Here is a 72,089-nt window from a genome sequence, read left to right on the forward strand (position 1 = left end):
GTGTGTGAGATATTCTCTACTGAGAGGATTTCTTTGGACACCTAGAACACTGTATTGTCAGATCCAGTTCTGACTGGCTTTTTATCTCGTTTAATCTTTACAATAATACTATGAGATAGCTCTTATGTTCCCCTTCGTTATAAATGTAGAAAAGAGAATCAGCGAGAGAGGCTAAACTGCTACATTAATACAGCAAGTCAGTGGCAGAACTGAGATTTAAAACTGTATCTGCCAGGCCACCAAGTTCATGTTCTTTCCTTTTTGCTGCCCTGGATTTTATCCTGTGCCTTGACGTAGCATTATATTATGTGCATTATACTAGAATGTTAGGTCCAGTATGGAAGAGATGTTTAGCTGTTTTGCCCTTTCATGTACACCCAGTATCTGAAGCAGAGCCAGCACATAGAAGAAGGTCAATAAATATTCATCAGAAGAACAAATAGATGAATTTTTATGTTACCATATAAAATTCATAATGATAATTTTTGAGGCTGTGTAATGTACTAATGAGTTGACTGATTGGGGCAGTGTATTTTAAAATTTATACTAAGATATCGTACTATCTGTCTTCAAAGTGCAAAAATTCTCAGAAACTGGCCAATTATTTTCTTTTCTTGTACTATCTCTGTCCCATATTGGCCAAATCCTTTTCAGTGTTTTTGTTTTGTTTTCTTTCTTTTTCTCAGCAAGTCACATCACGACATCCCTGCATTGTGACTCTCCACATTGGGCTGGTGGGCTCCCTGCTTCTGGTTTTGAGGGCTTTGGAGGTGGTTTCCCTTTCATCTCCTGCACTATTCTTTGTAGAGATTAGTCACAACAGCAATGTGATCTCAGGCATTCCTTCTGCTGTGCAGCTGACCATGAAGCAAAGTAAAAGGGCAAACTATTTATAAGTCAAGCAGTTACAGGTGCAGAGGACAGATAAGAGTTTAGCTTTGTCCAGGTTGGACACAGAATTGAGCTTCGTAGGCTGGTTTTTAGATTTAAGATGTTAATACACACAGAAATGATGCCAAAGTGCTTATATTTATGGAATGAATGTTGATTAGTCACAGGTTTTATCTTTTTTTTTTTTGCTTCCTTTTTCAGTTCCTTTCTTGCTCTCTTGCAACCCTGTATTAATTCACTTTTATTTCTGTAACAAAAAAACCCCAAAATATGTATTTACGTTCCTAGCACTTTGCAGGCACAGAGTGTACACAAACTAATAAGACAGGGAATCCACATGGAAGATGGGAGGACATACTGTTCGAAATATCAAGAATCAAGAGCTGGTTCTATGCTATTTTTGTCCAATACATATTTCATGACAGGTTTGACTCTTTCTTTGATGTCTGTGAACCACCTATTACTTCAGGAGAATTTTGTTACTGATTAAGATTTTTTGCCTTGGAGCCTTAAGCTGCTATGACAGATGCGTTGAATTTTTTATAAAGCTTGAATAAGTAAGACACAGTACCTGTATTGAAGCTGCATGCAGTGCATTTGAGAAAATTGTTTTTTCTGTAAGGAAACAACCCCCTATCACCCTGACTCTAGGCAATGAGTCTTCAGATGCGTTTAGGAAATGTGGTAATGGTTGCTGCCTGTTATCTCTAAGTGTGACTAAATTGAGTTGAATAAATATTTATTGAGAGACCAAAAAGAAGAGCCTCCCAGTGTCTGCATTAGGTTTGATACAAAGGCTGACTGTAATGGGGGAGGAGAGCCATCAGAAGAGACAGGAGTAAATTCATGGTGGCAAGAGAATTCAGGAATCTGTGGTAGCTATGATCATACACATATTTCAGGGTATAGTGGAGAAGCAAGTTGGTGCACCATTTCTGAAAGGGCTTGGAATACTTGGCTGCAAGTGGCGAGTTACATATGACCAACACTATTAGGCCTTGGCATTTCATCCAATAATGAGTCAGTGTCAGGTGAGGTTCTGACGCAGCAGGAGTGCTGTGCCAGCAAACATGTGCAACCCTGAAGAATAGTCTCCATCTGATCTTTGGCTATGACGTGATCAGAGAAAGTAGTCTGAATTGTGGGGCTCCTTAAAGTTTCTAAGCAGAGTTCTGTTCAGCAAGTTTTCTCCTGAAAGGTGTGAGTAGCTGTGAGGGGCCACACCGATCCAAACCCCCATCCAATTCCCAAATCACAAAACATTCCCATTCATTTCTTATGGTGCTTCAAGAGACACATGGAGTACCAAGGCCATGTGGATATTTCTTCTCTCAATTTTGGAAATGATGTCTATTGAGTGTAGGAAGTATGATTTCTAAGGTCCTTTGACCACTTGGTTTCAATTAGGGGTTGAAATCACTTGCAGAACTTCCAGACAGTGCAAAGGTACTCTATTACTTGAAAAACAAATGATGAGTTGGGGAGACGTTCTTTATCTATACCACTGTCATCGTTTTAACCTTTATATTAAGGAGCTAGCAATTATAGACATTTGACTCTTGGAGGCTATCAATGGCTGGGCCTAGATCTGTGATTTTCAAATTAGGTACTAATTGGGTGGGAGTAGGGATACAGTGGTGTCATTTAGGGACTGGACACAATAAATCCTAAAATCCTTAATTTGTATCTTATTTATTATTTAAACAAATATGTATTAAGCACCTACTGTGTGGGATGGGGATGTTGCTAATTTGCATCAAGAGAATCTATAATATTTATAATAAGGTAGTCTCTGTTTATTACCGCCATTTTATAGATGGCAACTCAGAGGTTGAGAAACTTACTGTAGCTGGTCAGGTGGCAGAGCCTGGACTGGAAAGGGGAGTCTGGTGCTCTTCCCATTGCACAAAACTTCTTCCGCAAATGCCAAGGGCAGCTGGATGTTGGCATTCTTTTCAAACTCCAGTTAAAGTGACTCTTCAGCAATTGGGGTTGTTGTTTGAAATAGTTTTGTTTGTTTTGTATCCTTCCTCTATAGGAAAAGGGAAATATGACTCATCAGCATGGTTGAAGAAGACAGGTAGCTTGACCTGAAAAGACATCTGCAAATATTCTGATCACCTTGTAAATTCTATCAAATAAATGTTTAATTTTTTTTTTTAAAGTTTGGGTTGCTTTTCTGGATTTTTTTTTTTTTTTTTTTTGGTACGTGGGCCTCTCACTGTTGTGGCCTCTCCCATTGCGGAGCACAGGCTCCAGATGTGCAGGTTCCGTGGCCATGGCTCACGGGCCCAGCCGCTCCGCGGCATGTGGGATCTTCCCAGACCAGGGCACGAACCCGCGTCCCCTGCATCGGCAGGCAGACTCGCAACCACTGCGCCACCAGGGAAGCCCCTGGATCTAGTTTTTAAATGTCATTGTTGACATTTATTTTACTTAACATTTTTTTTGGAAGAACCAGAACTTCCCAATTTGGGGGTGGTAGTATTTGTTGATTAGTTATTATGTGCCAGGCACTGCTACATGTATTCTTTTTAAGCTGTCACAACAACCCTGTGAGAAAAATACTATTATTATCTTAATATTAAGATAAGAATATTAATTAATGGATAAGAATATTGAAGCACAGAAAAGCGACCTGCCCAAGGTGATGCAGGTAGCAGGTAGGAAAACAGGGACTTGAACTTGGGCTGACTGGCTCCAGAGAATGTTTTTAACTACAGTATTAAAATACTTTGTCCTGGCACTGTACTGATGAGTGTGTGACCCTTCTTAGGTCACTTAATGGCTGTGGTCTTCAGATTCATTATTAGCACTAGATAATTTATTTACTTAGCAGTACCCTTTATTTACATACATGCCTTTGTTTAATTCTCACCCTACAAACATAGATAACATTATTATTGTCCTCACTTTACATACGGGGAAATTAGGACTTAGAGAGGTCAAGTAACTGCTAAAGGTGGCATAGCTGGTGAAAGAACTGAGATTCAAACCCTTTGTAAGGGCTTATACAGCCTTAAATGTCCATACATTGAATCCTTTTTTTAAAATTTTTAAAAATTTCAAAGTTATAGTGATAACATGTTTGTTCCATAAAGCTATTCTTCCAAGATGTGACCTTAATCTACAAATGGTTGCAAATGTTTGGGAACCATTGACAAATAACAGCAGTCTTAACAATGAAACTGTGCTATTAATATTATATTATTATTTTTTTGAGGAGTCACATGTAGCAAACAGGATGTAGCTGGACATGTTAGGCAGGCTGTTACTAACCCAGAAGACTAAAAGGGATTAAATTCTCATTATTACTCATAGTTAGTCCCCAAATATCTCTGTATGTTCAGTTTCTCAGCTTCTTCAGTTTGGCAGGAAGTTTTAAAGAACCAAACAGCATGCCCTTCCGCCCCTGGCATATTCATAAGCTATTTTGGGGTGAGTCATCGGAATTCTGTGGTTTGTATATCCTGAAGGGAGAGAAGAGACACTGTATGGTTAGCATTTATTTGAAACAGCTAGTTGGGAAAAAAATTCTTTGATAAAAGTTCAACATTAGGTAAGAAATACTTGTGGAAGGATCTTTCTTCTGTTGTTATAAAGATTCAGCTCATAGTCGTCTCTGGGAATATCACACAAATCTAATTCTCTAGCCTATGCATGTTCACAGCTTGACCTAGTGCTTGCAGTAGCCCTGATCTCGTATTTAGTTGGGGGTAACTCACAGAGAATAAACAACTGGTTGAATGACTCTTCTGTCCTTTGAGTCTCTGCTCCCTAATGTGAGTGAAAGTAATGCTCTAAGTTGGGTAGAATTGTAGCCATAAGAAAACAGAAAGCAAGCCAAATCTCTGAGGTCTGTTGGATAATATCACCAATATAATGGTTGTGGATTATGATTCAATAATTACAACAGTAAAAAAATAAGTGGGAAAGAATTAGTTTTTCTCCTTGTAGCTACAAGGGAGCCTAAGGGGGAATTTCAGTCATTAAACACATTTTTTTTTCATCAGGAGAAGAAACTGATTATTAATGGAAGAAGGAAAGAAATACAAGTTAGTTGGCTACTTATGGTGTGCCAGATGCTGCAATAGCACTCCAAAGTCTCATAAATACTATTTACAACTGGGGAAAATATTATTTTCAGAAGCTGAATTGAGCTTATGGTTCACAGTATTAGTGGTCCGTAAGGCAGGTACAAGGAAAGGAAGTGGTGATATTTGACACCCATGCTTAATCACAGTTACCCATTTGATTATGAGACTACTGTTTGGTCCTTAAAATGGTTTTAGATGGAACATGAATAGGGCATTACATAGCATTGAAATACATAATGAATGATGCCTTCTTTTTAATTTCCTCTCACTTTTCTAATTATGTCAAATAGGAAATTTCCGTTTGACATAAGTGAGATTTGAAATCTTCTCAGAGCAGGCAACCACATCTCCCTAGACTTGCATAACTACCTATTCCTAGCACTTCTTCGTACAGTTACATTTTATTGATGGCAAGTGAAATTGGTTTTCCATTTACATGGAGTAGACATTTAAAAATGTATCCATATGGAAGAGTGAGTTGATTTTTAAAATATTAATTAAATAATAATACAAGTGATGAACTGAATGGGCAATGGGGAACTGACCTGAAGAGGTTACTCAGCATATAAAACTTTATAACTTTGGTAAAAGGCAGATGGTTTCACAAATGAATACAGAAAACATAGCTTGTTCAAGTCCTACCTGCTGGTCCAGAGCAGCCCTTCTCAAAGTGTAGTCCGTAGTCCAGCAATTGTCTGAGAATTTTTTGCCCACCTGGAAGGAGATAAGTACAGAAATTGCAAGTAATCATTTAGAAACTGTTATAGCTTATTGACATTATGTTGACATCCAACCTCATGAAATATTTTTCTAGTAACTTATTTTTATTGTATTTTTTCTGTATTTTACAAAAGAATTAGTCTGGAATGGATTAGAAAAGAAACCCTCACATCAACATGTTGTACACCTTAAATTTACACAGTGTTATATATCAAATATATTTCAATTAAAAAGTATTTTTTGAATAAATAAATGAACATTAAAAAAAAGAAAAGAAACCCGGTAGTTTGAGAAGCACTGATATAGAGCATATGTTTAGACCAAGTAAGCGGCAGCCTAAGCAGTTATGATAAAGTACTATGTGTTGGTGAAAGGTACATGATCTTCATGGAATCTAGAATGGGAGTAAAGAGGCTAAGATAATAAGTACATCTGTAAGGTCTGGGACTGTCTCAATATTTTCATGGTTGTATCCACAGGATCCAGAACAGTGTCTGGTATACAGTAAGCACTCTGTATATTTGCTAAGTGAATGACTGAATGAATGAACTGTGGTGTTTGGCAGGCAGGTCTAATGCAATCACCAAAGAGTATGGTCTATTACAGTGCTGTCATAGTTCATTGTGCTTTTCCAGGCATCTCACAACACTCTCTAGTCCCCTTTGTTCTGATTATAGAAACACCAAGACAGCTTCTGAGTATTAGTTGGGTAGTCAATATATGTTGAATCCAGCAAGGTGTGCCTTAATTTAAAATAATTTTTAATTCTGGGCTATATACCACAACAGATAGGATAGGTTGCGTTATGCTTCTGTAATAAACAACCCCAATATCTCGGGGCTTAATCCAGCAATTATTTTTTCTCACACACATGCCCAACAAAGGTTGTCATGGGGCATGGTCATTGCAGTCATCAAAACCTGTACATACATAATAACCAAAAAGAGGAAGTGGCAAATCACACCCTGCCACTTAGAGCTTCAGCCTGAAAGTGACACATTTCACTTCTATTCATATTATTTTTTGACTAAAATAATGAGCATGTCTAATACCAATGGCGGGGGGGGAGAAACACAGTCCTACCATGTACCAGAAAAGTGGGGAACCAGGAATATTTTGTGAAGGGTGCTAATAACCAGCATATACACCTATCTATTATGAATTACATTAGCAAGAGTTATTCTTTCTTTGATCTTTTGTGATTGTACCATCTGCATTGAGTTTCTGTACTCTCAGATCTGCAGACTGAATCTTGCATATGATGACTCTGTAAATGTAGAGCAAGCTGACGGCTGCCTCAGCCGTCAGCTTGCTTATTTTAGCAGCTCTGTTTTCTGTTCTTTCTATACTAACAATAGTGACCTCTGCTAGAGAATACCAACTCCTTATGTTCAAATTCTCTCTCTACCAACCAAACTATATTGTTGAATACATCTTCTGCATCTTTCCATAAGAAGGCATGCTGTTGGCCTTAGATCTTGGTCAAGGAGATTTCTTCTAGGGAAATTTTTAAATGACTTTGAATACAAAATTTTTATAAATATTCTTGTGTGAGATTGTTAGACTGAGTCAGCTTCCAGGAGGCTCATCAATCCTGAGAAAATCAAGCATATCAAGTTTCTAGACCTGCAAACCTGAGCAGTAGGCCCTAAGTCCTAGTGATCTATAGATTCCTTCCTTTCCACCCCTCCCTCCTTTCCTTCCATCCATTATCTATCTATCTATCTATCTATCTATCTATCTATCTATCTATCTATCATCTAATTGTCAATCATCCTCCAAGGCAGGACATACCTACATATCTAGATTGGGCTAGAAAGGATACTTCTGAAGTATACAAAAACTTTTACTTTCTAATGGAATATAAAACACTTTTGCCCCTTAGAAATATTTTTATATAATCTGCTTGTAAATTTACCAGGAAAGAAAGGATTTGCTTTAAAAAGATGACCAGGGCTTCCCTGCTGGCACAAGTCTGCCTGCCAACGCAGGGGACATGGGTTCGTGCCCCGGTCCGGGAAGATCCCACATGCCGCGGAGCGGCTGGGCCCGTGAACCATGGCCGCTGAGCCTGCGTGTCCAGAGTCTGTGCTCCGCAATGGGAGAGGCCACAAGAGTGAGAGGCCCGCATACCACAAAAAAACAACAACAAAATAAAAAACGACCATTTTGCAGCTATTGTTAGCATTACCTGGACTTCCAAAATTAGTGCTATCTGAAGCAAGATGGGTGAAATTTGACAGCATATTTGAAAAGCCCATGATTATTGAAATTATTAATAAAAATCAAATTATCAATATCTGTCTCTGTCTACAGACAGATGGTAGAGAGAGGCAGAGGTTTGAGACTTCTAAGTGTGATCAGTACAAGTAGTCAAATCAGTTTACTGAGCTTCTCCAAAGCCACTTCCAAGAGGTTTTCTCCCAGCTGTCTGTATTGAACACGGTAGCAGCTTGATTTCCAGATCTTTACAGGATTGTGCCAGTGGACACAGACTAATCACCAGCTGAATGGTAAGAGGGGAGGGATCTTTTATTACTCCTCAGTCAGCTGTTGCACATCTAGACATGTAGCTAATCATTTATTAGCCTCTAATTTTGGATGCTGGCTCTAGATGATAAGACTCATAAAAAGCTAACAAGGAGATGCCTTTGATAAGGTGGTAAATCATTAAATAGAGAAATGACCAGTTGATTTATGGCTTACTGGACTACTTTAAACTGTGAAAGATAAACCTCAATTTCTGTTTGGCAAGTGATATCCCTGCTGTTCCATAAAAAAATTAAATTACACAACGCAAAAAAGAGCACATTTTCAACCAGTTTCAGAGATTCTGGTTGAGTGGCAGAGCTCAAATCCTAAGATCTCTTCCAATTTACAGAGACTACTATTAAGTTCTTTCAGAGTCTGCATCTCTAATCAGCCTGGTATTGGCATAGCAGGTGTCCTGTGACAATCTTTTGGTTGTGTGCGTCAATCCTGGGTTAAAAATGTAAGATTATATAGACAAAATATTACTAAAAACAGAAAGGATTAAGTCCCCTAAAAAAAAAATCTAACACATCCTTCATTACTCTGGTTTCAGGATCTCTGCACTTATCATTCCTTCCATCTGGAACCCTTTCTCTGAGATATTGCTGAGGCTTGGCTTGTTCCTTCACTTCCTTCAGGCCTCTGTTCAAAGTCACTACCTTAGAGATACCTTACTCTGCCACCTTATCTAGAGTATCACTCTCTCCACTGTAGCTCTGTTATTTTCTTCATAAAAGTGGATACTACTTACACATTCATTTACCTATTTATTGTTTGTCTTTGCTGTTAAAATGTAAACCCCATGGGATGGGGTGGTGGTGTGAGAAGGACTTCATATTGTTTATACCCCTGTTTCTCTAGTACCTAGCTGTGGGCCTACATCCTACCCAGTGAGTGCTTAATACATACACTTAAGAATGAGGGAATGGGTAAATGAATGATGAGTCAATTAATTCTTAAGACTGGAAAATTACTATGGCTCCCAGGAGCATGATTTTTTTCCTCAAAAGTTAGTTGATCATAGTAAAATCAGTGGTTAAAATAGCTTCTTGTGATCTATCTTTCTATAATAGTCATATGATATAGTCGTCTCCTGTTACTAAGACAACTATTTAAAAGTTCTTTTCTTCTCACTATGTTGTAACCATATATGTACTAAAATGGATTAGAAAAAGGATTTGATTTGGGGAACATAAGGATCTTGCAATAATGAAGTAAATTCAAGTACCAAATGTTACCTCCTGTCAGCTTATAGTAAGAAAATGTTAATTTCTTCTTTTCTTAATTTTGCAGTCAGTATTAGTTCATTATTTTAAAATCAAGTCATATTTTATCTGCAGTGTTTATCATTAGAAAATTGAGTCAACTTTATTTCAAAGTCTTTTTTTTTTTTTTTTTTCTTTCGGTACGCGGACCTCTCACTGTTGTGGCCTCTCCCGTTGCGGAGCACAGGCTCCGGATGCGCAGGCTCAGCAGCCGTGGCTCATGGGCCCAGCCGCTCCGCGGCATGTGGGATCTTCCTGGACAGGAGCACGAACCCGTGTCCCTTGCATTGGCAGGCGGACTCTCAACCACTGCACCACCAGGGAAGCCCTAAAGTCATTTTTAGATTAAAGAGACACATTTAAAACAATCAAATACTGTTGATAGGTGAAATAATAATCTCAAACTTAAATTTTTTGAAGCATGCAACCCTAGAGGAAAACAAAACAAAAGTTTAAAAAACTAAGGCTGACTCATGTTCAGTGTGGATCCTAGTAAAGTGTACAGACATGACTGTTTTAGAGTTTAGTTGGATCCCATAAAATAATTTCAAAGCATCACTATGCAGGACTTAGTGTTTGTGCTGCAGGCTGCAAATACTGACTAATGTCCCCAGCTAGAAAATGTTAATTTCTTAAAGAAGAAACATGGGGACTTCTAGACATAGCTAATTGGTGATAGCTAAAAGTTCTCAAAGTAAAGCTCTAAAATTTAGATATTTTTGCATGTAAATAGATTTTAGAAACTTATGAAAAAAGGTATATTTCAAAAATAATGTGAAAATTTGAAAATGAAATCACTTTTCCAATCCTAAAAGAATTTTTCTAATATGCTGAAAGCTGAGACTCTCAAAAGGCAGCACAGCACCTCTCCTGCTCCTTCGAAAATTTCTTTTCCATAAACAAATGGACTCCTAAACAGTCTTTCTGAACTCCAACTGCATGTTCACAGAGGCACTTCTACACTAGGCAGGAGAGCAGGACAGATGGTTTTGAACCTGAGCTTGGGAGAAATGCTGAATGTATGTTGCATGTCATATCTCACAGGGAAAAAATTTGGAAAAACACTCGTCAATCAGGTGCCTAGGACTTTAGAAATACTCAGAATAAATGCTCATTACCCAGTTCTGGTGTCCTATTTCCTCTCTTGACCACATAGTTAGGCAGTTCAGAAATATTTGCCCCAATATTTCCTTGAAAGCAGATAAAAATGGTAGAAATTATGAATAAGTACACAGGAGCAATATCATTTTGTGATAAAATACAACTTATAGCAGTGTTTAGCTGAGAATTTTTTAGGAAAATGTACAATTTTATTATAATTTAATTAGGTGTACATAAAAAGAAATTCCTGTAAATTAATTGTTACTTACACTCTCAGATCAAGTTCTTCAGGGCCTACTTGGAGAAAGCTGTGTGCAGGGGAAGATTATGATGTGTGAAAACAGGAATCATGTGGAAGACAGGCTGTGTTTTCCACATGATTAGAAATTATGGAATCAGGAAATTAGTGGAATCAGGAAATGGTTGCTTCCCCTTAAGTAGACTTAATATCCTGGGAAAGAAAATTACTCTCTCTGGTCCTCATTTGTCTTAGGTGTAGAGTGAGGATTTGACTGAATATAACATTTCCTTGCCACTGAAAGTGCTATGACATGGGAATTCCCTGGTGATCCAGTGGTTAGGACTCCATGCTTCTACTGCAGGGGGCATGGGTTAGATCCCTGGTCAGGGAACTAAGATTCCACATGCTATGCAGCACGCCAAAAAAAAAAAAAAAAAAAAAAATTGCTATGACATATGATTCACCTTCTGAAGTTTTATTCAGCTGAAAAACAGTTGCTTCTTATTTTTACTTTATAAAGTTTATTTGAGAAGAATTCACTCTGTTGAATGCAATAAGAAAAAGAGCTGAAAAAGAGATAAAACTAGAGGAAAGAAATGGAAGAAGAAAAAATGATCAGTTGTTGATAACATGATATTATGCCCAAAATAATAAATGAAAAATTCTTAGAATTAGTAAAAGTTTAAAGTGAATTGATACAAAATAAATATTCACAAAATGATTCCTTTCTTCCTCTATATCAATAATTAGAAAATAAAAGGTTGTGGGGAGACCCTCATATACCATAGCGACCATAAAAATAAAGCATCCTAAAATTAGCTTATCAATAAATATGCAGAAACTATACAAAAACTGTAAGATTTTAATATGCTTCATAAAAGACAAGAAAATAGACATATGTTCATGAGTGAGAAGACTCAATGTCCTAAAGATGTGTTTCTTTAACATATATATTAAGAGTAATGTCAATCAAAATCTCAACAGGACTTTTTGGAAAATGTGCCCAAATAATTCTGATGCTCATCTGGGAAAATAAATGGAAATAATTTCTCCTACCTCTCCTCCTAGGGAGGTGAAGGTCTAGGCTGAGTGACAGGGTATGGATGGTAGGAAGGTGAGGAGGCAGGCTGGGGACAGAGGACTGCAATCACCTGGGTCCTGTGACTCATTCTCAAAGTGGTCCAGAGCAACTCTTGGACAAGCCTTGAGGTGTTTCCCACTGGGAAATGAGTGTATTTCAATCATTCAACAAAAATTCACTGAACATCAGGAATTAGGGATAGAGCAGTGAACAAAACAAAGTCTCATCCCTCTTGGACAAGACTTGAGGTGTTTCCCACTGGGAAATGAGTGCATTTCAATCATTCAACAAAGATACACTGGACATCAGGAATTAGGGATAGAGCAGTGAACAAAACAAAGTCTCATCCCTGGGGAACTTAGGTTCAAGTTGGAGAGGCAGACAGTAAGTTTAGGTTTTGCTGAATGATTCTTAAGCCTTATAAGGGAGACCTGGAGACACCTACCAAGATCCTAGTGAAATAAATTAATGCTTCTTAAACTGTTTGTCTTGAAGGACCAATTGTTTTTATTTCTAATCCATGGCAGACAGGTATTTTTGAACATATAGAATCTTTTGCTTGTATGATGTGGTGCTACCAAATTTTTGTTCTTTTCTCATTCACAGATCCTTGGAGCACACTGAGTAGCACTAAAGTTAATAACCTCAGGCAACGTGTTGCAAATGGGATACAGTACTACAGACAAGCTGGTTTCTAATGAAAGTCGGCTATTTGAGTGAATTTTCCTCCATTCCTTTGTCATTTCAGTTTTTCCCCTTCATTCACATAAGAGCACTCAGATTTTTTTTTTTTTTGCAGTACGCGGGCCTCTCACTGTTGCGGCCTCTCCCGTTGCGGAGCACAGGCTCCGGACGCGCAGGCCCAGCGGCCATGGCTCACGGGCCCAGCTGCTCCGCGGCACGTGGGATCTTCCCAGACCGGGGCATGAACCCGTGTCCCCTGCATCGGCAGGCGGACTCTCAACCACTGCGCCACCAGGGAAGCCCAGCACTCGGATTTTTAAAAGTTTCGGTCCTCTACACTTCAAACTTGGTCTCAAGTGGCAGTGGCATGAGGGGAACTAACAAGGTAAGTCAGCTGAGCAGAGTCAGAGTCCATGCTCTGAACTGTATCTCCCTGGGTTCAAATCCTGGGCCTTTGCCCGCTAGCTCTGTACCCTTGGGTGCTTTGAGTGGGGAATGGAGTCTACTGGCAAAGAATATGGATAATCTTCTAAAAAAGATAAAGACAAGAACAAGGAAAGGTCAGAGTATGTTTCCCTCCTTTGTATATTGAGAAATATCAGTTTCATTTGTGAAGATCTCAAAATTAATAAATGGCCTAATTTCCCATCTAAATTCTTATACAGTTTGTCCTAATTCCCAAGTTCCTCGGGCTCTCAGGCAGTATGAGGGCCGCAGTCAAATTATGTCAGAGGAAATTGCTGTTCACTTCAAAAGTTGTTTCAAACCTCTCTGAGCAAGTTTTCCTGTCGATGGATATAATAATGATATATAATGGTAATCATATTGCAATATATAAATGTATATATTTATGTTGTACACCATAAATTTATACAATGTTATATGTCAATTATGTCTCAATTTAAAAAGTGATATACACCTTGTAGGGCTGTTGAGAGCATTAAGTTATTTAATGTTTGTAGAGCTCCTAGCACAGAGTCAGGAATATTTTAAGTGCTTGATGTTAGCTCAAGCTTAATGTTAGCTCTTATCTTAGAAACAAGAGTTAAACAGGTAGTTATTTGTTTGTATGTACGGTTTACTTCTACCTCCAGGGTTTCTAAATTCAGGACTCCTGAATTTCAGAAAAGTATTTTCTTGATTCCTTTCCCTTTCTGATTCTTACACAAAAGGAAGAGGCGTGCTGGCATATGGTTGTTTATATGGATTTAGTTAACATTTGGGTTTTGAATTAGACTCTGTGGACCCCACTTTCTCTTTCCTTTATGACTTGCTTTCAGAAAGACTTTAGTCATAAAGATCATCTCAGTTAGCCTTGAGGGAAACAGAGAAGATGTGTCCCTGAGAGGCAAAGTGAGGTCAGTGAGGTGCATGAGGAGAGGGATGGTCTGTGGAGCCAGGGAGCTGGCTTCTGCCAGCAGACAGGGTGTGCCCACCATTGTCACCTCCGTTCTATCTGGCCCCAAATAAGGTCACCTTGGACTCATTTTTATTTCCCTCTCCAGGCAGAAGCAAGCTTTAGTCCATGCCAGTTTATCACTTGATTTGGAAATTGTTTTTGACCGTCAGATGCAACTATGTCTGAAATCAAGATTAAGGCCTGTGATTCTTTGGTGAACAAAATGGAAATAAATGCTGAAAATTCCCCTACCCACTTTGAAAGGCTAACATGGAGAGATTGTTTTCTAGGTTAGTTTTATCTTTCCAGGTGTTTTGCAGAAGCCTAAACAGTCAGTCATTGGGTATGAGTCACCCGGCTGTGGTCAGATTAGAAATTCCTAAAACATGATACGGGAGTCCAGCATCTGAAGCAGGGAAAACGAAGGGAGGCAACCCTCTATGGCTTCTATCACCACCCCCCAGCCCTTGGAAGCCTAATTCTCCTTCTTAAGTTTTGGACAGGTACATATAGAGATACTTGTTTTCTAGTCTTCTTTTCCTTCCTTCCTCTTGTGTGTGTGTGTGTGTGTGTGTGTGTGTGTGTTTCCTGACTTTTAAAACCAGATACTTATTCATGCTGAATGTATAAAAGATCATTATCAGGAAATTGATTTTTTTTGTGTAAAAATGGTTAAAAGAGGGAGAAGATGGAAGAGGAGAAACAGAAGAGGTGGAGATGGGAAAAAGAACTGGGCAGGAGAAGGGGCAGGAGGGAAGGAGAGGAGGAAGGGGACGCTGAGCCTGCAGAGACCAATGGTGAGAAGGGAAGTCTGTGTTCCTTTAAAAGACCAGACATACTTTGCTAAAGTGTTCTTTTTGCCCATGCCAGAACTAAAGAAAACAAAGGCTACTGCAGCCGCTGCTTTAGGAAAAAGCAATTGCTGCAATTCACCTAATTTAAATTTTAAGCTGTTTCGACCTTAAAAATCTTCCAGAGCAGTTTCTGTAGTCTTGAAATTGCTCAGTAGCTCAGAGCCAATGATAAGCTTGGTCCCCAGGTGTTTTCTATTCTGCGGAGCTCTCCAGGAGACTGGTAGGTTTGGGCAAGAACAGTGGTTCCACTGCCCACTTGACGTTTCCTTGACCTGCCTTTCTGAAGCAGAGTAATACAAGCCCTAATTAGAAATGAAAGTCAGCAGCTGAAATGTCCTTTTCTTTACAGAACTCCATGTCATTAACAGCAGTCAGATGTTCCTGTTTAACTACTAAATGCCACTCTATCCCTTAGCGCCGAGGAGTCAAAGAACCCGGACAAGAAAGTCATGTTCGTTCTTGAAGGTGCCCAGGTACTTTTGAAGCCGTGATTATTTTTACTTTGAGGACACCTAGTGGCAGTTTATTGCCTGTGTTCTTTAAAGGCGAACTGAAAGGAACTACAGGATGTAGTAACCGCAGGGGAGCCTGTTATTCTCAATGTCTTCCCACCTGCAGGCGGGACTTGCCTTCAGCCTGAAAGCAACCGTGCTCTGGCCCTGGGAGATAGACTAGCCCTTGCCAGGTTCCGCAGCCATATCCCCAGCCCCACCTTTCACGGTTATCAAACAAAATCCCCTGGGCCCAACTGTTTCACAGGTGTTTTTTTTGTTTTGTTTTGTATTTTGCGATACGCGGGCCTCTCACTGTTGTGGCCTCTCCCGTTGCGGAGCACGGGCTCCGGTCGCGCAGGCTCAGCCGCCATGGCTCACGGGCCCAGCCGCTCCGCGGCATGTGGGATCTTCCCGGACCGGGGAACGAACCTGTGTCCCCTGCATCGGCAGGCGGACTCTCAACCACTGCGCCACCAGGGAAGCCCCACAGGTGGTTTTTAATGAGCTCATTGTTTATTGGCCACCACAATCTGGTCAATTTATAAACTAATGACGACATACGGACCTTCCGCTTTAGGCAGACATTTTGAGGGGGGTTAGAAAGATAAGACAAAGATCTAGGTGAAAGGGAATTTTTTTTTAACCTTTTACTTCTGGTGGTGAAGTGCTCCTTCCCAGCTGTGTCCTCAGAGTCTACGACATCATTCCTCTTTCCTTTGCCTCATCTGTAAAATGGAGGCGAGCATACTTAGGTCCTAGACTGGTTGTGAAGATTACGTGAAATCTCGAGATAACTCGCACAGCGCCTCGTGTCCGTTAGATGCTAAATAACTGTTCAGATCCTTCCCCCTCTATTCCTCTCACCTTACCCCGGACCTGGGGCATGGCCCTTGCTCTAGTTGTCTTGTCTTCTGGACAGAAGTGTTCACTGCTCCATTCTGATCCATCCCCATCTCAGTCCCGGGAGCTAAACACATCTCACCACTTTCATTCTCACTTGCAGATCTACTGGCTTGCCCTGGATCCCTCTTACAGCCCTGTTCTGTTAGACGGAGATAAATTACACAAAGTTAAATCTCTATAGGCAGAGTTTCCTGTTAGTTATGCTATCCAGCATCAAAACTGGCTGTTTTTAACAGTAAATTCCCTGACATTCAAGAAGAGATGACGTGACTAGCTCTTTGCTAGGAAGCTGCTGATGCCCCCATGCTTTTTTTGGTGTGAGTTTAGACAAGATGGTTTCTACAATCCTCACTGCATTTGGTATAAAATCCAAACGTTTTAATATGGCCTTCAAGGAGCCACAAAGCTGTCTCTACCTACCCCTCCAGCTTCATCATGAGCCACTCTTGGCCTTGCTTATTATGTTCCTACTCATTAATTTTAAAAAAATCTTCCAGACACCAAGTGAGCTCTTTTTTGCCTTGTGAAATTAGCACATGAGTGTTCTTTTTGGACCTCTCATTCTCCTACTCTTTATGTGGCTAACTCCTTCCTACTCATTCTTATAGGATTCAGCATAAATGTTGCTTCCCTGGAGAGTTCTTTCCTGACCCTCATCTAAATTTGGTCTCTTCCTTATACTTCTCTTCCTAGCACCTGTCATAATTTCCAACTCTGTGTTTATGTTTGTTTATTTTCTGTGTTCCCACTAGAAATGTATATTCAGTGAAAATAGGGACATGATGGTTTTGTTTATTTCCTGTGCCTAGCAAGATGTTGGCTTATGCAGAGCACTCATTATTGAATGAATGAAACCAACCCTATTAATGCGGAAGGTCCGTGGATCATTTCCACACACTAACCTGCCCTGCATTTCCATTGACAAAGCATTTGTTTGTCCAGCAGCCTTCTGGGGAATCCTCTTTGCCTCAGAAGTTATTTTCAGTTATTGATAGTTTTAAATGAACAAAAATTGGTTCCTAAGAAGCCTTGCTAAGAATAATCTTTATCTTTTTTACCATTCAGAAGATACTTTCCCCTGCTTAAAACAAGCAATTTAATTAATGCCCCTGTGTAAACTTGTAATAGGTCAAATTCCATTGGGACAAATCCCCATCACAGTAGATAGCTTTGTGTAATGAAAAGATTTCTTATGCCCTGAGTTTGTGGGTTGAGAACTAATCCAAAAATCCAAGTCTGTTCTTTAGTCAGTGAGTAATGTACAATTCCATAGTTCTTACTCTTTACATGTGGCTAAGCCTTACCGACTACTGAACTATTATGGGAGGTATTAAGGTATTTCTAAAATTTGGTGTTATAAGCACTAGTGCATTAATGAAGTTCATCAAAGATTTGAATTTCTCCTTCTTTGAACATATTTGGCTGACACATTGTCTTGGCAATTACAAAGCTCCCAAGTAACTGGAATTTCCAGAAGTACATATTGTTAGTTATCATAGTATGGTTTTGACACTGGTTTTACATTTCATTTCCTGTTAATATTGCTTTTTTAAAATTAGAAATTGTTGTTTATCTAGCTTAATAATTCTCAATTTCACTTGTTGTGAATTGTTTGGGTAACCCTATAGTATGAAGAGAGGTATATTCAGATCACCAGGATTTTCGGCTTACAATTTTTCAAAAACTAACTAGACCTTAAGACTTGCACACTTTAAAATATGAATCATTTTGTTTTGTTTTGGATTCCCAGAAAGCAGAGCCTGAAATAGTCTTCTGTGCAAGTATTGGGCTGGCCAAAAAGTTCGTTCGGGTTTTTCCTTAAGATGTTATGGAAAAACCCGAATGAACTTTTTTGGCCAACCCAATAGTTTATTTGGGAAGTGATTTCAAGATTAAGACAGGGAAGGAGGGAAATCCAATGTGAGGGTGTGTTATCGAAGTTGCTGCCGTGATCAATGGGGGCCTAGATTCCCCTGAAAACTCTTGAGAACCTGCAAGTTTCACCTTAGGCAACCCTTCAGGTGATGCCTTTCTACCCTCCTCGAATTCCTAGATCACCCAGTATACGACCCTTTCTTATTTGAGGATTGACCCCAGGGGCTCAGGGGGCACTTCTGGGCTGCACAGCCCAGAGTCAGTGAAGGTTCTGAGGCAGAAAGTAGGAAAATGCACGAGGATATAGGTGAGTTGAGTCTGAGCTTGTATGGAGCTGTCTCCTGCTGCTTGGCTGATATCAGAGGTAGTCCAAGGGGTCATGCTGCAGGGCTCCAAAGGCTTTAACGATATTTGTGTAATATTAAGGGGAAACCCCTTAAATCTTTTGTCTTTCTAAAAAAATAGGCTATAAAAACATCTCTGACTCACGTTGTCGGACATCTAAATATTGCTTTTCTATCTAAGAAAGTCTACCTATAAAAACATCAATGACTCAAGTTGTTAGGTGTCTACAGACAGCATTTCTTTTATAAATTTTAAATCAAAATAGTGACTCAGGCTGTTTGAACAGAGTGAGAAATGAGAAAATATGTAGATAAGGCACTAGATGAGTCAAATTAAATTTAGAGTGAGAAACCAATTTTGAAAGCCTGCCTAGTCATTGCCTTCCTGGGATCTCCCTGATAGTGTGTAGCAGTGCCTGCAAAACAAAGGTATCTTGATATGTGTTTGGTTGACTTAAGAGCGTGATCTTGTGTATTGCAAAATGGATGTTTTGCATTGATTACATTACAATGATTTTTGTAAAGCTTATTGTTTTTACATAATACTTCTTGATACTTATTTCCATTTCCCTGTTTCTATTTTCATAGCTTAACTTTGGAGAGATCTGAAATGCTCTTATAATACAAATCTCTATTTCTATTAGTAGAAAAAGTAATATAGAGAGATTCTTAAGGTCAAGTACAAAATTCTTAGTGTAAAAATTATCATTCTCTTGAATTTTGACCTATTCTCCTTCTCTTTCCTTCCAAATTTGATTCTTTACCCTCACATAAGTCTGACCTTTTGGTCCTTACAGGAAACAATTGTGCATGTTAAGAGTGGTCTTGAATTCTTGTAGTGGGGGGAGGGAGGGAAAACTTTGTATTCTATAGTAAAGTTGAGGCTTATAAGGCAATTCCCAGGAGAAGTAACACATGAACTTCCTTGCGTATGAAGTTGTAAATGGCTGATAAATGTATATTTGATAGTGGAGGATGGTTCTGATCTTAAGGGTATTCGTTGTCTGAGGATAATGAAGGTAAGCACTTATATTCCAGCCCAAATAGTTACAGCCAATAAGTAATAAATAAATAAGGTGTGGGGTTCTCAAGAAAAAATGAGATTTCTTTATTTTTTATTCAGGAATAATTCAAATTAACAATCCATTCAAAAGTCAGATATTTCTGGGAGGATTAAGTGTTGGGGGGTGTGCACCTGCATGAGCGTGTTATGATGTATACTGCTGGGAGAGAATTAGAACTCTTCTTTTTCTTAATGTCAATTTAATCAAACACGAATACACACATATAATACATGCATATATATATATATATGTATATATAGTTTTTACTACCTAGGTATTTTGAAAGAATAACTATTTAGACCAGGGTCTGGGTGGGGAGGAGAGAGACATTTGGAGCATGGAACACCTCATGAAGAAGGCAAGCCTAGTCAGCCCATTAGGCTGACGGCCTTCAGAAAGCATAAGGGTGCATGGAGGACTGTAAGTGTGGTGGTTTAGACATGTTAGATTCCCAGCTTCACCACATACCGGCTGTGTGAATTTGGGTAAATTATTTAATCACCCTGGGCCTTAGTTTGTTTTCTCATTTGTAAGATGTGAATAATAATAGTACCATCTCATTGGATGTTGAGCTAATTAAATGAGATTAATATCAATACATAGAAGATGCTTAGGATATAAGCAGTCAATAAATATTAGTCTCTGTCCTCCTCCTCTTCTTCCTCCTTCTTCTTTTTCCTCTTCTTTTCTCCTCTTCCTTCTTTTCCTCCATGGTCCCTTGGTGGGCAGAAGACAAGAATGTACCAAGAGATGAGAGACACATAAGAAGAAGGCAGACAGATATGAGATAGTGCCAGTGAGCCATGATCTTTCTCTTACATTCTCTGTCCATCCTCTGTCCTGACATGGAGGAGGCTTCAGGGAGCACAAATTTCTCTACTCTGAGACTCTTAGTCTCATGTAACCACTGAGCCACTGAGCCCCTGGTAACTTTAAGGGCTGTAGGGAGATGCTGGGAGCATTTTCCTTCATACTAGGGCTGAAAGGTGAAAGTGATCACCTCTGAGGTAGCTGGTTCTCTAGACTTCCCCATGGTGTCCTTAGAGAAAGGAAGGAAGTGTCTGCTTGTGAGCATCCCTGGGCTGGTTCCTCTACAGAACATGTGTGGAGGGAGAAAGAGTCTCAGCTCCCATTTGTGCATCATTTGGTGACTGCCTCCCTTTCCAGTCCATAAGTACTTATACTCCAGCCAGAATAGTTACAGCCAATAAATGTTGAGCACTTGCTGTGTGCCAGGTGCTCTTCTAAGTGCATTCCGTTTGTTAACTCCTTTCATCCTCAACAATTACCCTGTGTGAGAGATATGGTTACTATTCCAGTTTGATGAATGTGAAAACCAAGACACAGGAGGGTAAAGTAGGAGAATCAAGATTAAACCAGGCCATTCTGGCTTCAGAGTCTACTTTTTCACCATTGTGCCTTTCAGAGCCTCCTGCTATAATCAGTTCCCTGAAAGCCTTCCAGTCTGTGCTTACAAGCTATCACAAGGCTGTTAATTCTTCAGGCCTTGCCTTTTCCCTTGAGTCTTCACTTGGATACCTCCTGTCATTCTTAAAAGTCAATTCAGGCGATAAACCCCTATTACACTCTCTTGTATTTGATTCCTTGTTTCTCTTCTCTACCAGACTGTTAGGTCTTGGTTTCCATCCTAGACCATTGTACAGTGCCCAATACAAAGAAAGCACTCAATAAGGCCTGTGGTATGAAAGAATGAATCGTCTATTGGGCTGAATTTCTTTCAGGATATGAGTGTGTAGATATATCCAGGCATCTATGGTTGTCATAAACGTTGAGGTTTGCAAGGAGCTAAAACACTTCACAGTTTCTATTTGTGGAGAAGAGGTTAACAGTTCCCCAGGTTGCTTTTCTAAGGAAAAGAAGAAAGTGGCAGTGTATGCTATGAATTCCAAGTCATGTTTATTGTGTAATTTTTGATTGCTTGGCACTAGGTGGAGCCAGGGAGCCTTGGAGGGAAGCTCAAAAGAAACATGAACTACTGTTACCAACCCTTAGATTGTGCTCAAAATAATTTTAAAGGTTATTATTTTTTACGATTTGCAAACTGGTGCATTATTTGAGCCAGATATTTAATTATATTCATTCTCCAATTTATTTTTTGCTCCACTGGTTATCTTATTTTTTAAATGGAAAGGTCTTAGACTTTATTTCTTCCAGTTTCCCAATACTTAGAGTCGATTTTCATATTTAGGTGAAGGCTCTTTTCGGTAATTAAGACCCAACATCCCAGATCTTTCTGCCCCACCCCCAAGCCCCCCTGTTTTTCAGTGCAAAGTGGTTGCAGACACCAAAGATCTGGCATATTGTGAAAAAAAGGCCTGGGCTAGCAGTGGGGAGTTTTTCTTTTCTTTTTTTTCTTCCTCTCCCTTTGCCTTCCTCCTCTCCCTCCTTCTTCTTTTAGCATTTTTTTAGGTCAAATAAATACCAGTAATTGCAATTGGTTCAGCCTCATAGTTCTGACTCTGCCTTTGACGTGCCTTGTGACCTTGGTAAGTCACCTATTACCTTTGGGCCTTACTATTTTCATCTGTAAAATGGCAGGAATGGGTGTCTATTTGAAGGACCATTTATATGTTAATTTTCCATAATTTTGCCACCTAAATTCTCCTGTGCTATGTCCTTGACTGGTTCTCCATGTCTTTGCCTAGCATGTGTTCCTAACTTACAGCTTAAATATTGGTTAATTATGGGTATTATTAAACATTCATTAGTTACGGACTGCTAGAGACCTGAAATGTGCCTCCTACATTCTCCCAGGTCATTGTTACTTTCCTGGAATAAGTTCTTTACAGGGTACAAAGCTACTGTTCAGCCTATTTAGTCCAATTAAAGGAATATAATAATAGAAATTCATATTTCATTATATTGTCACCCTAGGTTTTTCTCTTTATAATTAGTTTAGTGAGGCAGCTGATGTGGCCTCTAATTATTTCTGTAGAATATGTGATGATCTCCTTGCAGAGAAACATTTTACTCTGGAACTTTTAATCCTTCATAGTAAGATTATTACATGGAAAAGTAGAACCAAACCTCAGTTTTTCATAGTATCATTCTCCCTGGGTGGGAGGTTGCACCAAATAGGTTCTAATATCTTTCCCAAATTTCAGTATTCATAGCAATTCATAGTTGGTTTTTTATACCATTTCTATCTGATACTATATTTAATTGGTAAAAACCAGACGATGATCCTGTAATGGCTAACATTGTAGGTGTTTGCAAATAAGAATAATACCATCTGTGAGACCAATAATCCCCCCGATAAGTTCCTTGACACATGAATCCTGAGAACACTCCTGAAGAAAATTGATGATTAAAAGCTTAGGAAGAGGTGGAGTCAAGATGGCGGTGTGGGATGACACAGTTAGCATCTCCCCACAGCTAGGGTGCCTGCCGGCCACTGGTGGGGGACTCTGACGCCGAAAGAGATAGGAGGAACTCCAAAATGAACTGGTAGGACGTAGGAGAACTGAGGGGGGAGGAGAAGTGGAGGCCAGACAGGATTGGCAACCCTGAGGCTGGGGAGATCAGGAGAGGCAGGTGGGAGGAGCCATCTGGGAGGAGAGGGAGAGGAGCAGAGGGTGATTGCCCTGCCCACTTGGGCCTAGGGAGCCTGCTGAGCTCCCAGGCTGGTCCCCTGCCCTCAAAGCCCCCTCCAGGCCGTGGAGGTCCTTGGGGGCATAGGAGGCAGGCCGGGGACATCAGGAGAGGCAGGTGGGAGGGGCCCTCCCAGACAACAGACTAGAGGAGCAGGAGAGGAGAGGAGGGCGTTTGCCCCACCCACATGAGCCCGGGAAGCCTGCTGGGCTCCCAGGTGAGGTCCCCTGCCCTCTGAGACCAGGGATGGGGGGCACACCTGGGTCCCTTCTGTTCCTTGAGCCTAAGTGCCACCCCCCACATCCCCCAGGGCCTTTTCCAGCCACTTTTCCAGTGGGTCCTGAGCATAAGCCCCGCCCAACACCCAAACCTCACCCTTGCTTATGCCCGGCTCTCCACAGCCAAGGCCTTTCCCCCTGCCCCCCCTTTTTTTTCCTTTTCCCTCCTTCTCTTTTTTTACTATTGTGGTACTGATGTACCTTCCAGTTGTTGATTCATCTATATTTTTATGTTTATATTCTTCCTAACATATCTGTTAGTTTCCTAGTCTAATTTTAGTTTTTACTTTGTTACTGTTTTCTTTTTTTTTCCTCCCCGGGCGGCTTGCAGGATCTTGGTTCATGAGCCTGGGATCAGGCCTGAGCTCCTGCAGTGGGAGCTCCAAATCTGAACCACTGGACTAACAGAGAACCTCAGACCTCAGGGAGTATTCATTGGAGTGAGGTCTCACAGAGTTCCTCATCTCAGCACCAACATCCAGCTCTACCTAATAGGCTACAAACTCCAGTGTTGGAAGCCTCAAGCCAAACAATCAGTAAGACAGGAACAAAATCCCACTCATTTAAAAAAAAAAAAAAGAGATGGAAAAAAAATACATCACAGATGAAGGAGCAAGGTAAAAACGTACAAGACGAAATAAATGAAGAGGAAATAGGCAATCTACCTAAAAAGAATTCAGAGTAATGATAATAAAAATGATCCAGAATCTTGGAAATAGAATGGAGTCATGGATTGAGAAAATACAAGAAGTGTTTAATAAAGATCTAGAAGAACTAAAGAACAAACAAACAGAGATGAACAACACAGTAACTGAAATGAAAAATACACTAGAAGGAATCAATAACAGAATAACTGAGGCAGAAGAATGAATAAGTGAGCTGGAAGACAAAATGGTGGAAATAACTGCCGAGGAGCAGAATAAAGAAAAAAGAATGAAAAGAATTGAAGACAATCTCAGAGATCTCTGGGACAACACTAAACACATCAACATTTGAATTATAGGGGTCCCAGAAGAAGAAGAGAAAAAGAAAGGGTCTGAGAATATATTTGAAGAGATTATAGTTGAAAACTTCCCTAACATGGAAGAGGAAATAGTCACCCAAGTCCAGGAAGCACAGAGAGTCCCATATAGGATAAACCCTAGGAAAAACACACCAAGACACATATTAATCAAACTAACAAAAATTAAAATCAAAGAAAAAATATTAAAAGCAGCAAAGGAAAAACAAAAAATAACATACAAAGGAATCCCCATAAGGTTATCAGCTGATTTTTCAGCAGAAACTCTTCAGGCCAGAAGGGATTGACAGAATATACTTAAAGTGATGAAATAGAAAAACCTACAACCAAGATTACTCTACCCAGCAATGATCTCATTCAGTTTCAATGGAGAAATCAAAAGATTTACCGATAAGCAAAAGCTAAGAGAACTCAGCACCACCAAACCAGCTTTACAACAAATGCTAAATAAACTTCTATAAGCAGGAAACACAAGAGAAGAAAAAGACCCACAAAAACAAACCCAAAACAATTAAGACAGTGGAAATAGGAACATATGTATAGATAATAACCTTGAAAGTAAATGGATTAAATACTCCAACCAAAAGACATAGACTGGCTGAATGGATACAAAAACAAGATCCATATACATGCTGTCTACAAGAGACTGACTTCAGACCTAGGGACACATACAGACTGAAAGTGAAGGGATGGAAAAAGATATTCCATGCAAATGGAAATCAAAAGAAAGCTGGAGTAGCAATACTCATATCTGATAGAATAGACTTTAAAATAAAGACTGTTACAAGAGATCAGGAGGGACACTACATAATGATCAATGGATCAATCCAAGAAGAAGAGATAACAATTATAAATGTTTATTGCACCCAACATAGAAGCACCTCAATACATAAGGCAAATGCTAACAACCATGAAAGGAGAAATCGACAGTAACACAATAATTGTAGGGGACTTCTAACACCCCACTTATACAAATGGACAGATCATCCAAACGGAAAATAAGTAAGGAAACACAAGCTTTAAATGACACAATAGACCAGGTAGATCTAGTTGATATTTATAGAACATTGTATCCACAAGTGGCAGAATACACTTTCTTCTCAAGTGCACATGGAACATTCTGCAGGATAGGTCACATGTAGGGTCACAAATCAAGCCTCAGAAAATTTGAGAAAGCTGAAATTGTATCAAGCATCTTTTCTGACCATGCTATGAGATTGGAGATCAATTACAGGAAAAAAAAAACTGTAAAAAACACAAATCCATGGAGGCTAAACAGTGTGTTACTAAATAACCAAGAGATCACTAAAGAAATCAAAGAAGAAATAAAAAAATACATAGAAACAAATGACAATGTAAACACGACAACCCAAAACCTATGGGACGCAACCTAAGCAGTTCTAAGAGGGAAGTTTATAGCAATACAATCTCACCTCAAGAAACAAGAACACTCTCAAATAAACAATCTAAACCCTACACTTAAAACAACTAGAGAAAAAAGAACAAAGAAAACCCACAGTCAGTAGAAGGAAAGAAATGAAATAGAAATGAAGAAAACAATAGCAAAGATCAATAAAACTAAAAGCTGGTTCTTTGAGACGATAAACAAAATTGATAAACCCTTAGCCAGACTCATCAAGAAAAAAAGGGAGAGGATGCAATCAATAAAATTAGAAATGAAAAAGGAGAAATCACAACTGACACTGAAGAAATACAAAGGATTATAAGAGACTATTACAAACAACTATATGCCGGTAAAATGGACAACCATGAAAAAATGGACAAATTCTTGGAAAGGTACAATTTTCCAAGACTGAACCAGGAAGAATTAGAAAATATAAACAGACCTATCATAAGTAATGAAATTTAAACTGTAATTAAAAATCTTCCAACAAACAAAAGTCCAGGACCAGATGACTTCACAGGCAAATTCTATCAATCATTTAGAGAAGAGCTAACACTGATCCTTCTCAAACTCTTCCAAAAAATTGTAGAGGGAGAAACACTCCCAAATTCATTCTATGAAGCCACCATCACCCTGATACCAAAACCAGAGAAAGATATCACAAAAAAAGAAAATTATAGACCAATACCAAAAATCCTGAACAAAATACTAGAAAACAGAATCCAATAGCACATTAAAAGGATCATACACCATGATCAAGTGGGATTTATCCCAGGGATGCAAGGATTCTTCAATATACGCAAATTAGTCAATGTGATACACCACATTAACAAAGTAAGGAATAAAAACCATATGATCACCTCAATAAATGCAGGAAAAGCTTTTGACAAAATTCAACACTGATTTATGATAAAAACTCTCCAGAAAATGGGCATAGAGGGAACCTACCTCAACATAATAAAGGCCATATATGACAAACCCACAACAATCATCATATTCAATGGTGAAAAACTGAAAGCATTTCTACTAAGGTCAGGAACAATATAAGGATGTCCACTCTCACCACTCTTATTCAACATAGTTTTGGAAGTCCTAGCCACAGCAATCAGAGGAGAAAAAGAAATAAAAGGAAAACAAATTGGAAAAGAAGAAGTAAAACTGTCACTGTTTGCCAATGACATGATACTATATACAGAAAATCCTAAAAATGCCACCAGAAAACTACTAGAACTAATCAATGAATTTGGTAAGGTTGCAAGATACAAAATTAATGCACAAAAATCTCTGGTATTCCTATACACCAACAACGAAAAATCAGAAAGAGAAATTAAGGAAACACTCCCATTTACCATTGCAACAAAAAGAATAAAATACCTAGGAATAAACCTGCCAAAGGAGGTGAAACATTTGTGCTCAGAAAACTATAAAACACTGATGAAAGAAATCAAAGATGACATGAACAAATGGAGAAATATACCCTGTTCTTGGACTGGAAGAATCAATACTGTGAAAATGACTGTACTGCCCAAAGCAATCTACAGATTCAGTGCAATCCCTATCAAACTACCAATGGCATTCTTCACAGAATTAGAATAAAAAATTTTACAATTCGTATGGAAACAAGAGACCCCAAATAGCCAAAGCAATCTTGAGAAGGAAAAATGGAGTTGGAGGAATCAGACTCCCTGACTTCAAACTATACCACAAAGCTTCAGTAATCAAGACACAAAAACAGATATTTAGATCAATGGTACAGGATAGAATGCCCAGAGATAAACCTATGCACATATGGGCACCTAATTTATGACAAAGAAGGCAAGAACAATGAAGAAAAGACAACCTATTCAATAAATGGTGCTGGGCAAACTGGACAGCTACATGTAAAAGAATGAAATTAGGACACTACCTAACACCATACACAAAGATAAACTCAAAATGGATTAAAGACTTAAATGTAAGACCAGATACTATAAAACTCTTAGGGGAAAACATAGGAAAAACACTCTGACATAAACCACAGCAAGACCTTTTTTGACCCATGCCCTAGAGTAACAGAAACAAAAATAAACAAATGGAACTTAATTAAACTTAAAAGCTTTTGCACACAAAGGAAAGTATAAACGAGACAAAAAGACAACCCTCAGAATGGAAGAAAATATTTTCAAATGAAACAACAGACAAAGGATTAACCTCCAAAATATACTAATAGATCTTGGAGCTCAATATCAAAAAAACAAACAATGCAGTTAAAAAAATGGGCAGAAGACCTAAATAGACATTTTACCAAGGAAGACATACAAATAGCCAAGAGGCACATGAAAAGATGCTCAACATCACTAATTATTAGAGAAATGCAAATCAAAACTACAATGAGGTATCACCTCACCCTTGTCAGATTGGCCATCATTAAAATATCTACAAACAATAAATGCTGGAAAGTGTGTGGTGAAAAGGGAACCCTCCTGCACTGTTGGTGGGAATGTAAATTGATACAATCTCTATGGAAAACAGTATGGAGGTTCCTTAAAAAACTAAAAATAGAACTGCCATATGACGCAGCAATCCCTCTACTGGGCATATACCCTGAAAAAACCATAATTCAAAAAGAGACATGTACCACAATGTTCATTGCAGCACTATTTACAATAGCCAAGACGTGGAAGCAACCTAAGTGGTCATCGACAGATGAATGGATAAAGAAGATGTGGCACATATATACAATGGAATATTACTCAGCCATAAAAAGAAACGAAATTGGGTTATTTGTAGTGAGGTGGATGGACCTAGAGTCTGTCATACAGAGTGAAGTAAGTCAGAAAGAGAAAAACAAATACCGTATGCTAATGAGCATATATGGAATCTAAAAAAAAAAAAAATTGGTACTGATGAACCTAGTTGCAGGGCAGGAATAAAGAGGTAGACATAGAAAATGGACTTGAGGACATAGGGTGGGAGGGCAAAGCTGGGGTGAAGTGAGAGTAGCATCGACATATATACACTACAGAATGTAAAATAGTTGGCTGGTGGGAAGCAGCAGCATAGCACAGGGACATGGGCTCAGTGCTTTGCGATGACCTAGAGGGGTGGGATAGGGAGGATGGGAGGGAGGCTCAGGAGGGACGGGATATGGGGACATGTGTATGCCTACAGCTGATTCTCTTTGTTGTGCAACAGAAACTAACACAGTATTGTGAAGCAATTATACTCCAATAAAGATCTATTAAAAAAATAAATAGCTTAGGAAACACTGCATATTATGTATGGGGTTTCACAATGAATAACATATTAAAGGCTCTGAGAAGGTTGGCAGTATCCATTCTTGTTTGACTTTCATGTACATTCCCAAATTTCTGTGACTTTTTATTCCTATAGTACGGTGCAAAGCTTGGAATCCATGGAACATATTTTACACTGATTCTCTCTTATTAATATTTTCTTCAAGGCACGTGTTTATATTAATTTCCTGTAATAGCCAGTATCAATATTTAACCTCAGGGCCAAGAAAGAATACTCAGCATTTAAACACTCTTTGGATTTATTTACTTAGTAGTAAAATAACGTTGAAATTATAGTTGGAAATCGTATTTTGAAATCGTAGTTTCTTTTATTTTGAGAGGGATTTTCATGTCCAAAATTCTTGGCTGCTATCAGTGGACCACGTAGATGCATTTTCTACTCTAAACATGATGGAGGGAGGCAATTGTGGACCAAATCCATGATAAATTTACCTGTGTTTCTCATTCCCCTGATGCTAAAATCTTTTTTTTTAATATTTAATTGAGATGGTTCCTATTGGCATCTAATCCATGTCTAAATTAAAATCCTGACTCCCTGCTGTGTACCTTTTTACAAGTTAACTAACCTCTCTGTGCCTCATTTTCCTCATCTGTAAAGGATGTAATATTAGTATCTCTGTTATGAGGTTGTTGTGAGGATCAGGTAAGTGAATGAAAAAAAGTGCAAAGCACTTGGAGCACTGCCTGGAAAACCTTCCATGGTGTGAGTTATGATTAACGTTCATGATGCTGTGCTTAGGTGGTGACAGAGAGGTGATGCATCACCCTCTCCTCAATACCTTCATCATTAAGATGCAACATTTTTAAAGAAATAAGTAAATCATAGGCAAGGATTTCCAGATCATATTTTGTTTTTTGGTCAAAATTCTATTTTCTTTTCTGTATTTTTAAAATCAATTAATTATTCACCTATTCATCCATATTAATAGTAATTGAGTGGCTACTGTTTTTTAGGCACTACGCTAATTGTTGTAGATACAGTGTTGAACAAGTTATATATGGTTCCTCTCCTTGTGGGCATCCGAATTAAAGAGGGACAAGCAAAGAGCATCCTGGGTGCTATGAGAGGGGAAGTGATGAGAACCGACAGGAGTTATCCAACTTGGGGTGGGGTGTGTATGCAGGTTTTCATGGAGGAGGTGACAGCAAAGTTGAGGTCTTAACGGTTAATCAGAGCTACTTGTTGGGTGAGGTGACTGAAGAACAGCCTGAGAGATGATGAGAGGGAGCAAGCCACGTTCAAAGAATTCATAGAAATTCCACAAGGTCTAAGGATGGAATGCAAGGTTAGAGAGGAGGTGTGTGTGGTGAGAGATGAGGCTAGATGTACATTATTTAGGGCTTTTGTGAATTGTAAGGTAGAGTGATAATCTGACCAGCTGTTATCTATTCATAGCCAGGCAAGAGATTCTCCTTGGAAAACCTTCCTGGTGGCAGGAGGTTTCAAGGAAACAATTCTTTTTTTTTTAAAGTTTTTTTTTTTAATGTGGACCATTTTTAGTCTTCATTGAATTTGTTACAATATCGCTTCTGTTTTATGTGTTTTTGGTCTTTTGGCCACGAGGCATGTGGGGTCTTATCTCCCCAACTAGGGATTGAACCCGCGTCCCTGCATTGGAAGGTGAAGATTTTTAACCACTGTACTGCCAAGGAAGTCCCCAAGGCAACAATTCTTTATAGAGTGTTTAATAACCGTGTTGCTGTCTACCATCTATAATATTTACTTGTGATTTGGGGGCTGGCTTGGAAGCCAATGTACATAAACAAATAACCTTTGTTATTGTGGTTGCAGACACCAAAGATATGGCATGTTGTGTGGGAAAAAAAGCCTTGGTATCAGTGGGTAGTTTTTCTTTTTTCTCTCCCTTTTTAACAGTTTTTTCAATAACCTTGCGACTCTATAACTGGGGTTCAGCAAAGCTGGCCACAGGGTGAAGTCATTTGTGGTGGTTAGCTGGAACAGAGCAGCTGGCCCAGCTTATCTCTGTGCCTAGAGTCAGGAAATGGCAAAACCCTTTAGACTGTGCTTCTATAAAGGAATTGATCAGAGAGCTTTGCTCTCTTAGGTGCCTTAGTAGCTATAGAGTATCACAAAATTATACACGATCTCCAATGGCATTTTCGTTAAAGAGATGATTTCCTTTGTTATTAACCTGAGACAGGAATTGAAAATTGTTTCAGAGTCTGAGTCCTGAGCCATATTTACAGACAAATACACAAACCCTAATTTTAGTCACTTGCAGCAAATATGCTCACTCCACTCCCTAGTGTTTTGAACTGTAGTTATGAAAGATCAATTCATAATGAAACCCAAGTTTCTCCAGACCGTGATGTATGATCATGCCATGGGGAATATAGTCACAATGAAAGTAACAGGCTTTCTCACTTTTTCCACAACAGAATTGTAGATCCTCTTTTCTCTTATAATGTTGATGTTTCATCCTGAAATGTTCTTGCTTGTATCGTCCAACTTAACTCCTCGCAGAAAATTCTGCAATAGTACTACATTCACTTTAAGCACTGAGTCTTTATTGTTTGTATCACAAAATGGGACTTACATTTCCTGAATATGTCTTGCAAAGCATCTGAAAATTCTCCTGATTGACTTAAAATGCCTTTGGTTTGTTCAAACAAACCACTTGCTGACTTGGTTATTTCACTGAAGTCTTTTTAAAGTCTCCTTTAGTCTGGAATAGTGGCTTTTCCTCACTCCCCTTTTCATGGTTATGTTGGTCAGTCGTCCTATAGATTATTTTACTGTAGCAGATGCTGTTAGTGCCCTGCTCATATTCCTTTGGCACTCATTGTTCTCATGCACCCTGACCCAGTAGCCTCCAAAAGAAAGCAGCTAACTGTGACACTGCCTTTGGGCTTCCTTGCGTCTTCCCACCATCAGCCATGCACCCTCCTCCTGTTACCGAAAGTGGGGGCCTGGCTGCTCACCACTCAAAAGCCAATAAAGAGGCAAGTTGGTGGAAAGGAAAGTCTGCTTTATTTAGGAGGCTGGCAGGGAGGTGGGCGAGGGTGGACTCCTGTCTAAAGGCCAACTTCCCCACTGACAATCAGTGGGCAAGAGCTTTTATAGTTGGAGGGAGGGGGCTACATACAGAAACAGCACAGTCAGCTCTGATAGTCGTCTTAAAATTGGTAATGCAGTGGTCTGACCAGCGTCATCTTGATTGTTTTAAGTACGGTTAGTCTTTAGTTCCAGGGTCGGTTTGTTCCCATTTCTTTGAGGCCAGTTCTCAGAATTGTGGCAGCTTATGTCATGACTACAGTCTTGTCATGATGTAGTTAACTTCTTCCACCTATTGGGGGTTTCAGTATCTATAAGACAGTTCAAAGGATATGGCTCAGAATATTATCTATAGCCCTTGAGGAGGAACTAAAAGTCCTTGACTTTACTTAATGACTAAATTCTTATTATTTGGTCTCGTTTGACTGTTTTCCTTTGTTTCTGCATTTTCTCACTTCTCTGACTAAATTTATTCTTTGGCTAAAGTTTTTCTACAGACAAAAGGCAGGCTGAGGACAAGGTGGGCAAGGACCATAGGGTCCTGTTCCATTTCACTCCCACTCCACCACCCCAAGCGGCCTTCAACCAAAGAACTGAAGAGAGTGGATAAAGGATCTAGCTTCCTAAACTTGGGATAACTCTGAGTTAGGTTCTACTCTGTCTTTCAGAGTTCCTTAGTGGGATTGAACCCCAGTTACCTGCAGCAGTAACCTGCTCAGTTATACTCCTATTAGTGGCTTCCTTCTCTTCCCTTGCTTGTTTTGCTTCCTCATTTCTCTGCCAATGACATTCCACAAATAAACCATAAACCTAGTCTCAAGGTCTTCTTTGGGGGGAACCCAAGCTATCTACTCTCTAAATTTAGTTAAATAATTTTCATGATGTCAGTTAAAATTTATTAGTCTATTTCTATAGGCTGGAAGTTAGGACTAAAGTTTTTTTTTTTTTAGATTTAGTGTTTCTTGTGGGGGGAATCAAGAATTCTTCATAGACAGTGCTGAGGACCTCATATCACATCACATCTGGGATCAAATAATGTCTGGTTGTCTCACTTTTAGTATATTAGTAAACTGAGATGGTGAAAGTGTGTTATTCTCCATCAATCTTATGCTTAGTGGTTTTAATATCCATCGATGACCATTGCCTGAATCAGTTATTTCATTAGGGATTATAAAATGATGGTTTTCTGAATTCTATTATTTGGAGAAGAAACTTCTAGGCAGAGGGATCAGTATGTGCAAAGACACAGAGATGAGGTCAAATATAATATAATCAGGGAAATAAAGTATGCTTAGTTCACAAGGTGTGTTAGGAAAGAGTGGGAGATGGATTTGGAAAGGTAGGCAAGACTTTATAATGTTAAAGACAAGATTTTGTTCTAAAATTAGTGGGGGTGACACTGAGGGATTTTAAATGTGTCCATTGTCATGAATATATTTTTTTGAGTGATCACTCTCTTAATATTGTGAAACATAGATAGGCAATTGGTGAGAGTAGGTAGGTAGATGTTGCCATGGTCAGAGATAGTGGGGAGGGGAAAGATAAGTTATATACTTACGACAATAGACTCAACAGGACTGAATGACTGATTAAATGTGGGATGAGGGAGAGGAGGGGTCCAGGATCCTTTCCTACTGGGACAAATGTTTCTACAGTTGGTGTGCTTCATAAAGATTGGGAATGTGGCAAGAATAGAAAGTCTGATGAGGAAAATAACTGCGTTTGGCTTTGGACATATTGAGCTTGACTGTGGAGCAGATGAAAGTGTCTAATTTATAGCTGGTAGTTGTGTAGGAATTCAGGAGGAAGGTTAGGGATGAAGACAAAGATTTGGGAGTCATCAAAAGAGAGTGGTTGATATAAGGAGAGGAAGGGTCTTAGTGAAAATATCAACACTCTTCCCATTGTAGGCACGTGACACGTACTCACACCTACAAGGGAAGCGTGGGAACAAACAAGCTGTCTCCTCACCTCCCCACCCCTCATCCCCCCACCCTGGCTCTACAGACCATCTGAGACTCAGAGGTTCATACTTCTACTTGCTGTTGTTAGGGATCCCTAAAATTCCTTAAATTCTTTGTTGGGCAGAGGAGAAAACTGAAATCTATTAAGGTAAGAGCTACATAGCTGGGGTCACTGCTCAGCTCAAGACTCCGTTTTCCGGTCCCCCCAGTTGAAAGCTCATCCCGCCCCCCATCCAGGGCTTGAAGGCTCAAGCAGTGAGAATTGAGAACAACAGGAAATCCAGATTTTAAAACTCCCAGTGGGTAGCAGAGAAGAATAGAAAAGCTACCTCACCTCACAGGTCAGGACACAAGATCAGGCCCAGAGGTCTTACAAAAGAGGCAGCTAATTCACAAGGCCAAGCTTTTTTAAAACTTTGCTGAAATGGGACCTGATTCCAGGGTGGCTACCCTGTATTTTGCAGATGGTGACGTATAATTGTGACCACACGTATGAGGTGGTCCTCCTATAAAGCAACAAGAAATGTCAGCTTCCAGAAAACATAAATGACTTAGAAAATTGTCCTCTCATGAGACCCAGTGGATCCTGCATGAAATCCAGGAGGACAAGGATGTGTCTGATGCAACCTTTATGCCCAGCCCCTAGCTTGGTGCCCACCATAGAGTAAACAGTCAGTAAACATGTGTTGAGTGAAAGAAGCAAGGAACAGTCATGACTGTTCTGGTAGGTGAGCCTACCAAATGTATGCAACTGGTTAACCAGTTCTCAATATGTGTTTGTTTAACTAATGACTCAGTTGACTCAATTCTTTTATTTACTCTGAATTCCTCATGCATGTATATTCATGTATGTTGTATAAGCTACGCTAGCTCATATTGACTTAAAGATCGCTTGAATTATTTTGGACTCATTTTATTTTTAATTTTTTAAATTGGTTCTACCAAAAATAAGACATTCTTAGTGATAGAAAGGAATTTGGCAATTGTTTTGTGTGTCCCCAGTAGGAAACTGCAGTAGTGGAGTTGACCCTCATCAGATTATATGATTCATCCATTTGGTTTTGTCTCTGCAGAGCTGAGGTACATCAATTCAGAGACGTATTCTCAGTGCTTAAAAGAGTGCTGAGCACTTAGTAGGCACTCGATAAATATTAATATACATGTGATTATGCCAGGTCTTTATAATTTAGCACCACTCATGAAAAACTTTCTAGTAGTCATTCTGTCTTCATAAAAAGAGGAACTTAAGAGGAACTTTATAGTGTAAATTGGGAACACACATGGCAAACTTCCAGTGATTATACAACAGACCACTCCTCTTCAGACACATACACAAAATTTTAATTAAGAAATGCATAGAAACAACTCCATCAATTTTGGTGTCATTTGCTGAGACAAGGAAGATTAGGGGAGGGGAAGATTTGAGGGAGAACCAAGTGCTCTATTGTAGACATTTTAAGTTTGTCACGTAAGAACAGTCAAGAGACAGTTGGATATATGGACTTCTTTGTTTTAGAAATTGATTTAAAATTTGAAAACTATTCTGCAAAATATCAAATGTCTACATACAGCATGACCCAGTTGGGGATCAAAGGCAGATTTTTTAATAAGTGTTAAGTGTGCAAAATTCTCTTACATATGCTATTATTAAAACTGTTTGGACGTATGGTCCCAGAAGGAGACATCATTTTTCTTCACCCACACATTCACGTGTGCATGCACTCACACACACACACACACACACACACACACACGCAACTACCCAGGTGTCAAAGTAATAAGCCCTTTGTAATATCCACATCCACATAACCTAAAATACTAACATCTGTAATTCCAATAACACACCTTAACTTTATGAGCCTTCCCTTCTCAAGTGAAATTGGCTTTAGAGAAAATATTAGTTCAGCCCTCTTAGAAAACCTTAACAACATCTAATAAAGGCAAGTTTGAAAAACCAACTATCTGTTCACATTTCACAGAATTATATACATGCAGGAATATTTTGTTGTATTTTGGAGCACATTGATTTTTCCCAAATACACAGTATCAAAAATATATACCTTCTCTATATTATGCGTAAACCATACATGTACCATCCGCCTGAAAGAATCCCAGAAACTTCATGCTGAATTCGAAATCTTTCTGGTCCCTTTTTTGAAATACACCTACTTTATGGTTACCTTTCATTAAATAAGGATTCTTATTTATTTTACCATTATCATAAGAAATGGGAACCAAATATCTAGATATCCATATACGTCTGATAAATACATGTTTTTTACAGAGCATTTACAATTAATTTTGTCCTAATTTCTGAGTTTTCTTTCCTGCTTGAGTAAAATTATTGATGTAATAACCAATCTATGTGTACTTTGTGATAATAAAAAATATATACTTAGTTTTCTATTGATCTCATGTAAGAGATACCCCTGTAGTCATATTTACAATTTCTCACATGCTTCTATTTGAATATTCTGACTGCAATTTCTGGATGTGTTTGCTTTAAATTCTGAAATAAACTGTATCCAAAAAAAAAAAAAAGACAGTGGTTGAAAACATCAGAATAGATAAGATTACTCAATAAAGTTTATAGAGAAGAGAAGAGATCAATGAGAAGAGAAAAGTTCTAAGGGTATATTCCTGATTTATGTAAACATTTAAAGGAAAAGAGTAACGAGGGAATCTCAAACAAGATGCAAAGGTAGCAATCAGAAGTTAATAATGATGGTAATACATAAGTCAAATGTTGGAAATGTTAGGAAGGGTTCTGTGAGATGTTGCAGACTGAAAAGTTCCCAAAAATTTATTAAATAGAGAAGGGTGGTTACATTAGTAAGAATAGTTCTGTTTGTGTGGTGAGGATGGAAGCCATGATGGAGTGAATTGAAGGGTGAGAAGATGGGAGAACCAAGAAACCATGCATACTAATTACGCTTATAAAAAAGTTTGGGTTGAAGGTTAAGATAGAGATAGGAGGGAATCTAAAGCAGCATTGGCAATCAGGAAGGATTTTCTCTTCATTCTCACTTCTTTCCTTCCTTCCTTCCTTCCTATGTAATCCTCTCTCTCTCTGCCCCTTCTTTCTTTCCCCTCCCCCTTCCTCCTCTTCTTCCTTTGCTTCATCTTCACCCCTCCTCCTCCTGTTCTCCTTCCTTCTCCCTGCTCCTCCTTTTTCCTCCTCTTCTTCTCCTTCCCCCCCACCCCCTCCCCTCTCCCTCCCCTGCCCACTTCTTCTTCTTGCTCTTCTCCTCCTCCTTGTCCTCCTCCTCCTCCCCCTCCTCCTCCTCCCCCTCTTCCTCCTCCTCCACCTCCTCCTCCTCCACCTTCTCCTCCTCCCCCTCCCCCTCCTCCACCTTCCCTGCCTCCTCCTCCACCTTCCCCGCCTCCTCCTCCATCTCCCCCTCCTCCCCCGTCCTCCTCCTCCCCCTACCCCTCCTCCTCCCCCCATCCCTCTCCTCCTCCTCCTCCCCCTCCTCCTCCCCCTCATCCTCTACTTTCTTCTCCTCCCCCTCCTCCTCCCCCTCCTCCTCCCCCATCCTCCTCCTCCCCCTCCGCCTCCCCCTCCGCCTCCCCCTCCTCCTCCTCCCCCTTCCGCATTCAAATGAGAACATTCAAATGAGAAGTTTTCTGAGGATGTTTGATCACAGCACAAGGGGAATCTATTTCTTCCTTTCTGTAATATAGGATAACATTAATATCACATTCTTATGGTCAATGTAAAGTAGACATAAAATTTTGGAAAAAGATTTTCCCACAGGAAAATCCTATATCAATATTAGTCATTGCTACCGTGGCTATAGCAGTCTGTCATTCTAAAGAGAAACATTAAATTGTAGAGCTACTTTTCCTTATATTTAATTTTAAAATATTTTCTTTTAAAAACTCATAGGTTTGAGTTATTATAATGATTTTCAGGTTCTATGAAATTTCATGTACAGGCAAAGAAGGAAATGCCTTTGAAAGGCAGAGAAATATTTTTCTTAATCCAAAACGACTTCATCTGCGGCAGTTCCAGAGAATTTTATTTTAACTTTAGTTCACAGATGCTTTAACAGTGTTAATCTGAAGCAATGGTGACAGCTTTATTAATTGGAATCTTTCATTACAGTCATGATTTCTTTGCTAGGGGAGTAAGTGGCTTATATTTTTAAAATTTCAATAAAATGCCAGTAAGCATCAATCATAGAAATCATTTCAAAAATCTTTTAATCTTAAAATTAGGTTTAAAAGGACCTTCACACTCACTTCTTTCAGCCAACAAGGGCTGAGATAAGCAATGTCTTGAGTTAGAGCCCAGATGGTATATACCGGCTGAAGAACTGCTGACTGATTCAGTTTAGTGCACAATTTTTTTAGCATCACTTGAAATCAAAGAGTTAACCCAAAGTTTTAAAAAATATTTACATAAGGGAAGAGCAGCAGCTTATGCAGATTGTTTGCCAAGTTGTACTTTACAGGATAAAAGGCATATAAAAAATTTAGTTTTTATAGGAGGTTTTTTTTAAACATCTTTATTGGTGTATAATTGCTTTACAACGGTGTGTTAGTTTCTGCTTTATTAAAAAGTGAATCAGTTATACGTATACATGTCCCCATATCTCTTCCCACTTGCGTCTGCCACCCTCCCACCCTCCCTATCCCACACCTCTAGGTGGTCACAAGCACCGAGCTGATCTACCTGTGCTATGTGGCTGCTTCGCACTAGCTATCTATTTCACATTTGGTAGTGTATATATGTCCATGCCACTCTCTCACTTTGTCCCAGCTTACCATTCCCCATCCCTGTGTCCTCAAGTCCATTCTCTAATAGGTCTGCGTCTTTATTCCCATCTTGCCTCGAGGTTCCTCATGACCATTTTTTTTTTTTTAGATTCCATATATATGCGTTAGCATATGGTATTTGTTTTTCTCTGTCTTACTTCACTCTGTATGACAGAATCTAGGTCCATCCACTTCACTACAAATAACCCAATTTCGTTTCTTTTTATGGCTGAGTAATAGTCCATTGTATATATGTGCCACATCTTCTTTATTCATTCATCTGTCGATGACCACTTAGGTTGCTTCCACGTCCTGGCTATTGTAAATAGAGCTGCAATGAACATTTTGGTACGACTCTTTTTGAATTATGGTTTTCTCAGGGTATATGCCCAGTAGTGGGATTGCTGGGTCATATGGTAGTTCTAATTTTAGTTTTTTAAGGAACCTCCATCCTGTTCTCAATAGTGGCTATGTCAAATTACATTCCTACCAACAGTGCAAGAGGGTTCCCTTTTCTCCACACCCTCTCCAGCATTTATTGTTTGTAGATTTTTTGATGATGGCCATTCTGACCGGTGTGAGATGATATCTCATTGTAGTTTTGATTTGCATCTCTCTAATGATTAATGATGCTGAGCATTCTTTCATGTGTTTGTTGGCAATCTGTATATCTTCTTTGGAGAAATGTCTATTTAGGTCTTCTGTCCATTTTTGGTTGTTTGATTTTTTGATATTGAGCTGCATGAGCTGCTTGTACATTTGGGAGATTAATCCTTTGTCAGTTGCTTCATTTGCAAGTATTTTGTCCCATTCTGAGGGTTGTCTTTTTGCCTTGTTTATGGTTTCCTTTGCTGTGCAAAAGCTTTTAAGTTTCATTAGATCCCATTTGTTTATTTTTGTTTTTATTTCCATTTCTCTATGAGGTGAGTCAAAAAGGATCTTGCTGTGATTTATGTCATAGAGTGTTCTGCCTATGTTTTCCTCTAAGAGTTTGATAGTGTCTGGCCTTACATTCAGGTTTTTAATCCATTTTGAGTTTATTTTTGTGTATGGTGTTAAGGAGTGTTCTAATTTCATTCTTTTACATGTAACTGTCCAGTTTTCCCAGCACCACTTATTGAAGAGGCTGTCTTTCCTCCACTGCATATTCTTTCCTCCTTTATCAAAGATAAGGTGACCATATGTGTGTAGGTTTATCTGTGGACTTTCTATCCTATTCCACTGATCTAAATTTCTGTTTTTGTGCCAGTACGATACTGTCTTGATTACTGTAGCTTTGTAGTATACTCTGAAGTCAGGGAGCCTGATTCCTCCAGCTCCGTTTTTCTTTCTCAAGATTGCTTTGGCTATTCAGGGTTTTTTGTGTTTCCATTACAAATTGTGAAATTTTTTCTTTTAGCTCTGTGAAAAATGCCAGTGGTAGTTTGATATGGATTACATTGAATCTGTAGATTACTTTGGGTAGTAAAGTCATTCTCACAATGTTGATTATTCCAATCCAAGAACATGGTATATCTCTCCATCTATTTGTATCATCTTTAATTATTTTCATCAGTGCCTTATAGTTTTCTGCATACAGGCCTTTTCTCTCCTTAGGTAAGTTTATTCCTAGGTATTTTATTCTTTTTGTTGCAATGGTAAATGGGAGTGTTTTCTTAATTTCATTTTCAGATTTTTCATCATTAATGTATAGGAATGCAAGAGATTTCTGTGCATTAATTTTGTATCCTGCTACACTACCAAATTCATTGATTAGCTTTAGTAGTTTTCTGGTAGCATCTTTAAGATTTTCTATGTACAGTATCATGTCATCTGCAAACAGTGACAGCTTTACTTCTTTTCCGATTTGGATTCCTTTTATTTATTTATTTTCTCCGATTGCTGTGGCTAAAACTTCCAAAACTATATTGAATAATAGTGGTAAGAGTGGGCAACCTTGTCTTGTTCCTGATCTTAGTAGAAATGGTTTCAGTTTCTCACCATTGAGGCCGATATTTGCTGTGGGTTTGTCATATATGGCTTTTATTATGTTGAGGAAAGTTCCCTCTATGCCTACTTTCTGGAGGGTTTTTAACAAAATGGTGTTGAATTTTGCGAAAGCTTTATCTGCATCTATTGAGATGATCATATGGTTTTTCTCCTTCAATTTGTTAATATGGTGTATCACATTGATTGATTTGCGTATATTGAAGAATCCTTGCATTCCTGGGATACACCCCACTTGATCATGGTGTATGATCCTTTTAATGTGCTGTTGGATTCTGTTTGCTAGTATTTTGTTGAGGATTTTTGCATCTATGTTCATCAGTGATATTGGCCTGTAGTTTTCTTTCTTTGTGACATCTTTTTCTGGTTTTAGTGTAAGGGTGATGGTGGTCTTGTAGAATGAGTTTGGGAGTGTTCCTCCCTCTGCTATATTTTAGAAGAGCTTGAGAAGGATAGATGTTAGCTCTTCTGTAAATGTTTGATAGAATTCGCCTGTGAAGCCATCTGGTCCTGGGCTCTTGTTTGTTGGAAGATTTTTAATCACAGTTTCAATTTCAGTGCTTGTGATTGGTCTGTTCTTATTTTCTGTTTCTTCTTGGTTCAGTCTCAGAAGGTTGTGCGTTTCTTAGTATTTGTCCATTTCTTCAAGGTTGTCCATTTTAATGGCATATAGTTACTTGTAGTAATCTCTCATTATCCTTTGTATTTCTCCAGTGTCAGTTGTTACTTCTCTTTTTTCATTTCTAATTCTATTATTTGAGTCTTCTCCCTTTTTTCTTGATGAGTCTGGCTAATGGTTTATGAATTTCTTTTATCTTCTCAAAGAACCAGCTTTTAGTTTTATTGATCTTTTCTATCATTTCCTTCATTTCTTTTCCATTTATTTCTGATCTGATCTTTATGATTTCTTTCCTTCTGCTAACTTTGGGGTTTTTTTGTTCTTCTTTTTATAATTGCTTCAGGTGTAAGGTTAGGTTGTTTATTTGAGATGTTTCTTGTTTGTTAAGGTAGGATTGTATTGCTATTAACTTGCCTCTTAGAGCTCCTTTTGCTGCATCCCTTAGGTTTTGTTTCATTGTGTTTTCATTGTCATTTGTTTCTAGGTATTTTTTTATTTCCTCTTTGATTTCTTCAGTGATCTCTTGGTTATTTCGTAGTGTATTGTTAGCCTCCATGTGTTTGTATTTTTTACAGATCTTTTCCTGTAATTGATATCTCGTTTCATAGCATTGTGGTTGGAAAAGATACTTGATACCATTTCAATTTTCTTAATTTAACCAAGGCTTGATTTGTGACCCAAGATATGATCTATCCTGGAGAATATTCCATGAGCACTTGAGAAGAATGTGTATTCTGTTGTTTTGTTTTGTTTTGTTTTGTTTTTTTACGGTATGCGGGCCTCTCACCGCTGTGGTCTCTCCCGCTGCGGAGCACAGGCTCTGGACGCACAGGCTCAGCGACCATGGCTCGCGGGCCCAGCCGCTCTGCGGCATGTGGGATCCTCCCGGACCGGGGCACGAACCCACGTCCCCTGCATCGGCAGGCGGACTCCCAACCACTGTGCCACCAGGGAAGCCCTATTCTGTTGTTTTTGGATGGAATGTCCTATAAATATCAATGAAGTCCATCTTGTTTAATGTATCATTTAAAGCTTGTGTTTCCTTATTTATTTTCATTTTGGATGATCTTTCCATTGGTGAAAGTGGGGTGTTAAAGTCCCCTAATATGATTGTGTTACTGTCGATTTCCCCTTTTATGGCTGTTAATATTTGCCTTATGTATCGAGGTGCTCCTATGTTGGGTGCATTAATATTTACAAGTGTTATATCTTCTTGGATCGATCCCTTGATCATTATATAGTGTCCTTCTTTGGCTCTTGTATAGTCTTTATTTTAGAGTCTATTTTGTCTGATATTAGAATTTCTACTCCAGCTTTCTTTGGATTTCCATTTGCATGGAATATCTTTTTCCATCCCCTCACTTTCAGTCTGTATGTGTCCCTAGGTCTGAAGTGGGTCTCTTGTAGACAGCATATATATGGGCCTTGTTTTGTATCCATTCAACCAGTCTATGTCTTTTGGTTGGAGCATTTAATCCATTTACATTTATGGTAATTATTGATATGTATGGTCCTATTACCATTTTCTTAATTGTTTTGGGTTTTATTTTGTAGGTCTTTTCCTTCTCTTGTGTTTCCTGCCTAGAGAAGTTCCTTTAGCATTTGTTGTAAAGCTGGTTTGGTGGTGCTGAATTCTCTTAGCTTTTGCTTGTCTATAAAGGTCTTAATTTCTCCATCAAATCTGAATGAGATCCTTGCTGGGTAGAGTAATCTTGGTTGTAGGTTTTTCTCCTTCATCACTTTAAATATGTCCTGCCACACCCTTCTGGCTTGCAGAGTTTCTGCTGAAAGTTCAGCTGTTAACCTTATGGGGATTCCCTTGTGTGTTATTTGTTTTTTTTCCCTTGCTGCTTTTTTTTGTGTGTGTGGTACGTGGGCCTCTCAGTGTTGTGGCCTCTGCTGTTGTGGAGCACAGACTCCAGAAACGCAGGCTCAGCGGCCATGGCTCACGGGCCCAGCTGCTCCACAGCATGTGGGATCTTCCTGGACCGGGGCATGAACCCATGTCCCCTGCATCGGCAGGCGGACTCTCAACCAGTGTACCACCAGGGAAGCCCTCCCTTGCTTCTTTTAATAATTTTTCTTTGTATTTAATTTTTGATAGTTTGATTAATTTGTGTCTTGGCGTGTTTCTCATTGGATTTATCCTGTATGGGACTCTCTGTGCTTCCTGGACTTGAATGACTATTTCCTTTCCCATATTAGGGAAGTTTTCAACTATAATCTCTTCAAATATTTTCTCAGTCCCTTTCTTTTTCTCTTCTTCTCTGTGACCCCTATAATTCGAACGTTGGTGCGTGTAATGTAGTCCCAGAAGTCTCTGAGACTGTTCTCAATTCTTTTCATTCTTTTTTCTTTATTCTGCTCTGCAGAAGCTATTTCCACTATTTTATCTTCCAGGTCACTCATCCGTTCTTCTGCCTCAGTTATTCTTCTATTGATCCCTTCTGGAGAATTTTAAATTCCATTTATTGTGTTGTTCATCACTGTTTGTTTGCCCTTTAGTTCTTCTAGGTCCTTAAACGTTTCTTGTATTTTCTCCATTCTATCTATTTCCAAGATTTTGGATCATGTTTACTATGATTATTCTGAATTCTTTTTCAGGTAGACTGCCTATTTCCTCTTCATTTGTTAGGTCTGGTGGGTTTTTGTCTTGCTCCTTCAGCTGCTGTGAGTTTCTGTGTCTTCTAATTTTGCTTAACTTACTGTGTTTGGGGTCTCCTTTTTGCAGGCTGCAGGTTCATAGTTCCCATTGTTTTTGGTGTCTGTCCCCAGTGGCTAAGGTTGGTTCAGTGGGATTGTAGGCTTGCTGGTGGATGAGACTAGTGCCTGTGTTCTGGTGGATGAGGCTGGATGTTGTCTTTCTGGTGGGCAGGTCCAGATCTGGTGGTGTGTTTTGGGTTGTCTGTGGTCTCATTATGATTTTAGGCAGCCTCTCTGCTAGTGGATGGGGTTGTGTTCCTGTCTTGCTAGTTGTTTGGCATAGGGTGTCCAGCACTGTTGCTTGCTCATTGTTGAGTGGAGCTGGGTCTTGGCATTGAGATGGAGATCTCTGGGAGATTTTTGCTGTTTGATATTACATGGAGCTGGGAGGTCTCTTGTGGAACAGTGTCCTGAACTTCACTCTCACATCTCAGAGGCACAGCCCTGACGCCTGGCTGGAGCACCAAGAGCCTGTCATCCACAAAGCTCAGAATAAAAGGGAGAAAAAAAAGAAAGAAAGAAAGAAGAAGATAAAATAAAGTTATTAAAATAAAAAATAGTTATTAAAAAATTGTTTTAAGTAATAAAAAAGGAAGAAAGAAGAGCAACCAAACCAGAAAACAGATCCACCAATGATAACAAGTGCTAAAAACTATACTAACAAAACAAGATAAAACAAAACAAAAATGGACAGACAGAACCCAAGGACAAATGGTAAAAGCATATCTCTACAGACAAAATCACACACAGGAGCATACACATACACACTCACAAAAAGAGAAAAAGGGAAATATATATATATATATCGTTGCTCCCAAAGTCCACCTCTTCAATTTGGAATGATTCGTTGTCTATTCAGGTATTCCACAGATGCAGGGTACATCAAGTTCACTGTGGAGCTTTAATCCGCTGCTCCTGAGGCTGCTGGGAGAGATTTCCCTTTCTCTTCTTTGTTCGCAGAGCTCCTGGGGTTCAGCTTTGGATTTGGCCCCGCCTCTGCATGTAGGTAGACTGAGGGCGTCTGTTCCTGCTCAGACAGGACGGGGTAAAGGAGCAGCTGATTCGGGGGCTCTGGCTCACTCAGGCTGGGGGGAGGGAGGGGTACAGAATGCTCGGCGAGCCTGCAGTGGCAGAGGCCAGCGTGACCTTGCACCAGCCTGAGGTGTGCCGTGCACCCTCTTGGGGAAGTTGTCCCTGGATCACGGGACCATGGCCGTGGTGGGCTGCACAGGCTCCCAGGAGGGGAGGTGTGGATAGTGACCTGTGCTTGCACACAGGCTTCTTGGTGGTGGCAGCAGCAGCCTTAGTGTCTCATGTCCATCTCTGGGGTCCGTACTGATAGCCGCGATTTGCACCCATCTCTGGAGCTTGTTTAAGCTGCACTCTGAATCCCCTCTCCTCGCGCACCAGGAAACAAAGAGGCAAGAAAAAGTCTCTTGTCTCTTCGGCAGCTCCTGACTTTTTCCCAGACTCCATACCGGCTAGCTCTGGTGAACTAGCCCCCTTCAGGCTGTGTTCACACCGCCAACCCCAGTCCTCTCCCTGGGATCCAACTGGAGCCTGAGCCTCAGCTCCCAGCCCCCGTTCGCCCCGGCGGATGAGCAGAAGAGCATCTCTGGCTGGTGAGTGCTGGTTGGCACTGATCCTCTGTGCAGGAATCTCTCCGCTTTGCCCTCTGCACCCTGTGGCTGTGCTCTCCTCCGTGGCTCCGAAGCTTCCCCCCGCTGCCACTAGCAGTCTCTTCCGCGAAGGGGCTTCCTAGTGTGTGGAAACCTTTCTTCCTTCACAGCTCCCTCCCGCTGGTGCAGGTCCTGTCCCTATTCTTTTGTCTCTGTTTTTTCTTTTTTCTTTTGCCCTACCCAGGTACATGGGGAGTTTCTTGCCTTTTCGGAGGTCTGAGGTCTTCTGCCAGCATTCAGTAGGTGTTCTGTAGGTGTTGTTCCACATGTAGATGTATTTCTGGTGTATGTGTGGGGAGGAAGGTGATCTTGACGTCTTACTCTTCTGCCATCTTGAAGCTCCTCTATAGGAGTTTTGGCAGGCTTAAAATCATCACTCTTGTTTAAACTAAGGTGGTAGTTCTTACCTTTTTTGTGTGTCTTAGATCATCCTGAGGGCCTAATGACAGAAACAGATCATCTCCCCAGAAAAATGCTCATATTTACAAATATTTTACAGGTTATTTTGAAGCATTCTTGGCACACTTCCTCCCCCAAAGTCCATAGATTTTAGGTAATGAACTGCTTGTTTAGGTGTTCAGAGACAGTCATTGAAAGGACAATTCAAATTTTAATCTTGAGTTTGAGCCCTGATATCACATAAATCTATGTTATAGTTTGGTTTGAAAGGGGTCTGAATTTCAAGGGATGGTGTGATCAATACATTGGCTTTCACAGTGGGATATATCCATTCATACTTACTTTACCTAGTCATTCAGAGAAAACAAAGCAGTCTTTCAATTCAAAACTAGTTCAAAAAACCTAATAATTAGAAAAAAGACTCTCTAGGGTGTTGGATATAGGCATTAGAATGCAGTTCAAAAAGCATACAGCCATGGAATATATTTCCATGAATGTCCTTTTAGGTCCCAGCTGGATAATGAACACCTGAACCCTCCACCTGAAGAGTAACATGAAGCGTTTGGATTAGAGAAGTACTGTGTTTGTTCTCTGGCATCTATTTTCTGTTTCTAAGCACATGTTCTCTAATCAAGAATTGTTTCTACTTTTTGCCTCAAAAAAGACCTGGACAGTTAATGTCTTGATTTTATTTTTAAAATTCAGCACATTTCTTTTCTTCATCAGACACAGTCAGCACCATCTGAAGTTTGGTTCAGCGGAACTAAGGATGAGTACATTCCTAAGAGGACTTATGTGTCTGGGAACTTTGTACTGTTTCAAATAAATACATGTAGTTTTATAAGAAGACACCCCTAGTGACAGCCAGTTTACCTCCCCACATTTGTAAGGCATTTATAATTCATAAAAGGCTTTCATATTAATGACCTATGTTGTGAATAAAGGGCAGGCATTACTATGTCAAACTCATGGGTGAGGAAATGGAGGCTTTCAAATATTTGAGGCATACTATTAGTAAATGAAAGCTGAGATTGCACCCTGGGCTCCCTGGCCTTTATTTCGATGCTTAAGTTCTCAAATGTACTTTAAAATCCATTTTGTTCCTTTATACTTATGTTGGTAAATTGAATTTATTTAATAATATTTATCAGTGTGATTAAATATCACCTTGGGCCCATTTCTGGACGTCTTTCCATCCTGTTAGTCCTTGCATGGATTGGGTGGATTTTAAGCCAGAACTAGTCTGAATTCTGCTTCTGAATCTGTTTGTCTCATGAAGAAAGTAGTTCTTTTGTTTTTTATTATCTCTATATGAATTAGTGCTTCTGTTTGATGTCACTTTTTAGAAGAAAAACTCATCCATGAAAGGTCATTTCACATCAGTCTTACAAAAGAATAACCTTAATTTTGTATGAACTAGTCGTATAAAGGGTTGTAGTTATAATAAAAACCCATTGCCAAGAACGCCAGAGAGAAAGCCTCTTGCTCATACATCGTGTCATTTCTACATTCCTAGTACCTCACAGAGTGCATGGCACTGGGTGAATGTCTGTTTAATTGAATATTTCAAAATGTCTCCACATAGGTCTTGTGGAAGTAAAATTTGAATTTAGAAAGCCATTTCCTAAAGTTCCTAAATTTTACAGAAATCTTGGCCTCGTAAAGGAGAAAAGTCCTAAAAGTGTTAAAACTATAGAGCTCCAAAACGCACTTCATCCTAGTATCACACATGAAACAGGACTAGGAAAAAGCAAAAGCAAGCTCACCGAACACATAAATGTGCTATGCACTCAACTTGACTTCTCAATGAACAGGAAAATCAAAGCCTCTCTTTTCCTATTTGTGCACCTTTGCTTCTGAATGTTGACTGATTGCCTTTAGGTAAATATGTGTTTGTTGCTATACATTAAAAAATAACTACAAAACCCCTGTAATGCTGACAGTGGGAAATGCATGCCTCTGTGGTCTGAGCAGCTCAAACAGTACCTTTCTTTCAGTTTTATGTAGAGTAGAGCTGCAGCCTCCTTCTGTCATTAAGCACTAATTGCCCAATTACAGTGCTTTGGGACACGGTTAAAATTGTGCCTGAGGCTTTTCAGCAAATTCAGCTTTAAAGCAAATGATCACAGTAGTCAAAATTATTTACTAAACACTGTACAGAATTTCTTCTAAAAGATTATTTAAGGCCTATTACACTTGCTAGATCCTTATATTACAAAGTACTGGAGTACTTAGTGAGGCTGTTGCCTCTTCTCATGAAGACTTTTTTTTTTTCAGCACCAAACTTTAAGGAACATTATGTATTTGAGAAGAGGAGACTCATGCAGATATTCTTAATCTGAAAGCAGTTTCCTTTATTTTAAGCCATTTTTGAAGAGGGATAATGAGTTGTTCTGTATCGGGGCATTATTTATAAATACAGAGTTAAAAGGTTTATCTTAAAATAATACTCTCTTTGTGTTAAAATATATATAGTCATGCAAGCTGTAAGGGATTTGAATGTGTCCTAAATCACTGCATTATTTGAACATATTCCTTCTGAAATATCTGTGTGGAAAATTTTATGAAACATTTTACGTTATTGACAATATATAATAGCCATTGAAGACTGTGAGGCATTTTCTCATACATTTCTTTTTAGTTTTTCTCAATAGCTCTCAGCTAGCTTTCTCCAGCTCCATTTTACAGAAGAGGAAATTGAGGTTTTGGTTGGACAAATATCCTTTTAAGGTCACACTGCTGGTAAGGGGCAGGAAAGTGATTATTATGAATAGGTTAATCTCTAAAGTTCTTGGACTCAATTCCAATATGTGTGTGTGTGTGTGTGTGCGCGCGCGTGTGTGTGTGTGTTTGTGAATGGGGGGGGTGGGATGCTGGGGGTTTCCCCACAAACCACCAAGGAATTCTTGGACACCAGCATGGTGTCCGAGAATCTCAATTCAATTCAATTCTGACTCTACCTAAAGATAACATCAGGTTCCACAGGTTAAGGGTTCAGCCCTACAAGACTGTCCTCCAGCCCCCCACTTCAGACACCAGTTGCAAGTCCAGGTTATTACCTATACTTCTGACAACTGGCTAGGAATCAGAGGTTCCCACCACCTCCTCCTTGGGTTTGAAAATTTGCTAGAGCAGCTCACAGAACTCAGGGAAACATTTTGCTTACTAGATCCCCTGTTTATTATAAAAGGATATAAATCAGGAACAGCCAGATGGAAGACATGCATAGGGAAAATTATGGGAAAGGGCTCAGAGTTTTTATGCCCTCTCAGAGTGCACCATTCTCCCCAAACCTCCATTGTTCACCAACCTGGAAGCTCTCCAAACCCTGTCCTTTTGGATTTTTACAGAGGCTTCATTACATAGGCATGATTGATGAAATCATTGGCTGTTGATGACTGATTCAGCTTCCAGCCCCTCTCCCCTCCTAGGTGGTCAGGGCATGGGACTGAAAATTTCAACCTCTAATCACATGGTTGGTTCTCCAGGTAATCAGCCCCCATTCTTAAGTGGGGGTCCCAAAGTCACCTTATTAACATAACATAAGACATCATTATTGCTCTCATCACTTAGAAAATTCTGAGCTCTGGGCCAGAAAAGGGGATAAAGACCGAATATATATTTCTTAGTATAAATCACAATATCATAGTTAAAAAAGGAAAACAGTGATGAAACTTATACAGAAGATAGGGAGAGAAAGGGGAGATTTTATTTTGATATTTTTAAATTTTTAAAAACATCTTTATTGGAGTATTATTCCTTTACAATGGTGTGTTAGTTTCTGCTTTATAACAAAGTGAATCAGTTATACATATACACATATCCCCATATCCTCCCTCTTGGGTCTCCCTCACACCCTCCCTATCCCACCCCTCTACGTGGTCACAAAGCACTGAGTTGATATCCCTGTACTATGCAGCTGCTTCCCACTAGCTATCTATTTTACATTTAGTAGTATATATAAGTCCATGCCACTCTCTCACTTTGTCCCAGCTTACCCTTCCCCCTCCCCATGTCCTCAAGTCCATTCTCTATGTCTGCGTCTTTATTCCTGTCCTGCCGCTAGGTTCTTCATGACTTTTTTTTTTTTAGATTCCATATATATGTGTTAGCATACGGTATTTGTTTTTCTCTTTCTGACTTACTTCAGTCTGTATGACAGTCTCTAGGTCCATCCACCTAACTACAAATAACTCAATTTTGTTTCTTTTTATGGATGAGTAATATTCCATCATATATATGTGCCACATCTTCTTTATCCATTCATCTGTCGATGGACACTTAGGTTGCTTCCATGTCTTGGCTATTGTAAATAGAGCTGCAATGAACATTGTGGTACAACACTCTTTTTGAATTATGGTTTTCTCAGGGTATATGCCCAGTGATGGGATTGCTGGGTCATGTGGTAGCTCTATTTTTAGTTATTTAAGGAACCTCCATACTGTTCTCCATAGTGGCTGTATCAATTTACATTCCCACCAACAGTGCAAGAGGGTTCCCTTTTCTCCACACCCTCTCCAGCATTTATTGTTTGTAGATTTTATGATGATAGCCATTCTGACTGATGTGAGATGATAACTCATTGCCGTTCTGATTTGCATTTCTCTAATGATTAGTGACGTTGAGCACTCTTTCATGTGTTTGTTGGCAATCTGTGTATCTTCTTTGGAGAAAAGTCTATTTAGGTCTTCTGCCCATTCTTGGATTGGCTTGTTTGTTTTTTTGATATTGAGCTGCAATGAGGTACTTGTGAATTTTGGAGATTAATCTTTTGTCAGTTGCTTCATTTGCAAATGTTTTCTCCCATTCTGAGGGTTGTCTTTTCATCTTGTTTATGGTTTCCTTTGCTGCGCAAAAGCTTTTAAATTTCATTAGGTCCTAGTTGTTTATTTTTGCTTTTATTTCCCTTTCTCTAGGAGGTGGATGAAAAAGGATCTTGCTTTGATTTATGTCATAGAGTGTTCTGCCTATGTTTTCCTCTAAGAGTTTGATAGCGTCTGGCCTTACATTTAGGTCTTTAATCCATTTTGAGTTTATTTTTATGTATGGTGTTAGGGAGTGTTCTAATTTCATTCTTTACATGTAGCTGTCTGGTTTTCCCAGCACCAGTTATTGAAGAGGCTGTCTTTTCTCCATTGTGTATTCTTGCCTCCTTTATCAAGGATAAGGTGACCATATGTGCGTGGGTTTATGTCTGGGCTTTCTATCCTGTTCCACTGACCTACATTTCTCTTTCTGTGCCAGTACCATACTGTCTTGAGTACTGTAGCTTTATAGTATAGTCTGAAGTCAGGGAGCCTGATTCCTCCAGCTCCGTTTTTCATTCTCAAGATGGCTTTGGCTATTCAGGGTCTTTTGTGTTTCCATACAAATTGTGAAATTCTTTGTTCTAGTTCTGTGAAAAATGCCAATGGTAGTTTGATAGGGATTGCATTGAATCTGTAGATTGCTTTGGGGAGTAGAGTCATTTTCACAATGTTAATTCTTCCAATCCAAAACATGGTATATCTCTCCATCTATTTGTATCATCTTTAATTTTTTTCATCATGTCGTTAGTTTTCTGAGTACAGGTCTTTTACCTCCTTAGGTAGGTTTATTCCTAGGTATTTTATTCTTTTTGTTGCAATGGTAAATGGGAGTGTTTCCTTAATTTCTCTTTCAGATTTTTTATCGTTAGTGCATAGGAATGCAAGAGATTTCTGTGCATTAATTTTGTATCCTGCTACTTTACCAAATTCATTGATTAGCTCTAGTAGTTTTCTGGTAGCATCTTTAGGATTCTCTATGTATAGTATCATGTCATCTGCAAACAGTGACAGCTTTACTTCTTCTTTTCCCATTTGGATTCGTTTTATTTATTTTTCTTCTCTGATTGCTGTGGCTAAAACTTCCAAAACTATGTTGAATAATAGGGGTGAGAGTGGACAACCTTGTTTATTTCCTGATCTTAGTGGAAATGGTTTCAGTTTTTCACAGTTGAGGATGATGTTGGCTGTGGGTTTGTCATATATGACCTTTATTATGTTGAGGAAAGTTCCCTCTATGCCTACTTTCTGGAGGGTTTTTATCACAAATGGGTGTTGAATTTTGTCAAAAGTTTTATATGAATCTATTGAGATGATCATATGTTTTTATCTTTCAATTTTTTAATATGGTATATCACATTGATTGATTTGCATATACTGAAGAATCCTTGCACTCCTGGGATAAACCCCACTTGATCATTGTGTATGATCCTTTTAATGTGCTGTTGGATTCTGTGTGCTAGTATTTTGTTGAGGATTTTTGCATCTATGTTCATCAGTGATATTGGCCTGTAGTTTTATTTCTTTGTGACATCTTTGTTTGGTTTTAGTATCAGGGTGATGGTGGCCTCGTAGAACGAGTTTGGGAGTGTTCCTCCCTCTGCTATATTTTGGAATAGTTTGAGAAGGATAGGTGTTACCTGTTCTCTAAATGTTTGATTAAATTTGCCTGTGAAGCCATCTGGTCCTGGGCTTTTGTTTGTTGGAAGAGTTTTAATCACAGTCTCAATTTCAGTGCTTATGATTGGTCTGTTTATATTTTCTATTTCTTCCTGGTTCAGTCTTGGGAGGTTGTGCGTTTCTTAGTATTTGTCCATTTCTTCAGGTTGTCCATTTTATTGGCATATGGTTGTTTATAGTAATCTCTCATGATTCTTTGTATTTCTACAGTGTCAGTTGTTACTTCTCCTTTTTCATTTCTAATTCTATTGATTTGACTCTTCTCCCTTTTTTTCTTGATGAGTCTGGCTAATGGTTTATCAATTTTGTTTATCTTCTCAAAGAACCAGCTTTTAGTTTTATTGACCTTTGCTATTGTTTCCTTCATTTCTTTTTCATTTATTTCTGATCTGATCTTTATGATTTCTTTCCTTCTACTGACTTTGGGTTTTGTTTGTCCTCCTTTCTCTTGTTGTTTTAGGTGTAAGGTTAGGTTGTTTATTTGAGATTTTTCTTGTTGCCTGAGGTAAGATTTTATTGCTATAAACGTCCCTCTTAGAACTTCTTTTGCTGGGTCGCATAGGTTTTGGATCATCATGATTTTGTATCAGTTTGTCTCTTGGTAGTTTTTGATTTCCTCTTTGAATTCTTCAGTGATCCATTGGTTGTTTAGTAGCACACTGCTTAGCCTCCACATGTTTGTGTTTTTTACAGTTTTTTTTTTGTTGTACTTGTAGATACACATACAAAAACGTTAAAGGAATCCAAACACAACACTAAAGATAGTCAAATCACAAGAGAAGAGAACAAAAGAAGGGAAGAAAAAAACCTGCAAAAACAAATTCAAAACAATTAACAAAATGGCAGTAAGAACATACATATCAATAATTACCTTAAATGTAAATGGTTTAAGTGCTCCAACCAAAAGACATAGATTGGCTGAATGCATACAAAAACCAGCCCCATATATATTCTGTCTACAAGAGATCCACTTCAGATATAGGGACACATACAGACTGAAAGTGACGGGATGGAAAAAGGTATTCTATGCAAATGGAAATCAGAAGAAAGCTGGAGTAGCAATATTCATATCAGACAAAATAGACTTCAAAATAAAGACTGCTACAAGAGACAAAGAAGGACACTACATAATGATCAAGCATCAACCCAAGAAAAAGATATAACAATTGTAAATATATATGCACCCAACATAGGAGCACCTCAACATATAAGGCAGATGCTAACAGCCATAAAAGGGGAAATTGACAGTAACACAATAATAGTGGGGGACTTTAGCACCCTACTTCCACCAATGGACAGATCATCCAGACAGAAAATCAATAAGGAAACACAGGCCTTAAATGACACATTAGATGAGATGAACTTAATTGTTATTTATAGAACATTCTGTCTGAAAGCAGCAGAATTCATATTCTTCTCAACTGCACATGGAACATTCTCCAGGATAGATCACATGCTGGGCCACAAAGCAAGCCTTGGTAAATTTAAGAAAATTAAAATAATATCAAGTATCTTTTCCAACCACAACACTATGAGATTAGAAATCACATTTTGTGTTTTTAATGTCATATTTTATATATTCATGCTTATCCCTTAACTGCTTATTATAGTTATAGTTGATTTTTGTCTTTTAACCTTTGTACTAGCTTATTTAAGTGGTTGATCTATTGCCTTTACTATATATTTGCCTTTACTAGTGGAAATTTCCCTTTCCTATATTTTCTTGTTTCTTATTATAGCCTTTTCTTTTTCACTTAAAGAAGATCCTTCCTTTAACATTTCTTTTAATGTTGGTTAAGTACTGAACTCTTTTAGTTTTTGCTTGTCTGAGAAGTTCTTTATCTCTCCTTCAATTCTGAATGATAACCTTGATGGGTAGAGTATCCTAGCTTGTAGTTTTTTCCTCTCAGCACTCTAACTATATCATGCCACTCCCTTCTGGCCTATGATGTTTCTGCTGAAAAATCAGCTGATAGAATTTTGGGGTTCCCGTGTATGTGATTCTTTGTTTTTCTCTTGCTGCCTTAAATTTTTTCTTTATCTTTAAGTTTTGCCATTTTTATTATAATGTGTCTTGGTATGGGTCTCTTTATGTTCATCTTGCTTGGGACTATCTGTGCTTCCTATACCTGGATATCAGTTTCCTTCTGCAGATTAGGGAAATTTTCAGCCATAATTTCATCAAATACATTTTCTACCCATTTCTCTCTCTGTGTCTTTTTTGAGGGGACTCATATAATGTGACTATTAGTATGATTTATGTTGTCACAGAGGTCTCTTAAATTATCTTCATTAAAAAATTATTTTTTCTTTTTGCTGTTCTAATTGAGTGATTTCCACTACTCTATCTCCCAGATCACCTATATGTTCTTCTGTATCACCTGATCTGATGTTAATTCCTTCTAGTGTATTTTTTTAGGTTAATATAATTTTATGTAATTTAACTAATTAATTTAGTATTCTTATATCTGAAAAGTGTTGCTTCTAGTGTATTTTTCATTTCAGTTATTGTATTCTTCAGCTTTGGCTGGTTCTTTCTTTTTTTTTATTTTTAACATTTTCTAGTTCTTTGTTGAAGTCCTCACTGTGTTTGTCTATTTTTTCCCAAGTTCAGTTACCATTTTTCTTACTATTTCTTTGAACTCTTTATCAGGTAAGTTATTTACCTCTCTTTAATTAGGGGTTTTTTTCTGGGTTTTTATCTTGTTCCTTCATTTGAAACATGTTCCTCTGTCTTCTCATTTTGTTTAGCTTTCTCTTTTTGTCTCTATGAAATTAGTTGAAATAGTTACCTATCCTGGTCTTGAAGGCATGTCTTTGTGTGGGAGCATTCCTATGCAGTCTGTGTATTCCCACGTGTTTTGGTGGTAGAGCTGGATCTGAAGTGAGCACAAAGCATGTCTTCTCCGGGGGTGTGCTGGCAGCTGGTGCCTTGGTGAGAGGTATAGCTAGAGATGGATGGGCTTGAGCTAGAGCCAGGTATGAGCCAGGGATTCTCCTGGGCTCAGTAAAAATCTCCACTTTGTTTGGGGGCATGGCCAGGGCCCAAGGGCTTGGAGCTGCTCTACTGAACTGTTTTTTCTCCTTCTTTTGTGCATGTGTGCACACCAGCAATGGCAGTTTCTGCCGTGACTATGCAGCAGGGCTGGGGCCCAAGCTGGTTCCACTCCTTCTCTGATGCATGCACACACATTGGCCTCCTCCTTAGTGGGAAGCAGTTCTGGAGCAGGAGGGGCTGAAGCAGGAGGCCAGTGTGGGCTGGAGGGCATGTGGGGCTGTCCTGGCAGGACGGCCAGAGCATGAGGCAGTTTTCAATCTGCTGCCTCTGTGCTGAGACTGGGAGCAAGCAAGTCTGTGCATGCGTTCATTGAGAGAGGAGTCTTGGTTTTTCACAGCCTTCTGTTAAGCCCCACTGGTATTCAAATCAGCTAAGGTGATTTGTCTTCCTGGTGTTAGACCCCACAGCTGGGTTGCCTAATATGTTGCTGGAACCCATCACTCCCCAGGGAGGATCCCCAAGCCTGTGATATCCCCCTCCTCTGTGAGTCACCTGCTAGGGGTGTGGGTCCCGACTACATCACCTCTCCTCCCTCCCTACCATACTCCATATGGTTCTTTCTTTACAGCTTGGTTGTAGGAGAGCCATTCAGGTCATTCTCAGAGAACTTTACTCTATATGTATTTGTAGTTTTGATGTGTTTGTGGTGGGGAGGTGAGCTCAGAATCTTCCTACTCCATTACCTTTATCCCATCAGTCCCACATTCATTTTAAAATCTTAAAATCACTCTCCATCCTTTATGTTAGTCTGAGTTTTCATGTATCAGATTTGCACAAAGTGGATCCACCTGAATCATTTAGAACTATATCAATATAACACTTGAAAAGTGAGTCATCCTTTAACATGTATAATTCATTCCTTTCACCTCTCTAGGTCTTTAAAGTTAATAGAGATTTTGTTGTCCTTTATTGTATTGATAATATATAATGTTTATATCAAATATCACCTATATAGGTGATGTATAAAGTCCTTTTATGCCATCTTCTGATCTATTTGAATTTATAGTCAAGCTGTACACATAATTATGTACTTCAGATGTAACATAGAAATATTAATGACTTTCATCATCAACTGTTTCTCTTTTGGTGTATTTTTAAAGACTATTATTTGTTTTAGTTAAACTGTGAGAAAATCCAGAAGTAGGTAAATTTACTCAGAAGAATCACCTTACAAGTTAGTGTCTATGTATATTTGATTCACAACACCAAACCAAAACAATAAATAAACAAAAACAATGAAAAAAATTCTCAAGAGAAAATCTCAAGGGAAAATTTACTTTGGTAGACTTGCCTTGTACACAGTAGGCATACAAAAATATTTGTTAAACTGAATTGAATGCCCTTGTTAAGGGCATTTCTTTGTTGTAATTCTGACACTGATGTTATGATTTGACACTGCTGCGAGTTGAATTTTCTGGAGAGCATATTCAGATAGCAATTGGTATATAGGAAGTTTACTAGAGAGTATTCTCAGGGAAAGAGCTAGGAATGGGCAGAGGGAGAAGTCGGTCCACAATTCAGTCTAAAGCAACACTTTAGCCAACCCCTTAGGGAGCTTTGAAGATGGGTTGGCCCTTCTGATTTGTGTCTTATTCTGGCAAGAGAGACCAGACTTTTATAATCTGGCATTGCCCAGTCATTGAATATGGGCTTCCCTGCTCCCTCCTTAGTAATATAGCCTGACCTTGGCCAGGGCAGCTGACTCTAGCTAAGGGCAAATTCTGCAGAGGGTTGACTGCAGAGATAGCAGTACTTCTAGTGGCTGGGGTAATAGGAATAAATCCTGGTACTTTGTAGGGGGATCTGAGAGGTACAGCACTAGATTCTGTTTCAACACAATGGCCAGTGAGCTAAATTAAACCAAAATGGAAAAAGGCAGTATTTTGACTTCATCGTTCCTTCTCCACATCCCATCTTTCAATCTCTAATTCTATTAAAGGACAGGCATTTTTTGTTTGTTTCTTTACTTTCAATTCACAGGTAGACTTGCAAGATCTGACTTGGCTAATTATGCTGACAATTTCCTATTCCTTATTTCACATAGCAGGGATCCTCTTTGGACCATCAAGCCTGTAAATTTACGATTGCACATTAATCGGTGGAATATAATTGCTAGCTGCTGCCTCTAGGTTTGGGGTTCACTGTACATGCCAGGATGTATACAGTTAGCCCCAAGATTTGCTCAGGAGCACTCGGCCATCCAACAAGAAAAGGAGAATTACAGTAACTGAGAAAATGAACACTTTGGGTCATTATCTTGCTTGTAGCAGTTAGAAACTTTTATCATTGAGTTGCCCTGCTTTGTTTCTCACTAACTGTCCAAAGCATTACTAGGCAAGAAGCTATTTGGCACACATGGAATTTTAGATTGTTTGGGGGTGAGGAAAGTGAACTACAAGAAGAGGAAATGTTAAGTTCTAGTACAGTACAGATTCAGGGCTTGGACTTTTATATTTTTTCATTACATGGGTGAGATGGTAGAACTCAACCTGGGAGTTCTGAAAATCTAAAACTCTATATACAATTTAGCTATATATACAAAAATGTACATATGTACATTTTTCTTTGCTTTTTTTTCTGAGTGTAGAGTATATAGCTGTCATTAGATTCTTCAAGTGACATATGATACTAAAAAGCTTAGGAGTCTTTACACTAAACATAAAACAAGATAAGGCAGAAAACCCCTCATTCATTCTCTGATTTTAAGCTCTTATCTCTACATCATGCTTAAACTCGTTTTGGACACTCCACAAGTACCTTCTTCAACTTTTCTACAACTCATTCATCACAAGCAAGCCCTAACACTGTTTTCTCTATTTCTGTTAATAACACCACAGTCATTTAATCCTTCAGTCTAGAAATCTAGGCATTAGTTCCTTCTCTTTTCCTTTGTCCCCCACTTCTGAGATCCATATCATGACATGGTTGAAAGACAAAGTTTCTGCTTTCCTAGAAATCTCACTTATCTTGGTGAACTCTTAGTGCACTGTTTCTTATGGTGTTTCATGAAACCTTGTTCAATGAGAAAGAGTTCTGGGACAGGGTAGTTATAAGGAAGGAGTAGAAAATGTTTCTTTATTATCAAGATAGACAGAAAGAGCCAATGAAGTCTAGTTTGTGGGAAAAATGACTAGATAGCCTTTTTGCTTTGTGGTGGATGGATTAGGAGAGGACCTTTCACAGATCAGTCTGAACCTTGCTACCTTAGCTCAGTGATTTTACAGGGGAAGGTACGTGAGCTGGAATCAACCCCAGGTAGGCTGGGTTTGGGAGGTCAATAATCTTTTTTATTAATTTTACTTTTACTTTTCACTTTTTTTTTGGGCCACACCCGCAGCTTGTGGGATCTCAGTTCCCTGATCAGGGATTAAACCTGGGCCCTTGGCAGTGAAAGCATGGAGTCGTGACCACTGGACCACCAGGGAATTCCTGATCAATAATCTTTGAGAAGATTTGGTGTGAACTCTGCTCAGTAGCAATGCTTCATACCTAGAGGGACAAAAGGACCCATTTGAATTCACAATCTGGGGGAAATACAAATGCCTGTTAAGCAAAGTCAGGTCACTCAAGCAAAGGTTTTTTTCCCTAGCAAAGTCAGGCAGATTTTCCTGGTGTCTTAAGAAGTTTGCCGCACATTCCTGAGCAGGAAGTTGCTCTTCTAAGACCTCCCTTTCTATTTCCTATGTATCCTTACAATGAATTCATCCTTGGAAGCAATTTGTATATCTCTTCCTTGAAACTCTTAAGAATCTGACCTGATGGACTAGTAAAACCTCTCTAGCTGAGAGGAAACATTTCCCTGCCAATGACCTTACAGGTGTTTACTGATGCCAGAGAGTCTAGTTATAAGGTATTAAAGCCTTTTATTCCACAAGGAAGGATGAGGAATAAGGGAGGAAAAGAAGGAAGTCAATTAATTTTTATTGGGCATCTATCATGGGACAGGCACTGTACTAAGCCCTTTATTCATATTATCTATTTGTACACATGATCCTACCATCCAAGGTAGAAGTAATTGTTCCAGAAGAGGAAACTAATGCCAGAGGAAACTTAGGCAACTTGCCTAAAGTCAGTTACCTTTCCCTTAGGGGAATTTGTCATGACTATGACAACCAACATTGTGACCTAGGGCAAGTCACTTAATGTTTGGTGCTTAAGGAAGGCTATAATGACATTTACTTCTATTCTTTTGGTTATATTTAGACCAGTAGGGTAGAGAGTAGAGTCTGGAGCTAGCTATGGAGGAGAGAAGTCTGCTGTAAGGCTGGCTATTTAACTGTTTTTTCTCAGCTCCAAGTCAACTCTCCTATGACTTCTTTGCTAAGGTGGTTCTCTTTTAGGATCTGCCAATAGGGGCACTACAGAGAGACTGGAAAGTGGGAGGAGGAGGGAGAGGACTTCTCTCCCTTTTTACCTATTTCTACAGTGTGAAGTACAATAGTAGGAGGCCCTAGCAGCAAACGTTTGTTCCAACCTCTAATTACTTCCAACACCCTAAGAACATGTGTCTTCATACCCACTCAGGGGTACCAGCCATAGCAAATGGTGCACCCCCTCTTTAGAGGCCTGAGCACCAACACCAAAGGCTCCTGGTCCAAGCTCATAGGCTCTTGTAAACGCCTCTCTTCCTTGCCTTCTTCCAGTGTCGTAACTGCTTCCTGCCTGGGCTAACTCAGAGCTCCCCTTTTCCTCTTTTAGTCATCCAACACCTGTTGTAAACAATTCCCTGTATTAAGCCCTTTGTATTTGTTTGCTCATTTTGTTTTTTTGGCCACACTGCGTGGCTTGTGGGATCTTAGTTGCCTGACCAGGGATTGAACCTGGGCCACTGCAGTGAGAGTGCCAAGTCCTAACCACTGGACCTCCAGGGAATTCCCAAGTCCTTTGTATTTTGACATGTCACAGCGGTTTCTGTTTTCCTGACCAGACTGATTGTGTGTGTTTGTGAGTCTAACTGTGGAGTGGTTACACAGGCAACTGGGAGTACCAAAGGCTGGAGAAAAATAGAACAATCTCTGATCTGGTCCAGCAAACTGCTGGCTGCATCAGAGCATTGTTAGAAGAGGCATCATCTTGACTGAGAAGCTCTTGGAAGAAAATATCTGAATTTCATGTTATCCACAGTAAGAATATCCCTTAATGCATGGAAGTGTGAACTTCAGAGAGACGCTTTAGATGATATGTCTCTTTTTTTAAATTAACATCTTTATTGGAGTATAATTGCTTTACAATGGTGTGTTAGTTTCTGCTTTATAACAAAGTGAATCAGCTATACATAAAGTAAATGCAAAAGGCCACATAGAGGAATCAGGTTTTCATACTGTGGCCTCTTTTCACTGTCAGGCGGTAAAAGAGAATCATTTGCAATTTGATCCCTTTCACTGGCGACACCAGAATAGTCTGCCCTCATGTGTCCAATCTCTCTCTTGCCTTCAGAGAGCTTGGGGTGAGATACTGCGTAAGATTTGATCCTCTCCCTCCCACCACAAATTACCCAGTTTTTCTTTTTGCTCAAAAGTCATTGAATGCTTTCAACTGCTTTCTAAGGGAACAAATTATGTATTTATTGACATGAGTTAACTGTAGCTTGCTGACAAACAGTATTTCATTTTCAGGAGCAGCTGTCAGACTTTTAAAACATTAAAAGCCCATCAAAAACATTTTAGAAAGTACAGCCAAAACCTTAAAAGTGACTTTCTAAAATCTGTTCTGCTCAGATGTATTCGAGATAATTAACTGGCATAGTAGTTTTTATATTCTGGGTAGAGGTTTTTCCTTTCTGTTTTTTGTTTTTTTGTTAGTGTGTTTTAGAAGTTTTCATGAAAAAAAAAAAGAAGTTTTCATGGACATATACTCTTTAAGTTCAACAAACATACATCACGTGAAACAATGAAGATAAAAATGACCATATTACATCGGAAACCTACAAGATATAAAAGGGCAATGAAACCTTCTTCCACATTATGGTGGTGGGGATCACCCTTACTTATCCCTCTCCTTTGCTTAGCATTCTCCTTCACCCTGTCCTCCAACTTTGTTTTCGTGTAGAGCTCTTTGGGAGCTCACCAGATGGAATGATCAAAGGACCCCTAAATGCTAAGCAGTTTGGCATAGAAAAAAAGTCTGGAATTCCAGCTGGATCCCCATTTTCTGAAATGTATTTCATGTAATCTTGTCCTATAGTTACTCCATGAAAATAACATTTCTACAGCCACACACACTGGGGGAGTTAGACATACTATGACCCTCCCTTGGAGATTTAGCACATAAATCACATGTCAAAGACTCTGAGAAGACTTGCAGTAAAGAAACCCATCTAACTTTGCAGAAGGAAGTAATTTCCACATTTCTGTGACCATGGAGCATCTCTTTCCTTTTACATTTTGTATGGCACAGTAACCCAAACTAATTTTCCTTGGGACACATTTTTGGGCTACTGTGTATAAATGAAAGAAGGAAGATGAAGACGTTTAAAGGTCCTTCAGCAAGTGAAGCCTGAAGAAAGATTAGATTTAGTCATATATACTTTCTGAAAAATAGAAGACATCTTAGGTCAGTAAGGACTATCTGTTGAAAGAGCTAGGAGAACAGTTTCAAAGATGTTTAAAGCAAAAAAGAGAATTTAATATTTCATAATGCTGAAAAATCCAGGGTAGATGTGGCTTCAGACACTGCTAAAATCAGGGATCAAGCAGTTTTCCTCCACCTCCAGTGCCACCTTTATGCTCAGCATTCTTGTACAGTCTCTGGAAGCTCATTCTGTCTAATTGCTGGGGCACGAAATCTGCAGAATCTCCATCCTTTCCTGTTTTCAGGATAGAGCCCCCTTCTTTGGTGGAACTAGTAATGGAGACCCTTTCAGGACAAATGAATTGAGAGGGGAGGCAGTGTGGACTCTTAAAAGGAAACAGAGAATTGCTTCTATAAGAAGAGGAAATGGATGCTGGGGGAGGCACACAATCAAAATGTCAAAATAATAATCTAGTGCATCTCCCTGGCCTGTTTTTTTGCTGTTCTAACAGGAAAAACAAAACAAAACAAAACACCTTCAGAACGTGTGCTAAAGGTATGTGTGCTTATCTGAGTGACAAGAGAAGGGGGGAAGCCTGGAGTGTTGACCAGATTCCCATACTGTGCTGGAACAGATTGGAAAGAGATCCTGGTTAGAAGCAATTACTGGTGGAGCAGAAAGGGAAGCAGAAGCACTTAGAAGAAAAGAATGTGTTTAACCATTAAGATCCCCTCGACTGGAAATGTGGTCCTAGTAGTTTGCACTAGCAGGAGCCCCCAGAGTCAAGGAAAGAAGAAGCTAAAGAAGACAGAGAAGGAAAAAGGAAGCCCACGATTGGCCCTTATAGAATATCATTCCTTTGGTTGCCATCCCCATCCCAGTGTCTATTCCCTTACAATTTTTCATCACTTAGAGGGTTACCCCAGCTCTTCACTTTGCCAGTCCTTCTCTCCCTTCCGTATCACCAAGATTCTGTCTCTACAAATGATCACATAGCCCCTGACCTCTGTGGCTTGCATCTAGGAATCTCCTTATTTCTGGTGCCTGGTGAGAAATGCGATGTAAATTATTATTTATTGTAAATAGGGAAGATACTTTCCTTGCAATTCAAGGTGGGATTCTGAGTGAGCTCCCTCTCTCTACTCACATCAGTACTTTGTATGTATTGAAGTTCAATGTGTGTGTGTGTGTGAGTGAATTTTGATGCTTTTATGAAGTGTTGCCCACAACCCCTCAGAGACTGGCTCCTCCGACCCTTCCAGCTTCCTTTCTCACCAGTCCAAACTTACACTTTATGCTCTGTCAGTGCAACCTCCCAAAGTTCTCCAGGCATTCCTCTGCTGTGTACCACTGTCTTGGGTTAGGTTCCCTGGAAACAGCCTGAGATGGGGATTCTTGTGCCGGTGTTTGACTGAGGAACTGCTTTCAGGAGAAACCTGGAATGGAGTGAGGGAAGCAGAATAGGACAGGGAAAGAAGTCAGGCCAAAATGTGGGTTCAGCTGATCCTATGGGGAGCTCTTGGAGCATGAGTTATACCACAAATTTTTTCTACCTTGAGGTGAACAGCCTAGCCTCTTATATCTCCATATCAGTGTATCATTGGCAGTGGGCCACTTTTGGAAAGGGCAGTAACTCCCAGCCATTCCCAGGTGAGCTCCTTCCCAAAGGTTGTGAGACCAATTCTCAGAAGAATGCAACTGGGAGCTCTTAACGACCCATGCTCAGAGCAGCTGAGAGATCTACTACAATGACTCCAAGTGTTCACTTACACAATTCACTCCATGAAAAATCGTCAGCCCCTCCTCCTGTATTACTGCCTGAAAACTTGCCTTAATACAGTGGTTTTCAAACCTTACGGTGCATCAGAATCACCATCTTAAAACTCAGATGGCTGACTCCCACCCTCAGAAATTCTGATTCAGCTCTGGGGTGGAGCCCTGTAATGAGTAATTCTAACAAGTTCTCAGATAACGTTGATGCTGTTGGTATGAAGCCCATATATTTTGAAGATCAGCAACTTAATAAATTCTTTACATCCTTCACGACTCAGCTGAGCTATCATGTCCTTTAGGAAACCTTTCTCTTCATTCATACCCTCATCACCCCTCCCCATCTTGATCAGTACCCTTTTTGCTTCACTAACACTCTGTGCACTTATCACACTGCACTGGAATTTTATTTGGGAGAGTCTTTGCTCCAGGTGGTAGGCGGAGGGATATGAGGAGTACATGAGTAGAGTGAAGGATGATACATGTTTAGACTTCCAAGGAAGAGCTTTGAATGGATTTCCCATAAAAATAAATTCTGTCTTGTTACCTTGCAAATCCTTGAGGACAGCACTCTGTCTTATTCATCTTAATATACCTGGCTCTTAGAACCTCACCTGATGCCTTGTAGGAGTTCCAGTACAGGTTTGTTGAATTAAACAATATCAATCTTGTTTAGGGTTGATTTCATGGGAAAATATTTTGAACTTACATAAGTCAAATACTTACATAAGTTAAAATATGTTTAAATTACCTATGGGAAAATATGTCAACCTAGAATAAACTTTTTGAAACTATTTTATGTTTTAGTTGAGGGTTGCCATCTCTAGTATGCTGTGTCTATCCCTAAATGTACAGGAAAAGGCATTAACCTGACTTTTCATACACACACAAATGAGTCACTTCCAAAAACAAGCACCATGTCTTGACCAACATTTACTCAATTCATGAACCTGTAATTTGCTTTTGGAAAAATCATCTCATAAAATGATGATGACTTGAGGTTTAAGAAATCTGGTGCAGAGTTAGAAAAAAAGTAAACTTTGTGGCAACACTGTAAAGAACAAACTGTAAACTGCATTTAGTGTCAGTAGCTGTTAAATGCAAGCATTTACTGTAGCAGACAGTCTTCCTTTAGAAAACACGGAAGGGTAAGCTGTGACAAAGTGAGAGAGTGGCATGGACATATATACACTACCAAACGTAAAATAGATAGCTAGTGGGAAGCAGCCGCAGAGCACAGGGAGATCAGCTCGGTGCTTTGTGACCACCTACAGGGGTGGGACAGGGAGGGTGCGAGGGAGGGAGACGCAAGAGGGAAGAGATATGGGAATATATGTATAACTGATTCACTTTGTTATAAAGCAGGAACTAACACACCATTGTAAAGCAATTATACTCCAATAAAGATGTTAAAAAAAAAAAAGAAAACACAGGCCAATGACAGAAGATAGGCACCATTCTCAGTGAACGTATGAGAGTTCTCTCCAAGAAGAAACATAATAATTGGGGGGAAAATTAGCAAAAGGTGACTTTGGAAGAGTGGCTAGAGAGTATATAATGTAACGACTGTTCAGGTGTATATTCATCAAAGATGTTGACATAGTTCTCTAATTAGCTAATATGTAAAACATTGTTTTAAGGAAATGGTGCATCTGAAAAGTACCAGAGGCAAGAGGGTATGGAGTGGTTGCCATTAAACCTCTTTGCTAATTGGACACGCCAGCTACTCCTATAACATTAATCTGCAGCTTTACCTGACAGGCTAAACAGCCTGAGCTAACCAAACATTTAGAATTAATGTGTTTACTTTAAGAAACACAAAGTCTGATACAATTAACATCCAAAATCATGGAGGCTCCAGAATTTAATGTTGGAGGTTTTTCTTTCTTTCTTTTTCTAATTTATACTCCAGTGTTTACAGAACCTAATTAATGATGAAGAGATGTAATTTTTTTTTTTTGTCTTGGAGGCTGAAAACAAAAAATTGGGTTAAAATTATGAAGCTACTCTGACATGATATATTAAGCACTCTGAATGATGCCTAGGGATGAGTAGAGAAGAAAAACACTTGAGTAAGTAAACAGAGTTTATGAGACTTGTTTATGCCAGGAAAGCAGGATGAATATTCCTGACTAAAAGTTAATTAACTATTTTGACTCAGTGAGCCAATTTGTCGTCTTAAACTTTGATTCATTAACTGCAAACTGAGACGTTTGCTTGTTCCTTGGTGTACTCGTAGACTGAGTTTGTGTTAAATGGTGCTGTGTCTGTTCTTTCCAATTGAAACTAACCGAAAAGGCTATTATACCGAAAGTAAGACTTTTTAAGTGGCAGTAAGTAGATGGGTACTCTTTCAGAGCAATGCCTAAAGACTGTATGGCTTAATTGCAAAGCTAATCAACCCTTATTAAGTAAAACAAGGGTATATTCAGGATTTTTCAGTCTGCACATTGGATGGGGCATGGAAGTTGCCCAGTTGGTGATTCTAAAGTCTTAAAACTTGTGAACTTACCAGCAATGCCTCTTCAGGTTTTGCCACTTGGAGACTGTAATTTAGAAAAAAATCTGTTGTGATGAGAAAATAAATCTCCATTTGTCAAGATATTGGCTTCATTTCTAATTATGACATGTTTTGTGAAAGGCTGTTTGCTGTGTATGGAGTATCTTTGAGCTCATGAATGGGCAAATGAAAAGAGAAGCACTTAGGATAAAAGAATCCCTACCATACTCCTAGGATAATGATCTTTAAAGTTATAATCACAGCTGCAGAAGATGTTTGAGAAGTCAGAGTATGTGTTTATAAAATGGAAAGTTTGGACACAGCCATACACGCATGCATGACTAACTCTGTATCATAAGACATATTTGAGAATATTTGTGAAAATTCATGTAACTTAGGTAAATTGGGTCTGTAAACCTTGATCCAAATAGAAATAAAGGAAACGTTATTCTTCTTCCACAGTGAAGCATATGGACTTTGTCTTGCACTGGCTCTCTGTCCCTAGTGTGAAAGACAGAGAGCATTCTGCCCCACTCTGTGAGAAGCCTTTTCATGTGTGAGGATTTTAAACATGGACTTGAACATGGACTAGACCATAAGTTCATGAAAGTAGGGTCTTTGTATGTACATAACTGTACATCCAGTATCTGGAATAATGCTTATGGAATGAATAAAGGAATGAATGAGTGAACGAATAAATGAATGAAGGCCTCAGGGCATTTTAACTATACTGAGGAGATTATAGTGTTGTTTTGGTAAAATTAATAACAAGTTAATCTGTGTTTCTCCAGGGATTTAGATATTGTGTGCATGGGCAGTAAAGAAGTAACTAAGCATAGAGTGTGTGGTCAGATGGGTCAAAATCTTTGCTGTTACTTACTGTGTAAGTAACAAATAGCTTTGGGCAAGCTATTTGATCTCTCTAAATCTTAATTTTATCATTTATAACTTAAGGTTTATAATGATAATATCTGTCTCATAGACTCATTGAGGAATTTTTTCATTGAGAAATAAAAAAGGTAATGTTTGTAAAGTGCCTTGCAGAGTACCTGCTTCTTAGCTGTACTTTATGAAGAATTGATGAAGCTGCCATGTTGTTATTAATCCAAAAATGGAAATTGTCCCAAAAGAGAGTCAGAAAATATCAGTATTTACAGCTGAGGCTCTATAAAGACAGGAAAATTCAGCTAGTAGAAATTTACAAAATGAATTTTGCATTTCCAAAGATTCCAACTTGTGATTTATACTGGTAATGAGTTAAATTCATGCCTGCTGTTTTGACTCAAGAAGAAACATGAAAGTTGGGCAAATTGAATGTCTCATTACGTAAAATGAATATAAACATGTCTGACATTAGAACGAATATCAAGAACATCACCAAAAATGGGCAGAGCCATTATTCAGATTAACTGTCCCAAAGTTATAGTTATCAGCAAGATAGTCACAATGGTGAAATAGAATTTTTTTCAAAGTTCCTGAGATGTTAAACTTTATCATAGGATAGAGTGGTTGTGCGTGTGCGCACGTGCATGTGCAAGCATATGCGCGAGTGAGGGGGTGGGGGGAGAGGAGGAGAAAGAAGGGTGAGAGAGAAGTGGGGGAGAGGGAGACAGAGAGAGACAAAGAAAGGCTTTGGGTGGATGAATGCCTAAAATTTTCCATTGGCCATAGTAGAAAGTTTGGAGGCTAGACCCTGATGGAGAGTATAGTACAAGACAGGAATACTCTACCATTCACAAAGCAGTTTCACATGTTATCATAAGTAATGAGGGCTGCAACCTTATATAGGGCATGCTTTTAATCCTTGTAACTTGGCACCAGGCAGTCTATCTTTGGTCCAGAGTGGGTACCTGTAAGTTTTCTGCGGAAGGAGAAAAGGGAGGATTGTCCTTCATTTCTTCCAGCTGGGTTATCTCCACGGGTGATTCTCTTGCCACTTCATCACCTAATTAAAGGTATCATGACAGGTTGCTATTGCTTGGGATAGTTGTGGTGGCTGACCACTGTGATTTACTCATTACTGTCAGCCAAAAGAAACACAGACACACACACACAAACACACATACAGACAGAATGCTAGAAGAAGATTTAAGCAGCTGTTTTAAAAAAAAAAATTGTGGTGAAAAACACATAACACAAAATTTACCATTTTAACCTTTTTTTTTAACTTTTGAATTTTATTTTATTTATTTTTTTATATAGCAGTTTCCTATCAGTCATCAGTTTTATACACATCAGTGTATACATGTTAATCCCAATCGCCCAATTCATCACACCACAAACCCCACCCCCAATGGCTTTCCCCCCTTGGTGTCCATACATTTGTTCTCCACATCTGTGTCTCAACTTCTTCCCTGCAAACCGGCTCATCTGTACCATTTTTCTAGGATCCACAATATGCGTTAATATATGATATTTGTTTTTCTCTTTCTAACTTACTTCACTCGGTATGACAGTCTCTAGATCCATCCATGTCTCAACAAATGACCCAATTTCATTCCTTTTTAGGGCCGAGTAATATTCCATTGTATATATGTACCATAACTTCTTTATCCATTCGTCTGTCGATGGGCATTTAGGTTGCTTCCATGACCTGGATATTGTAAATAGTGCTGCAATGAACATTGGGGTGCATGTGTCTTTTTGAATTATGGTTTTCTCTGGGTATATGCCCAGTAGTGAGATTGCTGGATCATATGGTAATTCTATTTTTAGTTTTTTAAGGAACCTCCATACTGTTCTCCATAGTGGCTGTGTCAATTTACACTCCCACCAACAGTGCAAGAGGGTTCCCTTTTCTCCACACCCTCTCCAGCATTTGTTGTTTGTAGATTTTCTGATGATGCCCATTCTCACTGGTGTGAGGTGATACCTCATTGTAGTTTTGATTTGCATTTCTCTAATAATTAGTGATGTTGAGCAGCTTTTCATGTGCTTCTTGGCCATCTGTATGTCTTCTTTGGAGAAATGTCTATTTAGGTCTTCTGCCCATTTTTGGATTGGGTTGTTTGTTTTTTTAATATTGAACTGCATGAGCTGTTTATATATTTTGGAGATTAATCCTTTGTCTGATGATTCGTTTGCAAATATTTTCTGCCATTCTGAGGGTTGTCTTTTCTTCTTGTTTATGGTTTCCTTTGCTGTGCAAAAGCTTTTAAGTTTCATTAGGTCCCATTTGTTTATTTTTGTTTTTATTTCCATTACTCTAGGAGGTGGATGGAAAAAGATCTTGCTGTGATTTATGTCATACAGTGTTCTGCCTATGTTTTCCTCTAAGAGTTTGATAGTGTCCGGTCTTACATTTAGGTCTCGAATCCATTTTGAGTTTATTTTTGTGTATGGTGTTAGGGAGTGTTCTACTTTCATTCTTTTACATGTAGCTGTCCAGTTTTCCCAGCACCACTTATTGAAGAGACTATCTTTTCTCCATTGTATATCCTTGCCTCCTTTGTCATAGACTAGTTGACCATAGGTGCGTGGGTTTATATCAGGGCTTTCTATCTTGTTCCATTGATCTATGTTTCTGTTTTTGTGCCAGTACCATATTGTCTTGATTACTGTAGCTTTGTAGTATAGTCTGAAGTCAGGGAGTCTGATTCCTCCAGCTCCATTTTTTTCCCTCAAGACTGCTTTGGCTATTCGGGGTCTTCTGTGTCTCCATACAAATTTTAAGATTTTTTGTCTAGTTCTGTAAAAAATGCCATTGGTAATTTGATAGGGATTGCATTGAATCTATAGATTGCTTTGGCTAGTATAGTCATTTTCACAATATTGATTTTCCAGTCCAAGAACATGGTATATCTCTCCATCTCTTTGTGTCATCTTTAATTTCTTTTATCAGTGTCTTATACTTTTCTGCCTACAGGTCTTTTGTCTCCCTAGGTAGGTTTATTCCTAGGTATTCTATTCTTTTTGTTGCAATGGTAAATGGGAGTGTTTCCTTAATTTCTCTTTCAGATTTTTCATCATTAATGTATAGGAATGCAAGAGATTTCTGTGCATTAATTTTGTATTCTACAACTTTACCAAATTCATTGATTAGCTCTAGTAGATTTCTGGTGGCATTTTTAGTATTCTCTATGTATAGTATCATGTCATCTGCAAACAGTGACAGTTTTACTTCTTCTTTTCCAATTTGGATTCCTTTTATTTCTTTTTCTTCTCTGATTGCCATGGCCAGGACTTCCAAAACAATGGTGAATAATAGTGGTGAGAGTGGACATCCTTGTCTTCTTCCTGATCTTGTGGACATGCTTTCAGTTTTTCACCATTGAGAATGTGTTTGCTGTGGGTTTGTCGTATATGGCCTTTATTATGTTGAGGTGGGTTCCCTCTATGCCCACTTTCTGGAGAGTTTTTATCATAAATCGGTATTGGATTTAGTCAGAAGCTTTTTCTGCATCTATTGAGATGGTCATATGGTTTTTATTCTTCAGTTTGTTAATATGGTGTATCACATTGATTGATTTACTTATATTGAAGAATCCTTGCATCCCTGGGATAAATCCCACTTGATCATGGTGTATGATCCTTTTAATGTGTTGTTGGATTCTGTTGGCTAGTATTTTGTTGAGGATTTTTACATCTATATTCATCAGTGTTATTGATCTGTAATTTTTGTTTTTTGTAGTATCTTTGTCTGATTTTGGTATCAGGGTGATGGTGGCCACATAGAATGAATTTTGGAGTTTTCCTTCCTCTGTAATTTTTTGGAAGAGTTTGAGAAGGATGGGTGTTAGCTCTTCTCTAAATGTTTGATAGAATTCACCTGTGAAGCCATCTGGTCCTGGACTTTTGTTTGTTGGAAGATTTTTAATCACAGTTTCAATTTCATTACTTGTGATTGGTCTGTTCTTATTTTCTGTTTCTTCATGGTTTAGTCTTGGAAGGTTATAACTTTCTGAGAATTTGTCCATTTCTTCTAGGTTGTCCATTTTATTGCCATAGAGTTGCTTGTAGTAGTCTGTTAGGATGCTTTGTATTTCTGTGGTGTCTGTTGTAACTTCTCCTTTTTCAGTTCTAATTTTATTGATTTGAGTCCTGTCCCTCTTTGTCTTGATGGGTCTGGCTAATGGTTTATCAATTCTGTTTATCTTCTCAAAGAACCAGCCTTTAGTTTTATTGATCTTTGTTATTGTTTTGTTTCTATTTCATTTATTTCTGCTCTGATCTTTATGGTTTCTTTTCTTCTGCTAACTTTGGGTTTTGTTTGTCCTTCTTTCTCTAGTTCCTTTAGGTGTAAGGTTAGATTGTTAATTTGTTTATTGTTTCTTGAGGTAGGCTTGTATAGCTATAAACTATAGCTTCCCTCTTAGAACTGCATTTGCTGCATGCCACAGGTTCTGGATCGTGGTGTTTTCATTGTCATTTGTCTCTAGGTATTTTTTTTTATTTCCTCTTTGATTTCTTCAGTGATCGCTTGGTTATTTAGTAATGTATTGTTTAGCCTCCATGTGTTTGTATTTTTTACGTTTTTTTCCC

The sequence above is a fragment of the Globicephala melas genome, chromosome 6 (genome assembly GCF_963455315.2).
Source record: "Globicephala melas chromosome 6, mGloMel1.2, whole genome shotgun sequence".
NCBI classification, from domain to species: Eukaryota; Metazoa; Chordata; class Mammalia; order Artiodactyla; family Delphinidae; genus Globicephala; species Globicephala melas.